At 43.1% G+C, this 72,089-nt stretch overlaps 1 protein-coding gene across 4 annotated transcripts; it reads left to right on the plus strand.

The window, feature by feature from the left end:
* Positions 1-5,194: 5,194 nt before the first annotated feature.
* Positions 5,195-59,292, plus strand: C9orf72 (C9orf72-SMCR8 complex subunit). Of its 4 annotated transcripts, XR_012645628.1 has the most exons (14): positions 5,195-5,281; positions 10,451-10,937; positions 15,015-15,074; positions 16,036-16,131; positions 16,831-16,895; positions 20,200-20,272; positions 24,079-24,195; positions 26,742-26,977; positions 33,136-33,193; positions 33,698-33,807; positions 43,586-43,700; positions 48,671-48,712; positions 58,907-58,972; positions 59,281-59,292. XR_012645628.1 is itself a non-coding variant. In XM_074994701.1 (12 exons), exons 2-11 carry the CDS (start codon positions 10,494-10,496, stop codon positions 34,081-34,083), a joined length of 1,446 nt encoding a protein of 481 aa, XP_074850802.1. In that variant the 5' UTR covers positions 5,195-5,281; positions 10,451-10,493; the 3' UTR covers positions 34,084-34,117; positions 43,586-43,720. The 4 variants fall into 4 exon arrangements, 3 of the variants coding, with proteins under 3 accessions (XP_074850802.1, XP_074850803.1, XP_074850804.1); XM_074994701.1 differs by lacking the exons at positions 48,671-48,712; positions 58,907-58,972; positions 59,281-59,292 and adding an exon at positions 33,897-34,117 and having other exon boundaries at positions 43,586-43,720; XM_074994702.1 differs by lacking the exons at positions 43,586-43,700; positions 48,671-48,712; positions 58,907-58,972; positions 59,281-59,292 and adding an exon at positions 33,897-36,912.
* Positions 59,293-72,089: the final 12,797 nt, after the last annotated feature.

Genomic DNA, 72,089 nt, shown 5'->3' on the forward strand with positions numbered 1-72,089 from the left:
GTTTCCCTTATATATAGGCTCTCACCATTGCACCCCTACTATAAAAGTTGTTCTAGAGCTCCTGCCCCCTTTCTTTGTTTTATCATCTTTCCATTTGTGCCACCACCTCTGTGAGTACTGACTGTTGATGTGTGATTCACCCCACCCCCATGCTTTATAAGAATTAGTTACTGAATATGAATATACAAAATTCAAATGTTCTTTAAACAAAATATCTCAGGTAATGTATCAACTTATTGTTGCAGTCTGCTGAAACTGCATATCCTATTTTTTGTGCATGTATCATTCTTGTATGAGAAGTTAGAAATATGAAGTGTGATTCTGTTTATCATTCCAAATGTATTAATGAGGCTCATTAGTGTTACTTCAGGTATTTAATTACTCAGTAATCAGGTCAATGACCTATAAACAGCCTTGTTTATCTTGTAGGGCCAAACAGTGGGTGATCCTAGGAAAACGTAACCATGCCACCTGATACTGGAATCCATCTTGGACCTGATAAAGCACTGTGGGAAACATACACTATTGCTGGCTGTGATGTTTTTTGTGAAATGGAGGCATTCAATCTCCAGGACTCTTCAACTAGTGTCAATAATTTCTCAATTAAGAAGCAAATACAGGGTCAGTGGACTTGTTGGCCCATTCCTCATGTAATGATAATTTTGTCAATCAGCTTCGATAAACTGAGAGAAGCTGAGGAGTGGTCTGTGGTGTAAGGCAGCATTGGAAACTAAAGAAAATCACTATTGCACAAACTTTAAGAACACTGATGTGCATAGTAAGAAGCTCAGGGAAAAATGTTGTAGTATACTTTACTGGTATCGTTGGAAGTAATCTGTAAAACATTAATTCTTTCATGTCACCATAGGTAATCTGACCACTTCACGTTCATGTGGGGAAAACACTTCACCTCACAATATATGGCTGTTGGGAATACTGTACTTCTTTTAATTTTACAGGTTGAACCTCTACTCCAGCACTCTCTCATCTGGCAACATCCCTAATCTGTCATGATTTTTGTTAGCCAGACGACCACTCACCATGGGTATGGCCAAGTTTCCCGTGGTGCCATAATGTTTGTTTTCAGCCACCACTCCTGGCTCTCAGTGTTCTGTGCTGTTAGTTAGATGTAGTTTCTGGCAAATTCTCTCATGTGCTAGGTTAGAGAGATTCAACCTGTACTTTTAATTTATACCATTTTTTAATTTTAAACTTCAAGCAGAAGTTTTCTGTATTAAGCCTATTATTAACAGAGCTCTATTGAACTGCACTGCTGTGACAGTGATTATACTGGGGCAAATTCATCCCTGATTCATATGCATTTTCTTCTTTTTTTTTTTTATTTCAGTGGACTTTCACATGCAACAAACGTGCAAACAGAGGAGAAATGGAGAAACTCATTTTTGTGTTTCGAGGTCAAATCATTTTGTCTGTCTACCCCATCTAACACCACACATGGAAAGACAACCTAATAAAAATGCCTGCTTCTCCACCAGTCCTTGCAGCTGAATTCTAGTAAATATGATTCTCTTTTCCATTCACCCATACCTTCCTTGGTTGAAAAATGTGACATTATTCAGAAGAGGCATTGCAAATGTGGTTTGTTTGGTTTTTTTGTTTGTTTGTTTTTTTAAGTTTGGGTGTTTGCTTAAACACTGGCCCAGAGCCCGAACTGAAATACCACCAGATTTTGCTTTTTTTATCCTCTTTATAATTAACTTTGACATAGAAAGGCCAGGTTAAGCTTTGCCACCAGCTGTATTTTCTGTGTGGAAAAATATCTGCTTATACAGCAATCTGTCACTTCTTGATGCCTCTGCCAAATATACCTGTATGCATATTATTAGTCTTTTCAGCGCATGTACAATGGGATTCCTATTTTGTTGGCTGCATGAACAAAACCCAATGAGCTGAAGGAAAAACAAAAAGGCAAAGGGCAAAGTTGCTGCCACAGAAGTGAACTACACTGTTTGGCATCAAAACAGCAATACATATTAAAAGATAACATATCCTACTTATTTTAAAAATAATTAATATTCATAGTTTTCATCCATAGCATTCAAAGCACATTCCCCTTTTATTGTTGGGAAAACTGAGCCGCAGAGCTACAGGATGAATTTCTCTAATCCAGAACTCTGTTACCCGGCAATATCCGTAATCCGACATAATTTTAGTTAGCCAGACAACCACTTATCATGGGTGTGGTCAAGTTTCTTGTGATCCTATAAAGTTTGTTTACAGACACTGATCCTGGCTCTCAGTGTTCTGTGCTGTTATTTACCTCTAAATTACTTTTAAAAGTCCAGTGAGCAGGGGAAGTGGTGGTAGTGCTGCTAGAAAATATTAACCTCCCATGGTCCAGCAAATTCTCTTGTTTGGCACCAGTCAGGTCCCAAGGGTGCTGGATGAGAGTGTTTCACCATTGTATTAAATTACTTGCGCCAGGTCATATAACTCAGTGTCACAAACGATAATAGAATTTAGGTCCTCTAACTCCCTCCTACAACACCGTGCCTTCTTTATCACTCTGCGGCTTCTCTAAGGCTGAATGGTGCTAGAGTCACATTTCCTATTAAGTTGCCAGCTTACAGAGTTTACTATTTGGCTCACACTTTAGAAGTAGGAAAAAGTAGAAATCTACTTTTGCTGTACAAAAAGTGAAATGTAAACAATAAACAAATAAACATATGCTTTCAAACGTAATAATTGAGGACATTAGTAACTAGCATAAGGAATTTTAAAAATATATGAAATGTCAAATTTAGACCTGACGTAAGCAGTTCAACTCCACTGTAGCCATAGGTGCTGAGCCTGTTTGTTAGTTTTGTGTTTAGAGATTGATTTTTAGTTTAACCATAGCAATTTAAATTTCATCTACTTTTATCATGATTAGTTGGTTTTGTGACTAGTCCCACTTTTCAAAGGAAAGGTGTGTGTGTGTGTATATATATATTTGGTGAATTTTAATTGAAATTTTACCTTTTATAAAATGATAATACAATTCTGTAAGTACACATAATTAATATAGAATGAATATGTATATAGCTTTTCTGAGTGATGTTTAGTTAAAAATGTTCTATTAGTTGACAATCTAACATAGGGCTATATTATAATAAAAGCACCATTTTTAAATGGTATAAAATCCATGTTTAGAGATTTGCTTCTTGCCAGAGTATGGTAAAAGGTTGTGTAATACCATAATACATTAAATGTTTATGAAACTGGATTTATATTTTTAAAGGAAGTTTGAGAAGGATTATTTTGTACCATTCCTTTGCCTTAAATTTCCTTTTGCATATAGGTAAGTCTCTTAAACCAGGCAAAAGCATCCAGACCCCTGGACACTTTTCAGCAGTAGCGACTACCTGCCTGTGTCTCAGCTGTGAAATGGACCCCGTTGTCTTGTCAATTCAGATTATAAAATCTTCAAGCCAAGGTGTGCATCATAGTGTTCACAACTCTTGTGACAATTTTGTTCATTCTTGTTGTTTGTTGTGCCTGTTTTGGTTTTGTTTTGTTTTACAGATTTAGTCCCTGGAGTCATTAAAGGATTATCACTTTATAATTGAAAATAAAATGTCTATCCTTCTTTGTTATGGACACCAGATAATCTTATTCTTTAACAGGTCAAAATGGAGTACAGAGACATCATATAAAAATGCACTGTTAGGACAGTTACGAGTTTTGACAGTGTGGCAGTGACTGTGTCTTTATATTTGTATCATACTAGCACATAAAGCCTTAAAACAAGCACCTTGTAGGAAAGGCTTCATAGGATTACAGGGGATTGCACTCAAAAAATGTGATTCATGACCCCACTAACAAAACTCCAGGAGGCAAGTAGTGACCCTTAATGACTTTAAGTAAGGTGACCCTATTGCCCTGTGGCAAATACAGGACACTGGCCTCCAAGGATGTGGGGCTCGGCTGCTGTCCCATGTCAAGGTTCCTTGGTGCTGGGGGTTGCTGCCCCCTAGTGAGGGACCAGGGATGGGGGCTCCACAGACTCCCAATGGGGGGGAGGGAAGCAGAGGATGGGGGCTCCACAACCTCCTGGCAGTGGGGCACTGAGAACAGGGGTTGTGCAGAGTCCCAGCAGGGGGACCAGAAAATGCAGCATCTGCCCCACGGCACAGATCCCTGGCAGCAGGGGCTGCTGTGCTGGGGCACAGGGTGGCTGCCCCAAGGAGTGGCTCCCCAGCAGTGGGGCACCAAGGAATGAGGCACACATCCCATGGTGGAGCTTGCCAGCAGTGGGGGCTGTCATGATGGGGTTGCAGGGAACGGGGCAGATGCCCCATGGAGGAGCTCCCTTGCAGCTGGCGCTCCTGCCCGGAGGCACAGGGGAACAGAGCAGCTGCCCCGCAGAAGAGCTCCCCGGCATTGGGGGTTCCCCTGCTCCAAGAGACTGGGGGTGGAGATACAGGAGTCCTGCAAAATATGGGACAATTTGCTCATTTCATTTGAACAGTTGGAATGCTTGTAAGACAAGTTAAATAAGGGACTGTCCTGGTAAAAATGGGTTATTGGGGGTCCGCAGGAATGAAAAGATTAGGAACCACTGGGATAGAGTATTATACCCTCCAAGGGAGGAAACTTGGTACCACTGGTGAGGAGTGAAGAAGGAGAATAAGCACCATGCAAACACAGTCAAAGAAATGACAATCTAAACGTAAGAGACAACTGTGGCTAGCATCCCCGACAGAGCGGAGGCAGGCGTCTAGGTCTCTAAATAATACGTCTGTGCCGTTTGACGAGCCTGCCCTACCACGTTGAGCAGCTATGCCAAGCAGCTCTTTAAACAGCAGTTTCGAGCTGTTTAAGAAGCCCGCCCAAGGCACTCTCCAGCAGTCCCAGAGAACTCTTCATCCTGCTGTTTCAAGAGCCCGCCCCACCCGTTCTCCAGCGCTCCCGGGAAGCCTTTTAAACAGCAGATCAAGGCAGGGGACAGTGTGCTCTTGGAAGGGAGGCTGACCGGGAAGCTGAAGGAGGGGTGAGAACGGGAGAGACTCACACACACACAGTGTGTGTTGAAAGAGGGCAGCGCCCCACGCTCCTTTCCGAAAGCTGAGAGTTTGCAAAATCACAGCTGTCCCCTGACGTCACCCGCCCGCCGCAGGCGCGTCTCCTTCCTTTGCGCCGCGGGCAGCAGCGCGCAGGCTCACGTACACTGAGCCACAGCGGCGGCGGCTGAGGCGCATGCGCCAGGGCTTCTGCCTGAGGCGAGCCGGGCCTGTTTCTGCGCTCCCCGCGGCGGGCCGAGGGGAGTGCGGCTGCGCAGGTGAGGCTGCGGGAGTAGCGGTGGGGTGCGCAGGCAGCCTGAGGGGGGCGGCTGTGGTGGGGGCGGTGAGCGGTGTTACAGGGAGGCCGTGCGGGCTCGGGAAAACCTGGGGTCTGTGCCTGGGTCCGCTGCCGGCTTATCTTGCGCCCCCCCCACACACTCCCCGCTCGTGCCTCAGTTTCCCCAGCTGTGACAGGGCTCGTGCGCTCCTGAGGAAAAGTGCCGCAAGCGGCGGGGGCGGAATGAGCCATTCCAGAGGCGGGGGGCGCAGCTCCGTTGCTCCCCTGGGTGCAGTGCGCGGCCGCCTTCTCCGGGTAGCGAGCTTCTTGCTTCCTCTGGCTGGGGTCTCGGGTGGTTGGGGTTTGGACGCTGCGGTGAGGCGGGCTCCGTCTGCCCCCAGGCTGCGCTGTAACAGTGCTCGCCGCTCTGCTCCTCTGTGCTCGGCGACGCCTTTCTTCCCTGCTGGAGCCCTGCAGATTTCCCCCCGTCAAAATAAGCCCTTAGGAGGGGGAGGGGCTGCACGTCTCAGCCGCGAGGCTCCTTGAAAGCAAAAATATGGCTTTTATTTACCTCTGTGGTTTTGGTTTAAAGGCAGCTCGGTTTGTAAACGTCCAGCTCCAAGTTAAGTGCTCAATGGGCAGCGTCTGTTCAGGCTTCAGATTGTTAACAGTCTATTCCCATGTAAATACAAAAGCGATATGAGTTTCTATAACAGGGGTAGCCCAGTTAGTCTGTATCTTCAAAAACAACAAGAAGTCCTGTGGCACCTTACAGGCTCACAGATATTTTGGAGCATAAGCTTTCATGGGCAAAGACTCGATTTGTGCAGCTGATGGAGCCGGTCTTTGCTCACGAAAGCTTATGCTCCAAAATATCTGTGAGCCTGTAAGGTGCCACAGGACTTCTTGTTGTTTATGTGTAGGTATGTATTTGCTGCTGTGCTTTAAAGGAAATCAAACTACAGAACTGTCAAAAGTTGCCAGACCAGATTTTTTCATGCAGAAGTGGCTAATGCAGGTATAAGAATAATAATATATCAATTTGTTGAGCTAGCTCTGTGATTAGCGTATTAAAAAAAAACAGTTGGGAGCTCAGGGAACTGAAAAAATGTTTTCCATTCAAGCAGATGGGCTCTTCTAGTTCTAAAATGTTGGAGAATCTGGTGAACAGAAACAGCCAGTTCAGTTTCCCAACAGCTCATGATTCCTTTGTTTAATAAAGTTGTTAATTTTAAATGCAAAACGTTTTGATAATTATGTATCCAGTACATTTAAATACACAAACAGCATTTTTAAAATAATTTATATTTCCACTAGAATAGATAATTTAATCAAGTAAGAAATGCATCATACACTATTTTCTAACAAAATAATGTATAAAAGGATATGAATAAATGTAAGTTGTGCCAACTAAATGCTTAACTGAGGTACACTATATGTGTAGTAGTAGTAGGCATCCTTCAGTCTGCATAGACTATGGATCGTGCCCTTTAAAGTTTCAATTGATATATGTGTACACATTTAACATTAAGAAGCACCAAGTTTAGTGCAAAGGTTATATTTAGTTTACAATCACCATGACTTTAATAGTTACCAGCCAGTGTGAATAAACCTTTTTTTGTAATAAATCCTGTCAGGATTGCAATTCTGAAGTTCGGTGGGTGTGAAAAAACACTCTCCATTCCTCCAGCACAGCAAGTTAAAATGCAGTAAAGCACTAGTGTAAATAGCCTTCAAGCACTGTTAGCTACTCCCTTGGTGGAGGTGGTTTCCATAGAGTGCTGACAGGGCTCTCTCCCAGCCCTCCTGCTATGGCCACACTTTCATTTTAAACTGCTGGTGCTGTAACACTTTAATTTTAGAAATGTAGACAAAGCCTTTGGAAAATTACATATAAACACAACCAGAATTAAAATTGGTGATTTAAATTGCTTTGTCAGTCTACCCTGTTAGAAAATGAAAAAAAAATTTAGGCTGTGAGAGAGAGAATTTTGGGAAAACTGAAGGAAGAATTTCAGAAAACTGAAAGGCAAAGTGCACAGAACACAGGAAGAGAACATAGAATGGAAAGATGGAACACAATTCTAGAATGAGTTTCACTTCCTATTTTCACTCAAAGAGGGAGAGATTCCCAGATACAGTAGAGACCTGATCTAGCTAAGAAAATTAAATTGGATAACTATGTCAATTGTTGTGTGGATTTTTCACACCCCCTCTTGAGGTAAATTACCTACACTAATTGGAGAGTTCTTCCCATTGACATAGGTAGTGTACACTAAAAGTGCGGTAGGATTGCTGCTGCAGCATTTCAGGTGGAGACAAACTAAGGAAAAGAGACCAACTAATTTTATCTAATATGCAACTTAGTGCAAAAATGCTATAACTTCAAAACTTAAAGATTTTTTTAAACTAGCTGTAATGATAATAAGCCCACCCAAGTGTTTGTCTTAACTAAAATGGATCTGATTGCAGAGAGTAGGTTGAGAGGGAAAATATATTCAAAAGTGAACATAAGTCACTAAACCAGAAAGCACTAGAGCTGTTCAGGAAGAAGTTTACTTTGTTTATCTCTCTTTAGTCAGCACCCATGTTCCCTGTTAGCTGAGCACCTGGGCAGCCATGCAGGAGTGATTCAAGTGCTTCCCAGCTGATTAGCAGAGCTTCTGTCAGGCAGCAGCATGTTTTTCTGTTGGGTTGTTTCTACACAGACCACTTATGCTAATACACGGAGTGAAAGATGCTAATGAGGTGCGGATGCAGATTCCCCGTACCTTGTTAGCATAACATCATGTGATTTGGAGTCCAGAAGACCGTTCTTCCGGACTCCAAAACACCATGTAGAATTGCGGCCCTGGGGTGGGCTTTCGGAAGGAAGTTCTCCTTCTGGAGGCCCCTTCTTCCCAAAAATTTTCAGGAAGAAGGGGCCTCCAGAAGAAGGACTTACTTCCGGAAGCCCACCCCCAGGGCCGTGCTTCTATACAGCGTTTTGGAGTCCTGAGGAATGGTCTTCCGGACTCCAAATCACATGACATTATGCTAATGAGGCATGGGGAATTTGCATCCATGCCTCATTAGCATCTTTTGCTCTGTGTATTAGCATGCCATGTAGAAACGGCCTTGGTGATCTGCATTTGCTTATGCCCCAGTGCACATAACAAAACTTATTCTGCACATGGGTGGAAAAAATAGTAGAAAAATTGGTCGGCACCTGGATAACTCAGAGTCTTTGTGCCTTTTCAATGAAAAGTTTGTAGTAGTAATTTAATAAATGCACAGGGTTAGTACTGTCATTGTTGGTACACTTCTAATATCCTCCTATTTTGAGTTCCTCTCCATTGCAAGGGGTTTGTTCATGCCCTCCCCACGCAGTTACTTTTAGTATGTGAGCCCTCATACCTTGGCATTGATTGAACTCTATAATTTCAACATTTGTGAAGTAAAGTCTGGTTTACAGTTTACCAGCTTTATATAACTTTTGAGACTTGATTAGTTTGTAAAACATCTGTTTGTAAAACATCCATTTCCCTTCAATCCAAGTTCTGCAGCGAGTAATTTTAAATTTCAGAGTCTCTTAAGTTTTTCCTCTGCAATATGCTGGTGTCTTTTTCTTGCAGGTATGTCACAATGGAATATATGCTTTATCTCTTGCACATTTCCAATGTATATATAGTCCAAATATGAACAAGTCTCTGTTTCCAAAAATTACATACATTTTGAGGATTTTACAGTTCAATGCTTTTGATAGGTACTGGTGAGACACTAAGTTGTGCATCTGTCATTATGCTATGTGATCTGCCTGTATGGTTCTCTGTGCAGGACCAGAGAATACTTAAGCAAGTACTCTGGTCCCTTTTCATCTTGAGATACGGTGATTAGCAGCGGCAGTGAGGATCTGTGGGCAGGGTTTGAGCCTGCAGCTTCTCTCGTGGCTTATCCATCCAATATTGGATTTGCACGGTCAGTTGCAATAACCACGTCAGTCCATTTCCGAATTCTGTGGTCTGAGAGTTTTGCCTCCTAAGACAAAGTTCTTTTGCATGGCTTGACGTATAATGTTAGAGGATGATGTGCCCTGTCGTAGCAATCGTTGCCACGTATTTCGATTTTATGATGTAGATTCCCAGGATTTTGGATCGATGTTGAATTTTTTCATGATCTTTTTGTATGCATTGTTGAATCTTAGCTTTGGTGTTCCTCTTGTTCTCAAATCACATGACAGTTCACCCATGAGGATTTCTTTGGGAAGATGATCGTCACCCTTTCTTCTCGCATGACCAAGCCATGGTAGTCTTCTGCTCTTGCAGATCGCTATGAGTCTGGGTATTCCAGATCTTTACAGGAAATCTGCATTTGAAACTTATCTTGCCAGCAAGTGTGCTATTTTTAAGTGGATAAGCCCTTGTATTTCTGCAGAGCTGAATAAAACAACTGACTTCTGTGGAAGAGCTTTCTTCAGTTGTACATTCTAAATAATGCTAGTAATTGTTGCTCATATGCAGAAATTGCAAGGTATAAATAACTATATAAATGATTCAAGAGAGTAGTTAATGGTTTGAGAGTGATAAGTCCTTTCAGAGCAGAAATCTTTTTTTGTATGAGGAAGTTGTTCCTCACTAAATCAGTAGTGATTTTAACAACATATGCCAAGATCATACAAAGTCTGTCTGCTGATAATGGTGTATATTATATGTATTTATTAAATAGCATTTATAAACTGTCATGTATCTCATTATCATTTACAAAACAACACAGTAGTCAAGATTTACAGCTTTCTGGTTTGAAGTAAACACTGTAAATTAAGTATCTGGCCTACAAGCTTGATTTGTGAATTTCATGAAAATATTCAAGATAGATACATAACTTCTCAAATTATCTGTAGCTGTTTATTTGATTTATACTATTTGGTTTTAGTATATTCTCATAGAGGCTTAAAAGAGACTTACTGCAAGATCTTTCTAATCAAATATAGGTTTTATATTATTATCCCACTGCTATGTAACAGACTTTACACACAACTTTACCTAAGTCGAAAGTGCACTTATATACTTCATCCATATGCAAATGCTTAGGAATTGAAATCAAAACTTATCATCTGTTTCGTGAAGAAGAAGAAAAGAGGCAAACTATAATAACCAGTGCTGCTCTCACTCTTTGAAAACTTTTTTTCTAGGTTATGGAAAAAATCTCTAGAATGTGACAGTTAAGAAGCAGTCATGTCAGCACTCTGTCCACCACCTTCTCCTGCAGTTGCCAAGACGTTGATTTCGTTGAATGGGGACTCACCATTACTAGCTGCTACTTTTGCCTACTGGGACAATATTCTGGGACCTAGAGTCAGACACATATGGGCCCCAAAGACAGAACAGATGCTTCTCAGTGATGGAGAAATAACTTTTCTTGCAAATCACACATTGAATGGTGAAATACTTAGGAATGCAGAGAGTGGAGCAATAGATGTGAAATTTTTTGTCTTGGCAGAAAAAGGAGTAATTATTGTGTCTTTAATCTTTGATGGAAACTGGAACGGGGACAGAAGTACCTATGGACTATCGATTATACTTCCTCAAAGTGAACTTAGCTTCTACCTTCCTCTTCACAGAGTATGTGTTGATAGATTAACACATATTATAAGGAAAGGAAGAATATGGATGCATAAGGTAGGTTTGTTCTTCACTGCAACCAAACGTTAAAAATCTAGTAAGATCTTTAATCAGCCTAGTTAGAGAAATTGCAAGTTCCCTCTTAGTGCAAATATGGTACATTTGGAACACCAAAGGCAATTTCATTAATCAAACAGTGTTCAGGATTCCCTAACTTTTTTTTTTGGTTTCTAGGTCTGCTATAAAACATTTCTGGACTAAATATTTTTTTGTTGTTTTTTTTTTTTGTGAGGAAACCTGCTTTATCTTCATACAAGATAAAAGTTAAGTATAATAGTGTAATTCTGTTGTGCAAGAGAATCCCCATTCTTCATAGCTAGTATATAATTTTAATTGAAAAGTTGGTAAGCTTTGCCTTTTTTATAAAGTGTCTGAGTGAATGGAGGAAATTCTAGTTTTATTTTGTGTGGCAGAACCTAGACAATTAAAAAACCTCTTTTCATAAATGAGTACCACTGTCAAGTTACTTAATTTTATTTTTGAGGTAATTTCCCATTTTTGTCAGAGTACCCAACCTGTAATTCCATAGGCTCATCCTGTGGATATTTGTGTTCTAGCACACCAGGTCTTAATACTTCTGTCATTTCTAAAGCAAGAATGGACATGTAACTCTTACTTTCTCAAGATGAGGACAATGTCACAAATTTGTTATGCCCAGTCCTATCTCCTAAATCTCAGACATGTTGCTTAGAAACTTGCTGTGTAACAAACATAGGCTAGTTACGTTTATCATGATCTTTTGATTATGGAGAGATGTCTTTTTTTTCATTTTATGATGTTTAGCTTTGGGTTCTTGCTTTCACGTTTTTTGAGAAAAAATGATCAAACTCAGCAAGTCTTCAGTTTGGAAGCAGTTCTGTTTTTGTTGCCTGATACGCAGATTTAAAAATCAGAGAGGTAGCCATTTTAGTCTGTACCTTCAAAACCAAAAAGAATTCCTGTGGCACGTTATAGACAGATATTTTGGAGCATAAGCTTTCGTGGGCAAAGACCCACTTCGTGCACCTGATGAAGTGGATCTTTGCCCACAAACGCTTATGCTCCAAAATATCTGTTAGTCTATAAGGTGCCATAGGTGGTCTTGTTGTTTTTACAGATTTAAAGAGTTTCATGATGGAATCAAGGAGTTGTAGCTGCACTGGAACTTAAAGAACAATGTTCTGTTGTGTCGAAAAAACTACTTATAGGCTGTGGCTACACTTGGCCAAAACTTTGAAGTGGCCATGCAAATGACCATTTTTGAAGATTACTAATGAGGCACTGAATTGGATATTCAGCGCCTCATTAGGATTAGGATGCTTCCGGCCGCGGCACTTCAAAAGCGCTGCTTTCAAAAGCGCGCAGGTCGGCGCGGCTACATGGGGGTCCTTTTTGAAAGGACCCCGCTCCTTTCAAACTCCCCTTATTCCTCTCAGCAGAGGAGAATAAGCGGATTTTGAAAGGAGCGGGGTACTTCCGAAAAGGACCTCTGTGTAGCCACACCGAGCTGCGCGCTTTCGAAGTGCTGCGGCCAGAAGCGTCCTAATGCTAATGAGGCGCTGAATATTCAATTCAGTGCCTTATTAGTAATCTTCGAAATGGTCATTTTTATGGCCATTTCAAAGTTTTGGCCAAGTGTGGCCACAGCCATAATGTCTTTGACTTTAGATATTTGCTTTCCCACTGTCTGTTTTTAAAGCAGATGGGCTTAGTCAGCAGCAGAGTGCTGACCCTCAAAAGAAAGTTATTTATTCCCGTTTGTTTGTTTTTTCTTGAGCAGTTACAACGTATGTAGTAGGGCTCATCTCTTTTGCAGCTCGTTCCTTGCCTGAACTAAGGAGACCTTAGTATTAGATGCCCTAAAAATGTAGATTACAAATATCAATTTCTATAAATTTAGATATCAGTGTCTGATAGTTTCTGGACATAATAATATAAAAAATCAACATAAATTATTAAAGTGGGAAAATGTGTAAATGTAATACTATGGCTCTCGGAGCAAAAGGGAGATTTCTACATCATCCATTCTGTTACAAATCAACCCAAAGTGCCAGGTTAAAATGAAAAACAAGTGCCTTGAAGTCTTGCCCTAATTGATGCCACCAGCATATGTTTGCATTCCTGCCAAACATCATGTCTTCCAGGTTTTCAAAATTTATGTCATAGAATAATCAGCAGTTGCAATCAAACTGTATTAGGTGGGAGAAACTCGCTGCAAATTTGAAATAGCACCCTGCACTGGCATATTCACTCAGATTCAGCTATATGCAGAGCAGTGTTTTAGAATGATGGATGTAGCCAATGGTTTTCAACTTATTTACCATTCTGGGCCATGTATATGTCCCACAATGTGTTAAGTGGGCCACATCCAATACTAGCCATATGGCCCCGTGATTATCACATGGGCTGCAGAACCACTAAAAGCGACTGTTTAGAAGTCATTCCAAATGGTTCTAGAATCTTGTTTAGCTTTTACAAAGTTAGATGTTTGAAATGTTATGTTTGTACAATAATTTCTAGCGGCAGTATTTCAAAAGAGAGAGGATTACAGTAATTTGTTCATTTTCAACTACATGAAGACTTAACATCTTTGTCAAGCAAGTTGATTAGTAACAGAAAGAAAGCCATGCTAGTCAGTTTTCCACACTGATGCCTAAATCAAGGAAGGATGTGCCTTTAAGTGGTCTGTATAGCACCGTTGTTTTTCACAGGCATTTTGCTTCAGATTCATTTAGGTTTGGTCATTGGCAAGAAGAAGAAATCTACTCTAGCATGTTTCTTTCTTCATATATTCTGAGGACTTGTGTAAACTTTGTTCTGCAGAAAGCCCTCAGGATGATACAGGGTCATCAGGATGTGCTCTCAGTAGCTCAGTCAGAGGAGACTATTGAGTAAACCTTCAAAAGATGTGCCAGCTCTCAGCTTCTATAAGATGTCGTCTCTGGAACATGCAGAATCTTTATTGCCTAGAATATTGTTCTGACTATGCCATTCATTGGGGCCAAGTTTTGTGCTGAATAACTGTAAATAATGGTGTTCTTTTGAGGTTCTGATGACTTAAAACTACCAGAGTTCTCACTGAGGTTTTGGTATGACTATTGTGTATCATATGGGCTGTCTCTACACTAGCAATTTTTTTTTTTTTTTTTTGAAAAGTCAGGCCGTTTTTGGAAAAACTCAGAGTGTCTACACACAAAATGCATTCTTTTGATCTGAAATCAAAAGAACGTGGCCCATTTTCTGGCAGCCTTCATCTTTTCCCAGATGAGGAAGAGTCCCTTTTTCCGAAAGATTCTTTTGGAAAAAAAGCATGTGTAGATACTCCATGGGCCCTTCTTTCAAAAGAGCCGTCCTCATGGCACCAGATTTTTCGATCTTTGGCCCATTCTTTTGAAAGAGTTGGGGTAGTGTGGATGCTCTTTTGAAAGAGTGGTTTGATCTTTTGATCCACTTTTTTGTGTGTGGATGCAATCTTTTGAAAGAAACTTCTTTTGAAAGGTTGCTGTAATGTAGATGCAGCTGTGGTAAAATACGTTAATGTTTCCATGGATGTCTGCAATACTTAATTCTAGAATAGTAAATGTATTGAAGTTCTGCCAGTATCTGAAGATACAAAACAAATTCCACTCCTGAAAGCAAATATTTTTCCCCTCCCTAAAGATTACATTTTTCACTTGTTTTGTTAGGATGGAACAATATACTCCTTTTGGAGTGAAAAACTATGTAAAAATCCACATAGCTGAATTCAGCATCTTTATTTCCCATGACACAGCTCCAGCTGATATTTTCTTGATCAGATAGTAAAGAAAGTTTGTTTTAGTTGTAGCCTTCCCTCCTCCCTAAGGCCAGATAAAGGTGTACCTTTTTTTTTTTTTTTTTTTTTTTTTGGGGCTGGGGGGGAGAGAGTGATCCCAGAGGATGGTACTTGCCACAAAAAAAGCACCAGTTCTTGTGCCTTGGTCATCAGCATGTGAATCAATGAAGTATGACTCTACAGGAAGAAAGTTTATCAGCTGACTGATATGTGCATAATTTTATAGCCAAATGCTATAGGTTTTATAACTTTTATGAAAATTAATTGCTTTTATTGCTCAGGAAAGGCAAGAACATTTCCAGAAGATTGTCTTGGAAAGCACAGAGAGAATGGAGGATCAGGTAAGAGTGACAGATCTATGCATATGGCATACCATTACAAATCTATTATTGGAATTGGTGACTGTAGAAGTCGGTTTTACTGCTTATTTTTGGTTCAGGAGGTTTGTTTGGACTATCAGAGTGACCATCCATGCACAGGATGCAATCTTTATAAAGAGAAGATGACGGAGGCTCTGACCCAATAGAAGGAAATTGTATCCTGTCACTTGATGGGTAAAGGGGAAATCTGTGAAGAATATTACCTTTCAGAAATGGGGAGGCCACTTACTCGAGCATGATATTCTTCAAAGGTAGCAGCTCCCTTACATTTATAGTCCCCTACCCTTGTCTCCTCTGGGTAGGTTTTTTGCTAGGATTTGGTTGGGTCAGAAAACTGGTGCTTGATAACTATTATCTTGTAACTATCCAAGAGAGAAGTCGCTATAGACTTTGTGGCTGAGATTACAAAGAATTTGATTTCTGAAGCAATAAATGTGAAAGCTCAACCCTAGAGTTTGTTGCAAGGGATAAGACGAGAGAAATCCATCATTTGATTCCTATGCTAATCTTGCTAATGAGCCTGTATCTGTGTGTTATCTTATATCTCTTAAAACATTTACTTTTTAGAAATATAATATTTATTAATAATTGAATCTAATATACTGTGATACAATCACCTGCCTCTGGACTTACCCTATCCAATTCAAGCCAAATTTATTGGACATTTCACATAAAATAATTGAAACTCATTATAAACACTCTTGCTAATGAGTCAGTTGCTTGTTTCCAGTTGCCTATTGATAAGCAAAATTGAAAAATGTATGTATCAATTTCTTCCTCTTTCACTGCCCATTACCTCCTCCTCCCAATAAAATAAAAAGCTAAAATTGTTCAGTCTTTTAATGTTCCAAATTTCTGTTACTAGTAGCTTTCTATACTCCATGCTATTCTATTATTTTATAACATATTATTTATTGCACAGGGGCAAAGCATCATTCCAATGCTAACAGGAGAAGTTATTCCTGTAATGGAACTTCTTTCATCTATGAAATCACACAGTGTTCCAGAAGAAATAGATGTAAGTTCTTTATGTTTGATGTATTTTAAAGAGAAAGCAACTGTTCCACTCTTATTTAGTGCTGCCTTTTTGTAAAATAAATCATTGGTACCATAAGTTGTCATGCTTTGTAGCTATTTGGCATAGGAAATTGTCCTAATCAATGTTTTTATTAATAGTAGCTTATCATAAATATCTGAGCAGTAGCAATAATTTTAGATCAATATTTAGCACATTTGGCTACCACCTGTATTACCCCTTTGTGAAAGAAAAGAAAAGTGGGTAATTTGATCAAATAAAATTAATATTGAGAGGAAGAGGTTGTTAAGGTCCAATCTGTTAGAATGTGCAAGAGGCCTTTCCTGGAAAGGAAGAAAACACAATAACTTTGGTCACTTGAAAATGTTTTGGTTGAAGCACTAAAAATATACTGCTGGGAACAAATTATCAGGAATAGTTGAAATGGGGGCAGGGGAGAGAATCTAATTACTTATTTTTGTCTCTTAGTATTTCTTGAGCTCTGTCAGAAGTTTTAATGGCTTAAACAGAAAGGGCTTTGTGAGGCCTTAAACCAGCTTGACTCCTCACGATTGTGCAACTGAGGTCTTCTGTCTTCACTTTAGATATGTTACCTGTAATAAGAATTCCAAAATAAAATGTTTTAATGTGACTGACTACACCACCTTATCTTAACCTTCTTTTTGTTCCTTTGCACTCCAGATACGTGACACAGTGTTAAATGATGATGACATTGGGGACAGTTGCCATGAAGGTTTTCTCCTCAAGTATGCTTTTGTTCTCTATTTTATGCTGTTGTGAAACCATTTTGAAAATAAGTGATGATAATGTCTCTTAATTGGCTGTGTTTAGGCTTGGAAGAATTAGATTTCTATTGTAAATGTTGATTTCTCCATGAACACACCAAGGACGAAATTTATTAGTGATCATCAAAATTTACAGATAGGCAAAAATGCTGCTCAGAACTACAGGAATTTGTTTCTAATACTTTGGCATGAATGTTGATAATTTGTTTTATAATTTCAGAGCTCTAACTTTTGGAATGTTAACGTGTTCTTTTGTTATATAATTGGTGTCTAATATCATAACTTCCTGTCAATGTGCAAATTGAAATAGAGGAAAGAAAGCTCAAAAACAAACATCAATATCTGTCAGTTATTTTTAAAGATACCCAGTTCTTTAGGCTTACTTCTGGTATTTAAGGTTCAAATTAGGGTAAGGAGAAGTTAGTACTGGTGTCACTTCTTGATATGGCTGCCAGTCTAAGCAATATCATAAAAGATAGTTTCCTTTCTAAATGAGTAGTCATGGATTGATGGCTGTGAAAATTTGAGTGCTGATATCTATCAGCCCATTTTGGTTTGAGTATAGGACAGCTGTTCCTTATCACTGTAATGATATGTCTATCTAAAGCATTGATTGGTACGGTTATATTAGTTTCAGAATGGTGTAAGAGCCTCAAAACTATTAAAAACATATAGGGGAACATAGACAGAGGGGTTTGAGGTTTTTTTTTTTTTCCCCCTAAACACAGTGGCTATGTCTACACTAGCGCACCCCTTTTGAAAGGTGGATGCTAATGAGACACATTGGGATATGCTAATGAGGTGCTGCAATGAATATGCAGCACCTCATTAGCATAATGGCAGCCGCAGCACTTCAAAAGTGCTTCTTTTGATCACGCATGGCTCGTCTACATGGGGTCCTTTTTGAAACAACCCTGCACACTTCAAAATCCCTGTATTCCTATTTGGTTGTAGAAATAAGGGAATTCCCAAGTGTGCAGGATCCTTTTGAAAAGGACCCCATGTAGATGAGCTGTGATCGAAAGCGGCACTTTCGAAGTGCTGTGGCTGCAGTTATGCTAATCAGGTGCTGCATATTAATTGCAGCACCTCATTAGCATATCCTGAAGTGTCTCATCGGAATAAGGGGACTTCGAAGCATGCAGAGTCCTTTCAAAAAGGACCCTGTGTAGACGAGCTATGCGCGATTGAAAGTGGCACTTTCAAAGTGCTGTGGCTGTCATTATGCTAATGAGACCCTGCATATTCATTGCAATGCCTCATTAGCATACCCCAAAGTGTCTCGTCAGCATCCCCCTTTCGAAAGGGGGTTGCTAGCATAGACATAACTAGCAAGTACAGTAGTGGTTATATTATAGGAAGTTTAAGCAAAATCATGGGTTAAAGTCACAGGTAAAGAATGATAAATCATAAACATCAGGCATACTTTTCTGTAGTCAAAACGTTTAATTCTGCCATTTTAACTACTAGTAAATCAGTACACAAATGTCTCTTGTTACGAGAAATCGCATAACATCCCCCCGTATGTCATAGAAGCATCTCTTGATCGTCTGTCATTTCTCAGAACATCTGTCCGTAATTTTGCTTGGCAAATTTACCTAGTCCCTAGATCATAGAACGATCGCTATGTTGTACAGCACCAAACATGGTACAGTAAAAGCCATGTTATCTGACAGTTGGATATCTGGCGTGCTTCGTTAACTGGCATGTGCTAGGGCAAGTGCAGGGCTAAAGAGGAGCTCATGTGGCTGGATTGGAGGCCAGCAACTCCAGCTCAAATATTCGGTATATTTTAATTATTCAGGACCTCTGGTCCTGGGGATGCTGGATGAAAAAGCTCGTACTGTACTACATAAATAAAATATTAACTATGTTTATAATACCTAGAAGTTTCAGAGAATTTAATGCTCATAAAGTACCTTTATTGCAAGTACGTACTTAGATTTTCAATCCTGAGGCAAATTAGCTTTTAAAGATACAGGAGAACAGCCATACTGGGTCAGACCAAAGGTCCGTCTTGATCAGCATTCTGTCCTCCAAAAGTGGCCAACACTAGATGTCTCACAGGGAATGAACAGAACAGATTATGCCCTTGAGGAATAGGGGCGTTTCCTGCCTTTTGCCATCTCAAAATTAAAACTTACCATATTTTCAGCATAGAATTTTTCATTGTATAAAAATTTAAATTGACAAAATTACTTATAATCCTGACCATGTAAATTAAGCACTGTCATGGATCCTTACGGAATTGAAAAGTGCAACTTTGTATTTGCTCATACAAAGAACTCTTCAGTGTAGTGTACTACCTTAGAATCTGATGTTTTTGGGAGGGTGAGTTGCACTGAGATATAAAGTAGCATATGCTTTTGGATCAAACCCTTGATGTGTGTTGGTAATTGAAAGAAGCAAAATTAAGAGCCTTATTGTGTTGCTTATATTCCTTTATCCATGAAAGCTTTTTAATCACAGTGGCTGTGTCTACACTAGCCCCAAACTTCGAAATGGCCACACAAGTGGCCATTTCGAAGTTTACTAATGAAGCGCTGAAATGCATATTCAGCGCTTCATTAGCGTGCGGGCGGCCACGGCACTTCGAAATTGACGCGCCTCGCCGCCGTGCGGCTCGTCCCGACGGGGCTCCTTTTCGAAAGGACCCCACCTACTTTGAAGTCCCCTTATTCCCAATCAGCTGATGGGAATAAGGAGACTTCGAAGTAGGTGGGGTCCTTTCGAAAAGGAGCCCCGTCGGGACGAGCCGTACGGCGGCGAGGCGCGTCAATTTCGAAGTGCCGCGGCCACCCACATGCTAATGAAGCGCTGAATATGCATTTCAGCGCTTCATTAGTAAACTTCGAAATGGCCACTTGTGTGGCCATTTCGAAGTTTGGGGCTAGTGTAGATGTAGCCAGTGTGAGTCGGGTTGTCTTAATTTGAAGGTATGATTTTACTTTCACTTACCTTAAATAACTTACCTTATACTTTTAGATGCTAAAACTATAAATGGTTTAGCCCTCCACTAACTTAATTAAGTTTAGACAGGATGGCTTCATAATAATATTTATAAATCAGGTTGCTAATTCTTGAATGCATCAGATCAAAATCTAGATACTGTGAAGAGCCAAAGGTGTAATAATAAAAGTAAAGCCGGTTTGAAGACTTTTTGTTTTGTTTTGTTTTTTCATTCGTGTGCATAGAATTATCTTGAAGCACCTGGTTTGAAATAGTCCGTTGTATTTGATAATCTGTATTTTGTTTTAATTTACAGTGCCATCAGTTCACACTTGCAAACTTGTGGTTGCTCTGTGGTTGTAGGTAGCAGTGCAGAGAAAGTGAACAAGGTAAATGCATTTTATAATTCACAAAATTGGATTGTGACTATTTGGACCATCGGTGGCTTACCTGCAGCGATATAAAAAGTGACCGGTGTGGAGAAGTTAGAGATGCAGTTAAATTTTATATTGCCCACAAGTATATTTTATGTGAAGGCGGTGGAGGGAGTAGCACAGTATTGCTATTGAACTTTTTAATTGTATGATTAGTTGACTAATAATTATTAACTGAATATAAAAAAATTATCACTTTGTATTCTTGCAATTCTTAGCAACTAGTTTTATTGATTGTGCTTATCAAATTATGGAAAATGAGGCTATGGTTTTAGGATTAGGTTTTGGTTTGGTTTTGGTATTTTGTTAGCCGTATGTATGAATAAATGGCATCTGGATTTTGGCAGGTCAAAATAAATGAATCTATGCATAATTTTATCATCTTGAATACTCAGCTGCAAACTAAAACTTGCGGTGCTCCTGGATCACAAATTGTGTCTACTCAGTGTCTAATGAGCACCATAGTATTAACTCAGATTTGTTAGTGACATTGTCAGCATACACATTCAAGGTCTAGGCTTTAGCAAGATATAAAAGAGTCAAAGTGTAGATATACACATACAGAATTTGAGTCAGGCAATAGCAAGATGTCCATTGCTAGACTGGACATATTTGCTGTTGAGTGTTTGGAGCTGAGCTTATCAAAATGATGCTTACTTTGTGCTACTTACAGCTTTATGATCAGCAAGTATAGGAAGCATTGTGTGAATGCCATCTTAACATAAGAGGTCTAAGGTGGAATGCCAGGAGGGTCAGGGTAATGCTCTTTATGCTTTTGTCTTTAAAGATAGCTTTTTCATTGATTGTACCATTAGCCTGAAAAAAATAACTGGTTGCAGATTCCTCCAGCTTGTTTTGGAAGAAAAAAGACTGATGCAAAGGAACTCAGGGAGGGTTGGGTGGTGCCACTTCCTTGTAGCTGGGAGAGGGACTATTGACATGAGGCACAAAGCCACCCCTCTGCAAGAATTGCTGGGAAAATATACCTACCTTTGGTACACTGGGCGCATGCACACTTAAATGGAATATACATCTGCATCCCATCAGAACAACCATATTTACCATAAGTAGCTCTTTCTTCTTAAGCGTACTAACTTTTCAGCTATATATTTAAAAGAATAATACTTTTGGAAAACCTGCTCACCTCTTTTTGAACAAATGAAATGGAGAAAGCCCTTTTAGTTACATGGCTTTCTGAATGCATTAGTATGTACAGATTGGTTACAATTATGCAGATATTCCAGTTTCCTGTTAGGCTGTTGCCTGTAGTGTTGTCCCAAGATATTACAGAGGCAGGGTGGATAAGGTAGTATCTTTTTATTAGACACATTTTTGTTGGTGAAAGAGACCTAAAAAAGAAAAAGAAAAAAAGCTACACAAAGGCATCCAGAACTGAAGGAGAATTCTGTGTAACCAGAAAACTTAATTTACTCACCTTGTGTCTCTTAAAATAGCAAGTGATGCTGGGAGTTGCATTCACATTTTTACAAATCTTCTTGGATAGGTCTGATGTGTGGGTCAGAAGGACTATCCTTTTATTCCTGTTTAGTTACATCATTCTTCATCCCACTCAGCTACAATGTAAATACTGCTAGTTAATCTCCTACAGTGAGAATTGTACGATGGAAAAAATAAAGCTTTCTCTATCAGTAAATTGAGTTTTCCAGAAGAATTGCCTCTCTGTCGTTCCTCCAGAAGGAGCCCTTTAATCTGCACATTTTTAAATCATAGAGTGGAGAGAGAGACTGGTGTGAAGGACTTTGTACAAAGTAAACTGCAGTTTTTACGGAGCTTGATTTAGCAGACTTCAGGAACAATAGATGTCTCCTAGCTCCTCTCCCACCCTTTCCATTGTTCCCCAGTCCGCTTAATCGGGAACTGTAAAATCCTAATTCATGCCCCCACCCCACCCCAAAAAAAAAATGTAAGGCAACTTACCCGAGCCACTGGAGCTGCCACTGCTGAACCCCTCTACTGCAGCCTGGACTGTAGCCACTACGCGCTTCTCACATTGGGGGCATGTCCGTAAGCAGATGGCGCTCTGCCTGGTGGAGGAGCGTGTGGCCACTCTGGTGGCAGTGGTCCTCCAGCCGCACAGCAGGGCCCAGCAGTTCCAGCTGCATGGCAGGCCAGCAGCTGCTCCAGCTCTGGTGAGTTGCTGGCATTTTTTTGGTGGGGAGGTGGCTGGGGGAGGCTGGGAGGCAGGGTGGGCAATAAACCCTCGTATTTAATGGACTTCCAGGTTTAACAGGTATCTCTCTCCCCATTGGCCCATTAAATCAAGGGTCTGTTGTAGTAACATGTAGCCCTAGAACATTCAGGTCTCAGGCACACGTCATTTCATGATTGCTATCTCTGCCTCGGCTATTAGAGTTGGCATTGTCATTCGTCTGCCTTTTCAGCGCGCAACACAATCGGGTTGCAGTCCATATTGGAACTTCTTTTTTGTTCTGGGAGTCAGTGTCTTAAGTGGGTATATGTAATAGCCACTTATACTAATACATAATAAACTAACTCCAAGAGAAATGGTTATAGTAAACTTTGTGGCTGGTACAGTCATGTTATTTGTTTGTACAGTGCCCAGCACAATACACTAGGGACTTGGTCTATAATGTCACTAGAGCAGTATAAAAAATAATCTATATATAAATTGTTCAGAAAAATGTGTATTCTAAACATGAAAAAAATCAATGAATTGGTAGAGAGCTGTTGCTTTTTTTTTTTTTTCCACTTAATATTTGGAGCATATTTAATCAGATCAACAATTTGAAACAGCTTCCTTATTGGGAAATGAGAAGTAGACTCAACAGAGGAAAAAAAATACAAAAACTGAGCCCTCTAACCATAAACTACTGACAGGGCTATTCAACATTAATTTGGGGTTGTAGGAGCAGGGGCATGTATGTATAAAATATACTTTATTGTGGGAAAAGAAACCTGAATTACTGGCAAAAAATTATGGGCACCTTAGCTGCATGCTGTGCATATGTAGTATTTTAAAGAAAAAGAAAAGAAGCTTGGAAAATTCATGTCTCAGAAGAGGCTAAGAGCATATTGTGTAACAACCACACCAGTGCTTCTAAATATTCTCTCCTTGAACTATGTTTCTGTTAATGATGCAGCTTGGCCAAGTGCTTAAAATAAACATGTACTTATACCTTCAGGAAGTTTACATTAGTCATTTTTATTTGTCTTTCTGAAAATGTAAAACCACCTAGCAAAAAACCTGCTTTAATGGCAGACCTTATTTGTCAGAGTTCCTACAGCAAGAGCATCTTTTCAACAAGACATTTGCCCAACAACTCAAATCACTAATTTACTGATCTTTCATTGTCTCATTCAGCTTCTCATTGTCCATTTCCAGTTATGCTTCTTTCAGAATGGATCATACTTTTTTCTCATCTTCTGAGTAGGCACTTATTAACGCTCATAAAAAATTATACTGGATGTGCAACCTGGCCAAAGCTGATGTTTTTGTGGTAACCTAACCTTTTGAGTTTCTTGACTCTCTAAACAGTTAAAATTTGCCACCTTGGATGTTCCATTTAATATTGCTTCTGCATTTTTTCTTTTAATATATAATCTTGAGAAGCATGTTTTAATTTTAGTAAATATTTTAGATGGAAGTATGTAACTGACATTATTGTAGCATTTTCTTTTTTAATCTGTGGTGAACATCCATTACTGAAATCTTTATTGTGTTCTAAGATGAAGACTTTACTATGCATCTGCCTATTTTTACAAAGCTTTTTCCATTGCAGATAGTGAGGACATTGTGTCTATTTCTTACTCCATCAGAACGAAAATGTTCCAGACTCTGTAGAAATGAGTCTTCTTTCAAATATGAGTCCGGGCTTTTTGTACAAGGGTTGCTCAAGGTAAGGCAATTTTTTTATTGTGCTGTTTTGAGTTTTTCTAAATTTATTTTCTCCACTGTCCAGAAAACTGAAACTTCCTAATTTATGTAATCATCTTCATTTTTATATTCCTAAATATATAGTTGCTGCCAGGATTATAACCATGACTTCTCTCATATAATGTCTGTATCCATTGTCTCTTGTCTTCACTGAGAGTGAGCATGCTGTAAGGGCAGAGGTGGTTTTTGTTTGTTTGTTTGTTTGTTTGTTTGTTTGTCTTTTGTTTGTACAATTCCTAGCACAAGGTGGTCTGAGGCTATGAGAGCTCTCAGGTCCTATGATATTCAGGTTGGATACTGGTCCAGCACCCTCAGGACCTAGCCAGTCACGAAGGAGAGAGTTTGCTGGAACGGGAGGTCAATGCTGGTCCTCCAAGCCAGGCTCCCCTCCTGGCCACTAGCCTCTGCTGCTGGTCCCAGCTGCTGTCCCAGATCTGCTGCTGGCGAAGGCCACGGCCACCAGGCTCCCGGCCGCCAGGCCACTGGCTTGGCTCCCCTCCTGGCTGAACTGTACTGTTGGCCCCAGCTGCTGGTCAGCTCTGCTGAAAACTGTTTCTGGGAATGCAAGAATTTTAATCTAATTTTTCCTGTGTACTGTCCATTCCCTTTAGGAGTAGTTTTTCCTCTTTGTGAAATAAATCTATAAAATTACTGGTTTTGAGGATTCTTTGCCCAAAGAGGCAAGAGTTTAAAAATTGCATGTGGTAGCTAAATCAGACTCGTAGAAAAGACTGTTAGTCACCAGCTCTTCAACATACTGTGAAGTATAGGTTCAAAGTATTTACTAAGGGCAGTAGGCATTTAAAGGCAAATAACATTACAGTCCCCAGGGGCTTTCAAATTAAATTTGACAGATGATAAACTATGGGTAAATGACATGAAGAAGAGGGACAGGGCCTTATAATATTATAATAAGGTAGAACTTTATAATAAGGTGCACAGATTACTTTAGAAAGTAATAGTAAATAAAATAACTCAGGGATCAACTTTGGTTTAGTCACAGACCCTGTGTGGGTAGTTGCACTGCTGCAGGAGCAAACAAGGACACAGAGTATAATTTGGACCCTTGTCTTTCCTTTCCTCCTCGCTCATTTCCCCCATCGCCACCACCACCTTTGCTTGTGGCAACTTGTGCCATCACAGTAGTTGGCACAGGGTACCTCCTGCTCAATGCCAGCTGTGCTAGCTAGCATATTAGGAAGATGGAACCAGTGTGCTGCCCCTGCCTGTCCACTGTGACTTCTGTTGGACAGACGTAGAGGCTGCGTGGAACCTGCTGTCCCTCCTTTGTATGTACCAGCAATGGGTCATCCTACACCAGAGAGTTAATTGGCATCTTATATCCCTTGTATTTACATGTACAGTGAGCCATAATTTGTCTTTTAATTTATTATTATACAAGTTGCTAGATATTCAAATGTTCTGGATAATAGATAGGCATGCCTAACAATGCATAACGTTCAAGAAAAACAAGATTAGATATTAAGAAACAAAAACGTATGCAGTTATTTATGAAAAGTAGTATTGTACACTGTAAACTTATGCTGTATTTGCTGTATTTATTTGTATTTACTTTCACTTTACTATACTCAGAAAATGTAACTAAAATTTACTTTTGATTAAAATGCTGGTTATTTGAGATTTCTGGATAATAGAATGCTGGATATGAGTTTACTGTACTTACCCAGCAGTAGCAGTATTGTTTGGTGGGACCAATGCCTTTTATCAAAACCAAATAAAAACTTAACCTCTTTGCCTACGAGAAGGTACCGCCTACATCGGTAAACTAAGTAGTTCCTTTTTTTCTCAGTAGCAGGTGTGCATTTGTGAGGTTCTGACTTCAAATGCTGTTTGTGTGCATTGTGTACTTGCATTTTGAGAGAATTTCTAAAGCTTTCCTACAAAAATGTGAAGATGAATGATTTTCCCATCATTGAAAATATTTTTAAGGAAACCTAATTTGTGCATGTTTAAACTTCTCAAATTCAGAAGGCTTAAGTTAAATGTTGTCAGGTTTTCTTCATAATACATAACTCCATAATGCTGTATTATATTCCCTCCTGACTTCTGTTAGTTCAAGAGCTCCTGATGGCTGTAGTGTTCAAGATCTCCTTTCCCATACTGCTGTATAACTCACTTTAATGCCAAGCATCATGCAGCACAAGATTAATGTGCCAGTTGGTGCAAGGGAGTTGCTGGAAGGGTTTTATTACCACCAAGGCTGTAATGAAATTATTCAGTCATGTTCAAATTACTATTTTCCCAACACTCTTATGCCTCCCCCCACCCCCGGGGCACAAAAAAATTGATATTTTGTTTTTGTATTTTAGGCAACCTACCCATTTTACAGCAAGATTTAACAACAGTTATGAGTACACACACCAGATGCATTTTCACACTGTTTTGAAACTCGACTAGTGCTTTAATGTTGTTCCAATACCTGTATTTTCTTTTTATTTTTTTATTTTGTAACCAGGGGTCTTCTCTAACTGTTTTTTGCTGTAACAGGATGCAACTGGAAGTTTTGTGTTGCCCTTCCGTCAAGTAATGTATGCTCCATATCCTACTACACATATAGATGTGGATGTCAACACTGTGAAGCAGATGCCTCCTTGCCATGAACATATCTATAACCAACGACGATACATGAGGTCCGAGTTGGCAGCGTTTTGGAGAGCCAATTCAGATGAAGAGATTGCTCAGGATACCGCTATCCATACAGATGAAAGCTTCACACCTGATTTGTATGTACTGTCCTTATACTTTCAAAATTACACTGCTTGTGACAGCATAATCATGTATTTCGCATTTTGTGAGCTCTTTTCTAATGAAACACAGTTCTGTTTTAATCAGTAACGTCTTTCCTCAAGCAGAATAAATGTGACTTCTCCTTGGGCAATGGATTACAGGAAGTTAAAGGCACTACAGAAGTAACAAATTTCCTCCATATTCTATTAACATTCCACTAGAATAAAACTTCTGACACCATCCCATCAAATTTGGTTGAATAATATTAAGAATGATTTATAGCTTTTATATTACCATACCTGAGTTTCGTATGCATCTGGGCTGAAAACATTTGGTTCTTCTTCGAGTGGTCTCCGTGGGTGCTCCACAATAGGTGTCGGGCTCGCCCGGTGCCGCAGATCGGAAATCTTCCAGCGGTTTCTCCTGGATCGCACATGCGCCGGCGCGCGCCGCTCCCCCGCACACCCCCAGCCACGTGCGCGATCCGGTCCCCACCAGTTCCTTCTCAGCCACCATCGGCTGCAGACGGAATCCGCTCAGGCTAAGGCCAGAGTCAGATTAGATAGTTCTTTTCTTACGTGTAATTTGTTGTTTTTGGTTACTACAAAAAAAAAAAAAAGAGAGAGAGAAAGCAAAGACAAAGAGAATATCAGCAAAAAAAAAGGGAAAAAAGAGAAGAGCGGAGAAGAGAAGAGCAGACGTGAAGGCCATTTAGGCTGCCCGCTGCCCCGCAGGCTGGTGATCGCTATTTGGGGTGGAAAGGCATGGATTAAGTGCTAAGTACCCTATTAACAGTAAAGGACTCACCGCAATGGCCTCTTCAGGTTTTAAAGAGTGAGAGTCATGCCGTGAAGCTATGCCGGCCTCCGATGGGCATAGCGAATGCATCCGCTGCCTGGGGGAATCCCATGTTACCCAGAAGTGTTCTCACTGTGCTAAGCTCACAGCCAGGGCCAGGAAGGACAGAGAGATGAGGCTTAAAATGCTCTTGTTCAATAAGGCTCTCCAGCCGGACTTGCCGGAGAAGCCTCACCCAGAAGGGCCCTCTGGGTTGCATAAGAGGAGGGCAGCTTCTCTGACCCCCTCGGTGCAGAAATGGAGAAAACTCTCCCTGGCTCTATCCTTGCTGGCGGGTTCAGCGAGCAGGACGAGTGGCGCACACAGCCCCCACCTGCATACTCAGGCAAGCAGCAGCGCGGCAGCGCCCGTGGCAGAGGCTGAGCCTCCGGTTACACAACAGCCGGCATGTGCGGCGCCCAGAGCATCAGCGAGGCAAGCGCCGGACCTGGCAGCACCGGCCCCCGTGGCACCAACGGTGCAGGGGCACCAGGCACGGAGCCTGCAGGCGCCCGAGGAAGCTACCCACGCGGCACCACAGCTGATTGTGCCGAGTGTGGCGCTGACAGCAGGGCCGAGATCCCTGGCACGGGAGGGGGTGGTGCCAGCCCCGCAGGGGAGGGTCAAGACGAAATCAAAAACCCGGCACCGCAGCCCATCTCCGGACAGGGCTGCGCTGCTGTTAGCACGAGGCCCTCCCCCTGTGATACACATGCCGCACCGAAGGCCTGCGTCTCCACTGGCTTATCCAGAACCTCCTTCTCCATTCCTCCAACCAATGTCACCATGGCTTGGGCCACCTTCACCATTTCTGGGAGTGGATCCCCTGGAGTACTATCACAAGCCAGTTTCACCTCTGTCCGTGTCATCGCGGAGGTCTCGCTCTCCCAGACATCGGGGATACACACTCCGTGGGTGATCCAGGTCTCCATCCCCAGACCCTTGCCCATGCTGCTATGGTTGTCCTCCTCATGCTGGACACAGACACCGCAGGCCTACATCCAGGGGCAGGTCCCCCCCCCCGGCCACTCAGTACCCCTGTGGACACTCTCGATCGGGGACAGAAACACAGTTGTCTCAAGGGGAGTTAGTTTTGGAACCCCGAGACTTTCCTTCACAATCCTCCAGGGAGCAAGTGTATCATCGACCGCAGGAGCCTGAGGGTTCGAGGGAGGTTTACCCCAGTGGTTCCTCCTCATCCTCCCCAGATGAGGCCATGGCCCCCGGGGATGTCTCCCCCCCAGATGACCTTAAACAATTTCAGGAGCTATTTAAAAGGGTAGCTTTCACGCAAGACATTCAAACGGCAGAGGTGCAGGAGAAACATCATAAACTTCTGAAAAATTTGAGACCCCCGGCTTCATCCAAAATTGCTATTCTGCTGAACGAAGCCATTATGGAGTCAGCCACTACCATATGGCAGACTCCGGCCTCTATCCCGCCTACGAACAAGAGAGCGGATAAGAAGTACTTCGTCCCGGCAAAGAGCGTGGAGTTCCTCTTTAGTCACCCACAACCAAATTCTTTGGTGGTCGAATCGTCCCAGCAGAGGTCGAAGGCTTCTCAGTACAAATCGGGGGGATCGGACAAAGATGCTAAGAAGCTAGAGCTGTTTGGCAGGAAGGTATATTCCTCTTCTACCCTGTTATTGAGTGGCAAATTATGTGGCACGCCTAGCAAACCATAATTTTGATAATTACTCCAGACTTAGTCCCCTCATGGAGTCACTTCCGGAAGACAAAAAGCCGGTGTTAAAAGCGATTGTTCAAGAGGGCTACGCAGCATCGCGGACGGGAGTCCAGATTGCCCTGGACGTGGCAGACACAGCGTCACGTTCAACAGCTACAGCAGTGGTCATGCTTAGAGAATCCTGGCTCCAGACGTCTGGTATCCCTAGGGACCTACAGGCGAAGATCGTGGACCTTCCGTTTGATACACAAAAGCAGTGTGCAGACTCAACCGACTCGGTCCTCCACTCCAGTAAGGACTCAAGAGCTACACTTAGAACCTTGGGCATTTATACTCCCCCATACAGGAAGAAAAAATTTTATCCTCAGCAAAGACGCTACGCTTACCAACCACAGCGTGCTCAATATCAGAGGCAACAAGTTTGATGGGTATGTCGGGACTGCACTATCAATACCATCTTAGATCTTCAGGGCCTCAACCGTTACTTGCGCAAGCAACTTTTTCGGATGATCACAGTTGCCTCGATACTCATGGCACTGGACGATGGAGACTGGTTTGCAGCCCTCGACTTTCAAGATGCTTACTTGCATATAACAATCCACCTGGCACACAGACGCTTCCTCCACTTCACGGTCGGCAGGGAGCACTTCCAGTACAGGGTTCTTCCGTTCGGCCTCTCCTCGGCCCCCAGAGTCTTTACCAAAACCCTGGCAGTGGTGTCAGCCTACCCGCACAGACGGGGTGTTTATTTTCCCATATCTGGACAACTGCCTGCTGAAAAGGGCCTCGAAGGCAGAGGTCTTACGCATGATACGCGTCACAGTGGACACGTTTTCTTCACTGGGCCTAGTTATCAACCTCGCAAAGTCAAAGACCGAACTCACACAAGATATAGAGTTCATAGGGGCACGCAAAAACTCTATCACAGCAAGGGTGTACCTACCCGATGCCTGCTTCCACGCCATCAGTTCGCTGGTGCAAGTCATCACATACAGCCCCACGGTGCCGGTCTTAACGTGCTTACAGCTGCTGGGCCACATGGCGGCAGCGACGTTTGTGGTACAGAATGCCAGGTTACACATGCGAAGCCTGCAGCATTGGCTGGCGAGCGTTTACAAACCGGCATCCCACACTGTCCACAGGGTGGTGTCGCCCACGACAGAGGTGCGCAGATCCCTGGTGTGGTGGGAGAACCCCAAGAATCTGCTAGTGGGGGTGCCCTTTCACCAACCACAAATTTCTATTTTTCTTACTACTGATGCCTCCCACATAGGATGGGGAGCGCACATCGGCGACAAGGTGACGCAAGGGCTATGGTCCCCTGCGGAACAGACACTGCACGTAAACATACTGGAGCTCAGAGCAGTGTTCAATGCCTGCAAACATTTTTGAGATTACCTACATGGCAAAGTAGTCGGGATCAATACCGACAATACCTCCACTGTGTTTTACATCAATCGACCAAGGAGGAGCACGATCCTGTGCTCTCTGTGCAGAAGCAGTCTGATTGTGGAACTGGTGCATCGCCAGCAACATAACGTTGAAAGCCTCGTACTTGCCAGGCGCTCACAACGTGAAAGCAGATCAGCTGAGCAGGTGCTTCGCACTCGCGCACGAATGGCAGATCCGCTCTGATCTGCTACAGCGCATTTTTCGTACATGGGGGTTTCCCCAGATTGATCTGTTTGCCACCCAGTACAACAAGAAGTGCCCCCAGTACTGCTCCAGGGCAGGAGTGGGGCGGGGGTCCCTGGGGGACGCATTCATGATTTCATGGAGGGGCCCCCTACTTTACGCATTTCCCCCCACAGCGCTTATCCACAAGGTTCTCCAGAAAGCCAGAAGGGAGAGAGCTCGCATGATACTCATAATCCTAACTTGGGATCAGCAGCAATGGTTTCCCTTGCTTCTGTGCATGTTGGACCACCCACCGTTTCCTCTACCGGTGGCACCGGACTTACTCACGCAGGCTCAGGGGTCCATAGTGACCTGCACCCTCAGGGTCTGCGTCCGCAAGCATGGCTAATCCACGGCTCAGCTCCTTAGAGAGCATGTGTACAGAGGGAGTACAAGTAGTCCTGGAATGTAGCCGAAGGACCTCCACCAGGAGGACTTACAAGCAGAAATGGACTCGATTTACAGCCTGGTGTTCCGCCAAGCAGTTAGCTCCCGTTGACGTTCCTATACCTGTAATACTAGAATACTTATTGGACCTCAAGAGGGGTGGGCTCTCTTTATCCTCGCTAAAAGTTCACCTCGCTGCCATATCAGCCTTTCGGCATACAGAGGAAGGGCCCACTGTATTCGCCCATCCTATCATTACAAGGTTCTTGAAGGGGCTGGTAAACCTGTACCCTCCTCGGAAACTGCTTCCACCATCGTGGAATTTGGACTTGGTGCTCAGCACGCTATCGGGTCCACCTTTCGAACCATTAGCCACAGTTCCCCTACGTCTCCTTACGATGAAAACAACCTTCCTCCTTGCAATTACGTCAGCCCGCAGGGTGAGCGAGCTCGCAGCAGTGATGCCAACGCCGCCCTGCACAGTATGCTCAAAGGAGGCGGTAACCTTGAGGCTGCACCCAGCCTTTGTTCCAAAAGTTTCTTCGGAGTTCCATCTTAACGAACCAATAGTTGTACCTTCGTTTTACCCAAAGCCTCACAGCTCCAGCAAGGAGGTACACCTGCATCTCCTGGATGTGAGGAGGGTGTTGGCCTTCTACATAGACAGAACTAAGTCCTTCCGGAAAACGGACAGGCTTCTAGTCTCTCTCGCTCCCAGGTCAAAAGGAGAAGGTCTCTCTTCACAGAGAATCTCAAAGCACATTGTGTTCTGTATCGAAAGACTCCTTTGCTGGCCCCGCCCAGGGCTCACTCCACCAGGGCGGTGGCGGCGTCAACAGCCTTCTTCAAGGGCATCGCGTTAATAGACATCTGTAGAGCGGCGACCTGGTTGTCCTACGACACCTTCGCCAAGCATTATGCCCTACATCGGGTATTCCAAGAGGATACCCATCTGTCGACAGCAGCCCTCTCGTGGGCAAGCTGCACATAAACCGATTACCCACCTCCTTACTTGGGTTACTGCTGGGTAGTCACCTATTGTGGAGCACCCACGGGGACCACTCGAAGAAGAAAGAGGAGTTACTCACCTGTAGTAACGATGGTTGTTCGAGATGTGTCCCCGTGGGTGCTCCACCACCCGCCCATCCTCCCCACTTCGGATCTCTGTCTAGTGTTTTTCAGGAGCATTCAAGGTGGTTGGTCAAGGAACTGGTGGGGACCGGATCGCGCACGTGGCTGGGGGTGTGTGGGGGAGCAGCGCGCGCCAGCGCATGCGCGATCCAGGAGAAACTGCTGGAAGATTTCTGATCTGTGGCGCCGGGCGAGCCCGACACCTATTGTGGAGCACCCATGGGGACACATCTCGAAGAACCATCGTTACTACAGGTGAGTAACTTCTCTTTTTCTATTTCAGCATAACTTTCTTAAAAGATAAGCCATACTATAATTTAGTAAAACTTACTTTAATTGTTTTTAATTCTGCCAGGCTCATAGCTGAAACCAGTGTAATATATTTAGTTCTTCCTTATCACGTTACATCATGCTTTCTTTGTTCTCTCCACAGGAATGTTTTTCAAGATGTCTTGCATCGTGATACGTTAGTAAAAGCCTTCCTGGATCAGGTAACAGTTGTTCTTTTAGAACGAGCAAAAGTTAAAAATTCTCTACTCTCTTATAACAAGTATTTTAACACAAATAGATTCTTCTAGCAGAATACTACTACTAGATGGACTCCTGAACATGTGCAAAATGTAGTGACCTCCCAATTGCAGGTTCCTACAAAGCAGCTGTTGTTCTATTACCTTAATAATCGAAAAATATTACTGAGTTATGTACAAGTTCTAACCTGTCATTCTTGTTGATGCTGTGATATTTCCCTACACAGTACTTTTCTGGAGGGACTGCATCCAGGAATGACAATAATGACCTCTGTCGGGGAGAGGCAGTGTAAAAATGTGTCTGGGGAAAGGAGGTATAGAATCCCAGGTACACAGCCTAGGACAGCACCTCTGAGCATGGGATTTTTGTGTATATGTATGTATGCTGTTTAATTTTCTGTGTTCCTGGAATGAAAACTGAGTTGCATGGGTCTTTCATGTAATTAAGTTTTATGCTGTTTTTAACAGGTCTTTCATTTGAAACCTGGCTCATCTCTGAGGAGGACTTTCCTTTCTCAGTTTCTGCTAGTTCTTCATAGAAAAGCCTTAACTCTTATAAAGTACATAGAAGATGATACGTAAGTAAAAAGCGGGGGGTGGTAAGAATTTCTTGTTCATTAGACATTCTTTCTGTATTGTAACATCTTTTTCCTCTACTCTCCTGCAGGCAGAAAGGAAAAAAGCCTTTTAAGTCTCTTCGTAGCTTAAAAATAGACCTTGACTTAACAGCAGAGGGCGATCTTAACATAATAATGGCTTTAGCTGAGAAGAGCAAACCAGGTCTACATTCCTTTATCTTTGGGAGACCCTTCTACACTAGTGTACAAGAACGTGATGTACTAATGACATTTTAAAGATCCTGTATGCTGCTGAACGAAAGCTAATAATGTAAACATCACTTTTTTCCTTTTTTGATAAGCAGCCTTGCACTCTAATGCAGTAACTGAAAACAAGTTACACTACAAACCAGCCGAAGTGGGGAGGGAGCATAATTAGAGGGAGTCACTTCAGTTAGGGAAGCAAATTTCAAAAGACCCTCTTTTGTTTATAATGAAAGTAAATGTTGCAGTTGTTTTTATGGTAATTTGAGTTTGTTGTGTAAATCTTGGCACAGTTATGGCTTAAACTGAGTTAAAGGGAGGCTATTGTATTTATTGTTTAGAGAAATCATATGGACTCCCCACTATTTCCCTTTCATTTTTTTGTCACTCCATATCCTGGTACCATTATTTCCAGCGTCCTCTTGGAAAACAGTACTACTTGTCCTCTCCATTATGGAGGAGATGGCCTTGTGTCTAACAACCTGGAAAGGAAGTTTTAACTCTTTTTTTTTTTTTTTTTGTTCTGTTCTCTTTCCTATGTGTGAGATTAGCATGAAAAGCGCTTTCCTTGCTCCCCATTCCAACTCCACCAGATGTGTGAAGCATTTAAAGGGATATTTAAAACATCCTGAAGTTTAGAGTACTGTACAGCATCATCCTTAGGAGCAGAGTGCTGCCTTTTAGTGGATTCTAAGGCCAAACGGAAGCCTAGAATTATGCTTTTAAAATAGGATCATTATTTTAAGATGTGTCGCTTGTATAAGTGTCAAGCAAGATATATCATTGACTGTTGAACCGTCCTGCATTTCAGTGTTTTAATGACCCACCATAACGGAGCTCTTGCAAAACAGAAAAGTTAGGTCTTATACTTGGATAGCCACTGCCAACCTTTCTTCTTCTTCTTTTTTTTGTCATCTGCTCCTGTTTTTTCATGAATAAGAGAAAAGGCCACATTAAAACACTAGCTTACCCTTCTCTTTGTTGTTTTTGGAAGTGACACATGGGATATAGCCAAACTTAAAGACAGTTACTTTCTTTTCACATTACTTTTGTCAGTATAACTTTATTCAGGAATCTGTGTGACTGTTAACTAATAGAAACAGCAGTGATGATTAGAAAAATTAGCAGCTCACTGACCAAGAATTTGTCTCCCTTTTCCACACCAACACTCACCTCTCAGTCAACTCGTTGTGCTTTGCATGGAGAAGATGGGAAAGCATCCGGAAATCAGGAAATGCATTTTGCATGCTTTTGTAGCACTTCTTACTTGAATAATCTGAGTTGTTGGCTCTAGTTTTCAAATTCCACAGAAGATTTTCAAACTTTGCCATTGTGCCGCACGGTGTACTATACTCAGTGATGTATCTGCATTGTGTGCTGCTATCTTCTCCCCTTCTTTTTCCCCTCCTGCTTTAAAAAAGAAAGTCAGGAATCTAACGTAAATGTAATGTGTTACTCCATGGTCAGAAATTTCTTGCCAAAGGCCTATTCTGATACTTGGGAATCTCTAGCTCAGTGGTTCTCAACATATTTATCACTGTGGGCTGTAGGTTGAGAACCACATTAATCAGTAATTCCCCTGCCTGCCTCTGTATGCAGCACCTCCTGCCATGAGACTCCTCCTTGTAGTGGGTACATGAGCAAAGCTCTGGGTGGGAAGTCAGCTGGAATCCCTGATGCCAGTCCTGAACCATATGGGACCCTGCCATGTGGGCTCAGCAGCCTGTGGCACACAGCTAGGCTGCAACTGGATGGTAATTGGGCCATATGGGCAGGTTGTGATCTGCTTCTCTTGGCAAAGCCATTGTTGCTTTGCCAGTTAAGCCCTTGATATAACTTTTTAATAGGATGGGTTTTCTGTATGAGTTGTTCATTTTCTAGCTCAATTTTATTACTTGAGACATAGGACATAATACTTCAATATAGTGGATTTTTCTGTGTCCTTTTTTCGGAACTTGAAACAGCTGCTGTCCAAAATGTAATTGTAATTTTCTTATAGGAAAATACATTCTACAATCTAAATATTTAGGATTTTTAATTGGAGGGGACAAGGTATGCCATTGTGTATCAAATACATATGTGCAGTTACTATAGGTGCATGTAAAAATAAGCAGATCACACATGTGAATGTCCATAACTCGATGTGTGCATGCATATTTATCTAAATACATGCATAACTATTCTCACAAATTAAAGATTGCCAGATTTTTTTTTAAATATACTGCTCTTTTATAGAGTTCCTGCAAAATGTCTCATGCTCTTAGGCTTCTTTCTGCCAGCTTCTCATTGGGAAAGCTTATTAAACTTAAGCTGACTGAACCCAGTGACACAGAGACCATTTCAGTTTATCATCATTTTTCTTTATGCATTTTAGTTAGTTTGCCTATTGGAAAATGGTATAATTCCTAAAAATATTTTTTTTACTGCTTGGCTTCTCATTAAGAACTAAAAGTTGCTGACATTACATTGCTGAAATATAAATAAGGTGCTAAAGTTCAGTTGACTTTAGACACAGTGCTATAATTATTGTAGCATGATAAAGCTTTGAAAATTTAATACTGACACTACTAACAGCAAAGCCCTAATGTTTACTGAAAACATGTGTGCATTTTCAACTTTACAACAGCTAAATACTGGAACTTGTTCAAATGCTAGTGTTGCACTGATATAATGGATGTGGACTGTACATTGAAATAAATTATTAACATGTTTGCACACCGTGTTGTAAATTTTATTGCACAGGACAGGGAAGGTCTTTTGGTAAAATGCATGTGGAATTTTTTGTCGTTCTGAAATTTCTGCAGAAGAGCTAGGATTTAGTGCTCAGTACAGCATGAATTACATAATCATTTCACAATTTAGAAATTGGAGAAAGACCATTTCTCTCTCTCTCTCTCTCTCTCACACACAGAGAGAGAGAGAGAGAGAGAGAGAGAGAGAGAGAGGGGCGGGGGGGCTGGGTTAAAGTGAGTAAATATAGGATGACTGGTACCTGTTTAAAAATGTTGTTTTTCTAAAAATTTTTATCTGCTATCTCATCCTAAATGCTTGAAGACTTGGCAACGTGTTCTAAAGTTGCAAAGAGTTGTGTTCTCTGCTGAATGTTTATCTTGGTTTGCTAGTGCTTGGTAGGGCCACCACAATGACTCTTCAATCCTGTATGTGTGCTCTTACTAATCCTGCTCCTGTCCCTAGCCCACCACTAGGGTATGCTGTCACAGTTAAAGCACAGCACTCCATGGAATGGATGATATTGTGGACACCATAAGTTTCATTTCCAGACCAGAGAGTGTTATATTTAAAGCTGAAATTTCACAGTTGTAACCATGAGAGTCCCAAACCAAAATATGGCTGGAGGGAGAGTCCACAAGGCTACTGTGGCAATACCACAACACCCCTACTTTTATTTCTGTGCTACTTCTAGTGACAGCACTTCCTTCAGAGCTGGACTTCCAGCCAGGAGAGGTTCTTAGTGATGGATTTGACCTGGCCCCGGTAACAGCCTCTGCAGAGGAAGAGAAAGTCCCATCCCTCCCCAGCTTGGCTGGGAATAATATCTGGTGCCCCCAGATCTCCCCTCTCAACCCTACACCTCTCCTACACTAGTCAGACTTCAAAGGGGAGATCACATTTCATAGAGTGTGATGTGCTTCAGCACAGCTCTGAATTTGGAAAGGCTCTACTTCATGGTGAAAGATGTTTCTTTAATGCCTGATCACATATATAAGTCAACATAGATTGCCCTATGTCCTGCGTTTTATCTTTAAATATGCTAAGGAACAGACAATGCTTAGTGGGGTTTTTACCATATATAGAACATTATGGGGTACTTTTGTAGGCTTTGTGTCAGTTTTCCTTTATTTCTTTCATATGTAGTAGGCTATTGATGTGAGCAAACAATTTCTTTAAGAGTAAGTGACAGGAGCAGTGGCATTTATATGTTCTTTTTTTAAATGCATGTTCACACTGATTCCAGTCAAGTGTGCACATGCCACATGCGCAGACATCAGAAACTTTTTACCCTAACAGCACCCATCAGGTCGAAACCCGCCTCAAATGGGGCCTTCATGGCGTTCAGTATATGACCCTGCTGACCCAACTACCTCTTCAGTTCCTTCTTACCACCCACAATGGCATTGGGATGGGGCTCACATGCTCTCAATTTGACCCCTAGGACTTGTCTACACTACCACCTTCCTTCCAAGGAAGGATGGTAATTAGGGTGTTGGGAGTTTACTAATGAAGTCCTGATGTGCATAGGCAGCACTTCAGTAAACAAATTCCACCCCCTCGGCAACTTCGAAGTCCCCTTACTCCTCAAAATTTCGAAACTTCGAAGTTGCCGAGGGGGTGGAATTTGTTTACTGAAGTGCTGCCTGTGCACATGAGGACTTCATTAGTAAACTCCCAACACCCTAATTACCATCCTTCCTTGGAAGGAAGGTGGTAGTGTAGACAAGCCCCTAGTGTTATTGTTTCTAATTGGAGTAGTTAAAGTTTGTTAGTTATGATTAACTACTACTTACAGTAAAACCAATAAGTAAGAAGTTAACTAGGATGACTAGGTTTGTCTGTCCCACTGCCAGCCTGGGGCTGCAGAACATGCCAGAAGCACAGGGCTTCAAGTCTTGTGGTTCTTACCAAAAGTCTATGCCCATAATTCCTCCTAGCACTACCTGGAGGAGATGCATCTAGCAGATAGCTGCAAAATCTGCTTTTAAGCCTTGAATGACAAAAGGAGAAGCTTCAGATTAAAGCAGCTTCTGATGGAAGCTGCACTTAAAACCATGACTCTTGAATGCCTGGCCTGTGTTCCAGTGTGGAGTACCCCAGCATCAGTGTGTGAAACAGTGCAGGGAAAGGACTCATTAAAGGAGTCCTAGCACCTCAAATCTCCCATACTGCTGCCCAGTATTCATTGGCACCACCCTGGTCCTCTCCTTCAGGGTTGTCCATGTCAGAGGTAGAATCAATCCCATCTAGAAGTGCCAGGCACAAGGGGGTGCCTCGCATGTCCTGGCACCTCCTCAGTGGCCCTTCTGGACTGCTTGGATGTACCACCAAGTCCCAGGTGACCCTTTACTGGCTTCCCAGTTGGCAACCTCAGTGGGCCACCATCCCAGGTCATTGGGGATGACACCCACTACCTGTCCACCAGAGGCCACTGTTACCAAGTCACCCAGCCACATGGACAGGTCTGAGTGCTGGTATTCCGCTGATGCCTCATCCGTGCATAATTTGCCTGACAGCCATCATGAGGGCATGTGGGAGACAGGCGCCACAGACATCCAAGAGGAGCCTGTTCTCCCTCTTACCCCAACATCCTCATCCCTGAATGAGGCAGCGGCAGGGATGTCAATATTTGGGCCTCCCCCTACTGACCACAAAACCCATGAAGACTTGCTCTGAGCCTTCATGGTTAAAGCACAGCACTTCCTGGAGTGGGTGATATGGGCCTGCTGTCAGAGGAGGTAGGAAAGTTAGGGGACCCTATTGGTGAACTTCTGAGGGTCCATCAAGAATCATCCTCCCTTTTGCAAGACAGCCCAGAAAACCAATTCTACCATTTGGCAGACCCAGGCCTCCATCCTTCCCACTGCCAGGGGTGTGAAGAGAAAACATGCCCTTTCCAAAGCTCTTTAATCTCAGCAGTGAATGAGAAGGAGCCTTCTTCAACTCAAAGCAACCAAAAGGTTAGCTCAATTTGGCAGAAAGTTCTATGCCCCCAGGGGATTGGAGCAGGGGATATCAAATGTGCCAACGAGCCTCAGCAGGCACAATTGTAATAAGTGGGGATACCCTAACAGAGTTTAAAAAGCTACTTCTAGAGAGGTCCCATTTTGAGTGTGCTGTCCTGATGGATGATGGCAAAAGTGGGGCCAGCACAGCTCTTCGAGCTTCCTGCCTCAACAGACCATATTATATAATATGCCATTTGGCATGGCTTCAGACATCCTGCCTACCTCCAGAAAGCGAGCATACCTTTCAGGACCTCTCATTTGAGGGCATGCTTCTCTTTTCTGATCACACAGATTTGTCTATCCATAACCTAAAAACACTTGTGCTACACCATGATCTCTGGGTATGCAGACCCTGTCCACCCAGAGGAAATTCTTTAAGTCATAGCAGCATGAACAATATCAGCAAGGCTCATTCCAGTCACAAGCTAGGCAGGAATCTTTCCAGCTCAGAGTTTAGGGCATCCTCCCAGTCAGAAATCCAAAGCCACGCATCAGTGAAGCCAGTTCAAAACAAGGATTTTGTTGAGATGCCTGAAGACAGTGTGCCAATACATATCCAGGATCATTCACCCTGTTTCCTCAATCATCTTTCCCATTTCCTTCAGGCATGGGCCCTAACCTCAGACCACTGAGTCCTCTGCATGATGAAGGAGGAATACACGCTCCCAACCCTGCACCTCTCCAAATGCCCTACCCCATTCTTCGTCAGGAACCCTTCTCACAAGCAGCTCCTTCGTCAGGAGGTGCAATTGCTCCTCGCTGTAAAAGCAGTGGAGGAGAGGTTCCTCAGGTGTTAAGGGACAAATGGGTCTCCCAAAACTTCCTAACCGCTAGAGCAGAAAGGGCTTCAGGCCCATTTTGGACCTGCTGGGTCTCAACTGGTTTATGGCAAAGCTGAGATTCCGTATGGTCTCCCTAAGCACTAATACCCTTTCCTTGAATCATAGGGGATTAGTACAAAGCCCTCAACATCACCATTTGAGCATCTCACAGGCAATTCACAAGGTTCATAGCAAACTGGGATCATTACCAAATCACGGTGCTCCTGTTTGGGCTTGCCGTGGCCCCTGCATGCTCACAAAATGCATGGTGGTGGTTGCAAATGTACCCTTATCTCAACATCTGGTTGCCGAGAGGCTGCTCCAGGGAACAGGTGGCATCCTATGTGCAACTAGTCAGAAACACATTCCTCAAATTTGGCCTATGTATCAACTTGGAGAAGTTGACACTCATTCCAACTCAGAGAGCAGCATTCGTGGGGGCAGTCTTGCTAAACTCCCCGTGGCACAGATCATCCAGTCTCTCTTCTATCCTGCCACCATGGCAAGGAGTGGTCTCGGGCACATGTCTGCACGTATGTATGTAGTTAAGCATGTCAGAGTAATGCTCAGGCCACTTCAGGCGTAGCTTGCCTCCGCTTACCATCCACGACAGGGCTGCCTGGACTTGGTATTGACCTCACTGAATCAAATCCTCAAGTCATTGAAATCATGGCATCTAGTCAGCACAGACCTTCTCTTCAACACTCCCCAACCTTCATTGCTCTCCAGTCCCTCTGTCAGAGTAGCTAGCAAGAAGGTACTAAAGGGTGTGGCAGGGTCATATATTGAGTGCCATGAAGACACTACTCCAGGGGATTCCACCACCAACCTGACAGGTGCTGCTAAGGGAAAAAAATTGATATTTGCACTTGATTGGAATGGACATGAGCAACACTTCTCAAAGAACAACAGTTATGAGAAGGTGCGTAACTGCCGGGGTGAGGTGGTCGGGTTCTGTCAACGTATTTGTCCTAAAAGGCATTAAGAAGAGCATTAGCCTGGTCACTGGTTAATCTGCTGCTAACATGTTTGCAACATCTTAAGTATCTGGGGGGATGTACAAGAAGCAGAAGCAGTTTCCTTGACTCTTCAGAAGGTGGTGGAAAAGAAGGGCTTAGTCCTGGCAGTTACCATTGAATAAATCTGGCTTTGAGCCCGGCTAATGTAATGGAATTACCCTAGAAAGAAAGTTTCAAAACACTTAAGCTGCATCAGCACTACAGTCTCCTTTCAAAAAGGGAATGCAAATGAGGCAAATTGGAAATGCAAATGAAGTGCCAACTTACATATTGCACACTTCATTTGCATAATTGCATTTTCAAAAGAGTCTTTTGAAAAAACCCAGCAGTGTAGGCAGGGTTCTTTCTACATAAAACCTTATTTCCAAAAACCCTAGGAAAATCTGCAAAGCAGTAATGCTGAAAGAGACTTGAGGATAATACTGGACAGCAAATAAGACATGGCTGAAATATACCATTAAGATAAGGCCACTGCAAGTTGGAGCTATATAAACAGTGTCATGACAGCGTTTTGATATAGAAATCTCCATATAGGGCTGGTCTTATCCTATTAAATTTTAGGCACTTTACTACCTGGGTAACATTAAGTTACAGAGAATGCCAAAGGGGCACCAAAAATTATTATAGGCCCTTGAAAGGAGGTGGGGAAAAGGCAGCCTGCAGGCTCAGTCCAAATTGTGGGGAGAGCAGGAAGATATTACATTAGACATCTGTTTGAAGCAGGCAGGTGTTAAAAGTGGCACATGACTGGATGAAATGAGGAAAGCACCCGGAAAACTGTATTGACAGATTCATAAGACTATGAACTAATCTGAGAGAAGTGGTAGAAGTTTTATCAACTTGGCACATACAAAGCTAGACTGTATAAAATTTTAGGAAGTTCTGGTCCAGCTTCTTTTACGTTTGAAAATCTAAGTGTTTCAATGACGTAAAAATGAAAAGTACGAAGAGTGGTCTCCCTCTGGTTTTGACTAAATACAATATATTTTACAAGGTGTCCAACTTCCAGTTATCAAAACTCTGCAGACAACGCAAAGCTCTGAAGATGGGGATATGGCATAGAGCGGGAGAGTTGACTTTTGGCAACTACATGAGATACATTGGAAGTGTTGGGTACATAGACTAGAGTAATTTAACATTGTCAGATATGTGCATGGTTATTTCTGCTAAAAAGACATCTTAAAAAAATTGTATTAACACCCTTTGAGATGAATGGGGAAGTTCATACTCCTCAGAGTTTTTCAGGCTATCTGTGGGTTTGTGAAGGGACAGGGACAGGCTTTTTCTGATTCACATTTTTAAGTTTATCTCCACTACCATGAATCGTGGAAACACGCTTCTTAAAATACAACTTTCGATTCTGGAGCATAATTCCTCAGCCCTGGCTGACTACACGAGCGTCTTGTAAAGCCAAAGAATACAGGGGGTGCTGCCAAAGGGGAACAATGTTCTGTTGTGCCCTCCTGAGCCTGGATATGTTAGGTTCGATGGGGCTTGATTAAATGTACTTCATGCTTGTTGTGCTCTCGGAAAGAGGAAAGAGGCAATACTACACCAAGGTGAAATTCAGAAAGTCCCAGAACAACTTGTGTGACCACTTGACGCTGCACTGAACTGAGCTTGTCATAATGTTGTGCTGAAATATGATAGTGAGATGCTCATGCTATCACACTGTTGTTTAGACCTTACACTTCAATTACTTTATTGCTTACTATGTGGACTCTTCAAGAGCTGGGACTAGTTAACAAGAGGCCGTTTGGAAAAATAATTTTCTTAATCAGTTATTCCAATTAGAAGTCAAAATTTAATTTAAAATATATTTCCCCAGAACTGGCCCAGCCCGCTGTCATGGATTTTTTTTATAATATTCTCATCTTCATCTATCTGTCTTATCTCAATGGGTCTCTTTGTGGCTCTGTGAATGACCATACTATTTTTTTATCATGTGCTTCAGGAAATGCCTGACAAGTCTTATGGATGTGACTACGTGAGGATCCAATGTATTCACGTCAGACAAATATTGGCTTCAAAAGCAACATCATGCTCATTAGCAGGAGCTAATGTCAAATGTGAAGACATGGCTTTAAATATTTACTACAGATTGTATGCAGTTATTTGCATGCTGATTTACAATGCTGGTGCAGTGTTTGTACTTTCATTTTTTGGGGTATAATTTCTTTTAAAAGTACATGGATAATTTGGGGAACCCTGAAGTACAAATTCCAGTACTCCATGTGAGGTTGGTGTGCTAGTCAGCTGACTGTATTACAGTGTTTCTTTTTTGGTTTGGTTTGTTTTTTTCCAGAGTGCAAGTTCATGAAGCAATATAGCACTGCCATCTTGTATTTAGTCACAAACTGACAAAGCTCAACATTGCTGATCCAGTTGTCCTGCCCAATTTCTGGTACAAAGAAATTGCAGGCAGCCACAAAAATGCCCTAATATAGAGAGGGCACTGGAATGGTCAACTAAAGTTTTCCACATGCTGCTATTAAGATGTGTTTATAGCTGTTTATAAACAGCTGTGTTTATAAATGGTAGAACACAAAGAACTTTTGGGGCCAGATTCTGAGTGGGTGTAAATTAGTATCATGCTACTGCAGTCGTGGGACTAACACTGCTGATTTACACCAACAGAAGATCAGATCAATTTTAAAGCCAAGAATTGAGCCCAGTTCAGCAAGCTGTGGAACTGTCACCATTAATCTGTGAAGCACGTTGGTAAAATGTACTGATTGCTTATTTTTATCTTTCTTCATTGTTCCCTGCATGCTCTCGTGTCCGTTTTTAGACTCAGTCATTGATGGTGTAAAACCTGTTGCTGGAAATTTATTGTAGATTTTTTTTTTTACATGTGAAAATTTATTTCAGTACTGTTATTCCCAGAGAGAGAGAGTGTGATTTACACGAGGACTCAGACAGAGGAGCTGAGGGGCTGTATTAGAATTGGGAGTCCTTTGCTCCTAGTCCAAGTCCAGCATGCAGACCAGGTGAGCAAGCAGGAGCCCAACACAGTTCACCAGACTGGGGACTAAAGATTTGTTTTATGTTATACCCATGGTGGAGATCAGTGCTGTAAAATCATAGCAAAATTCTCTGGCTGACTGGATAATCTCAAATACTGGCTTTCTCATGGAGAAACTAGATCCTCATGTGCCCTTTCAGAAGCTTGTACAGAAGAAGAATAGTGCTTCTTTATAATCTGCAGGCACCAGTGTCAAATCCAAATAGCCTTATTGTGCAGAGATTGAAAATATTTTTGTTTTAAACCAAACAAAAAAAGCCTCATATATGAAACAAAAGTTGGTATTATTCTGCTAGAAAGGTCAATTCTTTGGACTGTGATAAAGAGACTTTTAAATAACTTGACATGACAGAGGTTTAAATATCACTCCATGCTCTTCCATTGGCTTTTACTTAGTTCACAGAGAAGACCCTTTCTTTGGTGGACCATGCTTACTGGGTATGATTCTGCTGCAATCCACTGCCATTTCTTGCTGAACCAAAGAAATAGCTGAGGATTTGAATGTGTATAATTCAAAAAGAATTCATAAAATGTTCTGAGAACAGTGGGAGTTGGGGGAAGCACACTGACACAGCAAAAAGTAATTTGTGTTCACTCCTGTGACTGTACAGGCACAGTTAGAGGACAACAGTGTTCACTCTGCTAATACAAAGGACTGAGGGGAAGACAACCCATAAAAGGCTGCATGCAGCTTATTGTGTGACAAGACCTGAAAATCTTTGCAAGTAGGGGAGGTTGAAAGCCCCAATGTGTGAGGATAAGGAATCTCCAATGAGTTCAACCTTGTTGGAGAAGGATGGCCTGAGAGCTGCTGTAGTTGGAAAACCAGAGATGTTTTTGTTGCACATCTCCCACACACAGGCAGGTGTGTTCGTGGTGAGCAGGAGAGAAGACTGGGGAGTGAATTGTGACGTCCAGTGAACAGTGTAAGGAGGGTTACCTAATGAGTGATAAATGGTTGCACCTCTGAGGCTACATCTACGCGGCAGTGCTATTTTGAAATAAGATCTTTGGAAATGGCTATTCCAAAATATCTTATTTTGAAATAACACAACCCCACACGAAATGCATTTTAAAATAGATCTCGCCTATTTTGAAATGGCATTTCCAGGCCCATAGCAGTATTTTAAAATGCCACCACTGGAAGCGGTTATGGCTTATTTTGAAATAGTGCCCTTCTGAGTCTTAATGGGGCCTATTTCAAAACAGTAATTTCGATATAGGTGTTATTCCTCGTGGAATGAGATGTACCAGAATAGAAATAATGCACTTGCTATTTCATTTTTATTTCAGACTCTGCCAAAGTTATTTTGAAATAACTGCAGTGTAAAGACAGCTTGAGAGAGGAAGATAGCTGCTAGCAGGAAATTAGTGAATGGATAGATGGGTCATTGCATGTTATTGTGTGTGCGTGTGTTGGGTATGGTGAATTCATGAGTATGATTAGCTCAGGTGAGTGTATGTTTGCCTCATGGGTGTTTTAGTGGCAGTGTATGATGTGGATAGGCAATAGAGAGACATGCTCAGGGGTTGCAACTGAAATAGCAAGAAGAGTCATTTTTTCACATTCAATTACAAAATCAATCATTCAGGAGTCACAATGCATGTGAACACAAGACAGTCCATAAAAAATAATGTCAAACTGTACTCTGTGTAACCCCTATTTTAAGGACAATGCACACACAATGATTTGTACCAGTTAGAATGTTTGTTACTTTCACCCCTGGACTGAAGCACAAATGAGGAAAAGGAAAATGTTGTGCCTGGGGATAGGCTCTTAACCATGAAGGAGCAATGTTCACATCAACCCTTCATGCTGCTCCCCACCTTGGCCCACAAACCCACCCCCCTCTCCAGGCATTACCTCTCTCAGACCCCAAACCTGCCCCACCCCATCCCCAGGATAGCCTGCTTCAGTCGAGGAGCTCGTCCAGCGGCAGGTGCTGCTGCTGCTCCTCTGCAGCTACAGCCTCCTTCTCAGGGGGGCTGCATGGGTCCAGCAGAGGTAGACTCGGCCACTCCTCCTGCTCACCTGTCCTGCAGGCTTAGCGCTTCCCCCACCTGCAGCATGGGCAGCTCTCTGCCCTGCCGTCTGTAAAACCAATTAAATTTAGTTCCATTATTTCAGCTGCAGCAGGGCAGGGAGCCAGAAGAGGAGTCAGCAGTGCCAGTGCCCAGAGCCTCAGCTGACTCCTTAAACAGCCATAGGTTGCCAACCCCTGGACGTGAGGTTAATGAAAGAAAGGCAAGCCTGAGAGGGTAATAAAAAGCGGGGGGGGTGGGAGGGGGAGAGGAAGAGAAATGTAAAGATTGCATGTCTGGAATCGTTCCCTGAAAGGATCAAGGGAAAGAGACAGAGGAGAAAGTATCAGTATAAATCTGCTGAGGGGAACAGGAACCACAAGTATTTCAAGACTTTGGCCCTGTGGTTAGAATAGGTCTGTTTTTATCATTTATGTGCTTTGACTTCACGGTTCTTTTTTTAAAAAAAACTGTGAGGTGGGGAAGGATGAAATAAACATTACCAAACTGATTATATTTTACATTCCTCTTCATTTTTTTCGACATCTGGTTAAGATTAGGATAATTTCATCTGGAGTGATGGAAATTTGTTTAGACGCATCTCTTCTGGGTGACTGTTTTCAGTGCTAATCGCAGGATTTAGGCTGGTTTTGATTTCTAGTAGAAATCATCATCCACAGTGTTTAAGAAGCTGGGAAGAAGCAAGTCACGGACAATTCTTTTTTGCATGTGCTTTACTGTACCTGGATTTCACTAACTATGCAAAGGCATGCACATGCTTGTAAGCCCATGTGGCCTAATCTTAAACTTACTGAAATCAGTGGAAATATGGTTGTTGGCTTCAGTGGGGTTAGGATAAGGGCCAGTCATATAAAAGGTTGGCCTATAAGGAATTACATAATTCAGTTAAATTTCCTATAGAGTTTTATTTTCTCCGCCTTTGATTTTCTACATTTCTACATCACATGCTATGAATGAGACACATCTATTTGCTTCATTAACAGCTGGCCCTACTAAGGACAGGTAATTTATTTTGTGTTTTCCTGCAATATATACCCTGGATTATTCTGTAATTTCCACTCCAGCTTCTCTGAGGAAGTGGGTTTTACCCACAAATGCTCATACCTAATAAATGTGTTAGCCAAAGTGCCACAGGACTAGTTGGTATTTTAAAGTTATAGACCAACACGGCTACCGCTCTGAGACTCTGATAGTGAAGTTGCTTATCTTGCTGTGAAGTTACTTGCAGGAGGCATGGAAGAATCTTGTCCTGTTGATGGAAAGGAGAAGAAGGGCATATGGAGGATGCTTCCACGAGGAGGTGTGAGAGAGGTGTGGAGGTACTGAAAGAAGCACACACAGGCACAACACAAAGGGCCTGAGACCTCTGGGGTAATGTTGTGCCTGAGTGAGCCAGGGGGGCATAAAAGAATAACATAAGTTCTCTTCCTCTTCCCCCAATGAGCGTACCCCCCACCTCCACCCCAGTGGCCCTGGAACAAGCAGCATATTCAGAATTGAATCTAATCATATGTAGCAACAGTTGTGTGCTTTAAATATTCCATTTTTCCATCTTCCTCTTGGAGCCCACAGAGATTTCTCTTTTATTTCCTAGCAAAGCATTGAATACACAAAGGAAGTAAGCTACACACTAACTGCACTGCGGAGAAGTTGCCCTAGTGCTGTCTTTCAGCAGGACACTTGAAAAAAGATTTAACAGTCAGTCTGGTATCTAAAAAGTATTCCGCAAATAAGTACCGGTCAAGAAAGCAGCATGTAAAAATATACAGTGGAGTTCAGTTTTGGAGATTGCCATTTGGACTGATACTTCAACAACCTGGATTTAAAAAAAAAAAAAAAAAAAAAAAAGTAGTTTCACAAAAGCCATTTCATGCTGGTGCTGATGCATTTGTCCCTGGTTCATCCTACCCAGGATTCATAATGTTGTAAGGGTTAGACTGGAAGTAACATTTGTTTTTTCCTTTGTCCAAGAGGGTGAAGAACTTTGCAAGTCGGAGAGTTACATTACTTTAGGTAAGAATTGTGATAATCTGCTGACTTGTTCTAGCTTCAAAATGTCCTGGGGGATTGGCTCTGTTATTGCATTTACAGACTGTTGCTTCTGGGCCTGTTTCTGGTTAGGGAAGCTCACTGTGGTTTTGGCACTAGATTAGAAATTTGCCCAAATCATTCTGATACAACAAGGTAACAATTTGAATCATGTATGAAAATGATTTAATGTATGTAAGAAGGACATAGTATAGTGACACATGCCTGAAAAATGTGCTTGGAATGTTTTCTGTGTTATTTTTCAAGCTACAGCTTGTACTGATCTCATGCATTCTTTCTTTATTATGGTTCTGAACGTGAGATGGAAACTCAGTTCATAGGCGGCTTTTCAGTGTACGCCGATGTAGTCAATGGACCTGATTCTAGAACTGATCCATCCTTTTTCCCATGTTTTTTTACTTGGAAAGTGCTTGGAAGCCAATCCTGACAGCCAATATGGGAACCTCGAGAGCTGTTGAGTGGATAGACTTACACTGGTCAAGATAGCCTGCGTTGTTGAGTGGCTCACAGACAGAATGCCTTGAACACCTGCCTGTTTAGTGTCCAACCAGAGTACAGATGACATTAAAAAGCACTAAATTTGAAAGCTGGGTTGTGTGCTTTAGTCTTTCCCTTCCCTGCAGAATGTGAAAGTGAAGATGTCTGAGGTGCTATCAGGGGCTGCAGGTAGGGCAATGCAGTGCACTGGACTGCTTATCTGAGGGTCATAAGGCTGCATGGAAAGTCCCTCCTAAATAAGAGAGGTGTGTAAAGACCAAAAATTAAAATACTTCAGTGCGAGTAGAAGGAGCTCAGCTGCTAGAAGGGAGCACTCTGCATGTTGCAGAAACAAAAGCTGATAAAATCAGAATGATGTCTTGTCTGTCACACCATAGTACTCCATTGCCACTATTCAGTATTATTTGTATTGCAGCAATGCCTGGAAGGCCAACTCTGCAGTGCTCAGCATTGCGTGGACACCTAACAAAGAGACAGGCTCAGTCCCGAAAGCTTACAGTCACAGTACGGAACATGGGGCTGCCTAAATGGACAGGGGAAACCCATGATAAGAGTAAGCCCAGCATTCCAGTTTCAAGTCCTTGCACAGGCTGATGCTTACCTCCTCCCCAGCACACACAAAGAGGGAGGTGCTTAAATTGTTTTTCCCTTAAGGTCTATAGCCCTTAATACAAAGTGTGCACAATGAGAGCAGAGTTGCCAACAGTTGCAGGGGGCTTTCCTTGATGAACTTTCCAGGGATATGTCCTGTGTTCCTTTATTGGTGGCTTTCCTAACACAACGCCCTTTGTATTTTTAAACCATGCCCTAGAGCATAGACTTTTCCAGTTCTGCTTTAACCTCAGAGCAGGATTTGATTTTAGTGGCCATTTAAAATCTCAGAAGAGAGAAACATTTTGCATCATTTGAGTTATTCCAGACGTACACTAACTCAGCCCAGCAGAAGAGTCTCTCTTATCCCAGGGCATGTCCTTCTGCCCTACTTCCTCCACGAACTCAATACAATTCTGTGGTGACCTTGAAGCCTTCCTTTGCCACCTCCATCTAAAGGAATTTTTCCAGCACACCTATGAACAACAGTCTGACTCTCTTGACTCCCCCTACCAAAAACAAAAGAAGAACTCCTCTATGTGGACTCCCCCTGAGGGTCATAGTGAAAGTCTGGGTTTCTATGTACAGTGCTTCCGCAACCGTGCTCAGTCTGACATTATACACGAACAATGCCAAATGAGACACAATCTCAACTATGCTGAACGCTATGCTGTCCACAGTCTCAAAAATAACCCAGACATTATAATCAAACCAGCTGACAAAGGGGGTGCTGTTGTCATCCTGAATAAATCAGACTATGAACAAGAGGCAGCCAGACAACTCTCCAACACCACATTTTACAGACCTCTCTCCACTGATCCCACTTTGGAATTCCAAAGGAAATTACAACAACTACTTAAAGAACTCCCTGCTGCTACTCGGGACCTTATTCACTCCGACACACCATCTGAGCCTCAGCCTGGATTATACTATTTCCTTCCCAAAATCCACAAACCTGGAAACCCCGGGCGCCCTATCATTTCGGGTATTGGCACCCTTGCCACCATACTATCCAGTTATGTGGACTCCCTCCTCAAACCTATGCCACCAGCACTCCCAGCTATCTACCAGATACCACCGACTTCCTGAGGAAATTACAAAACATTGGAAAAGTTCCTGACAACGCCATCCTTGCCACAATGGATGCAGAGGCTCTGTACACTAATATTCCACACAAAGATGGATTACAGGCAATCAGGAATACCATCCCTGATGTCACCACAGCTAGTGTGGTATCTGACCTCTGTAACTTTGTTCTCACCCACAATTCTTTCCGATTTGGGGACAGTTTATACCTCCAGATTAGTGGAACTACTATGGGCACCTGCATGGCCCCACAATATGCAAATATATTTATGGCTGACCTGGAACAACAATTCCTCAGCTCTCATCCCCTATTGCCCCTCCCCTACTTAAGATACATTGATGACATCTTTATGATTTGGACCCATGGTATAGAGACTCTAGAAGAATTTCACAGAGACTTTAACAATTTGCACCCCACCATCAACTTATGCCTCAATTACTCCACACGAGAGAGACATTTCCTGGACACTACTGTACAAATCAAGGATGGCCTGATCGATGCCACACTTTACCGGAAACCCACTGATCGCTATACTTACCTACACACTTCTAGCTTCCATCCTGCACACATAACTAGATCCATTGTTTACCGTCAAGCCCTTAGGTACAATTGCATTTGCTCTGATCCTCCTGACAGAGACCAAAAACTACAAGATCTTTACCAAATATTCATAAACCTGAATTACCCTCCAGGAGAAATAAAAAAAAACAAATCGACAGAGCCAGACAAATACTCAGAGACCAGCTACTCCAAGATAAGCCCAAAAAAGCCAAGAACAGAACACCCCTGGTCATTACCTACAGCCTCCAACTCAAACCACTACAATGAATTATTAAAGACCTACAACCTATCCTTAATCAGGATGCCACACTCCAGAAGGCCCTAGGTGATAGGCCTACAGACAACCTTCCAACCTTATGAGGATTCTCACCAACAGCCACAGTCTATACCACAGCAACACCAGTCCTGAAACTTTTCCTTGCAACAAAGCCCGCTGCTAGCTTTGTCCACATATCTTTTCTGGAGATATCATCACTGGACCTAACCAGGTTATTCACAGAATAACGGGCACATTCTCATGTTCCTCAGCTAACATCAAAAATGCCATCATGTGCCAACAATGCTGAGATGCTTTGTATATTGGACAGACTTCAAACTCCCTTAGACAAAGAGTTAATGGGCACAAAACAGACATAAAAACACTCCTGATCCACAAACCTGTTAGCCAGCATTTTAATGGAGTGGGCCATTCTGTTAATGACTTAAGAGTTTGCGTGTTACTGAAGAGGAATTTTCACAACACTCTTGAAAGAGAGGCTACCAAACTCTCTTTATATTCAAATTCAACACATTAACATGTGGTTTGAACTGGGATGGTAATTTTCTTAGTCAATATAGGGGCTTGTTTGCATACGTGACTTAAACTAATTCTTGACCTCCCATCCCCCTCCCCTCTACTCTCTATTCTGCTCACCTTGATCATTTTTTTTTCTGATTTGTCCGCCTTGATTACTGTTTTTGGTTCTCTGTGCCTTAAGTATTGAGTCTGTTCTGGTATGGCTATGGTCTGAAGAAGTGGCCTGTCCCATGAAAGCTCACCTAATAAATTATTTTGTTAGCCTTTAAAGTGCTACTTGACTGCTTTTTTGTTCAGACATAAACCAGTGATTCTGATACCAAAATCTGACTCTCTAGCTTCAGTGTAGTAATTTTCCAAATTACACTGCTGAAAGAAAGATCAGAATTGGACCTTAATATCCAAGCCACAGTAACATTCAGGTTAAATAGATATTCATTTTTTATTCCTTTGTTAAATAGGATCATAATCAATATCCGAAAGGGTTCAGGCTTGTTTATGTACAAAGTTTCACCAAATGTGATTTAAAGTCACACTACAGGTTGAAGCATTCTCATATGGCACCCTCGGGACCTGACCAGTGCAAGATGAGAGAATTTGACAGATGACAAGAAATCAATATTTTCTTGCACATTACTAACACTTCCGCTACTTATGGGGCTCTTAGAAGACATTTAGGGCTAAATTACAGCTAAATAACAGCACAGAACACTGACAGCCAGGACTGGTGACTGTAAATAAAATTTATGGCACCACAGGAAACTTGCCAACACCCATGATAAGAGGTCGTCTGGCTAACTAAAACCATGCCAGATTACGGAGCTTGCCAGACAAGAGAGTTCCAGATTAGAGAGGTTCAAACTGTAGTTAAACTGGTGTAAAAGGCTGTGTGGGCACCCATAAATAGCTATATGCCTGGCTTACAATGTTGAGCTGAAATTGATCAGGAGTAGGTTTACACTGAGGCGTAATATTGATAATAAGGGTTTCAAAGGATCACAGTTAACTCGTCCAATTAATTTAAAATTAGTCACAGGTATTAGCACTGTTAGAGTATCAGTTGAAATTTATTAAATATTTTGTACATTTTCAAATGTAAATTATTGTTCATTTTCAAATGTATTGATTTCAGGTGCAATGCAGAGAGTACAACGCTCGCTTTAGTACAAATACATGCACCATAAAAATGATAAACAAAAGAAGTAGTATTTTCCAATCCACTTCAGAGCAGCATAACACCAACAGACCCCCATTGGTGGCCATGGTTGAACCAAGGAAGGCTCTAGTTAAACATGAGTCTCTACTGCATGAGATAAGACTGTAGCCCAGACTTGCTAATCTCTCCTAACGTGGTCCGGGTGCCATTAGATGGGACAGAACAGCACGCCCATGATTACACGAGTACTGTATTTTAGTCTTTTTACTGGGAAAGCACAACTTACAAATATAGATTCATTAGTTACATGATTTCATGCAACACCAAAACAAATCCCCCACTTCCAAGCCAACCCTCGCAGCTCCCCGCCCCAGGAACTCCTGCTCCCTGATCGTGCCATCCGGAGCCCCAGGACTCACAGCACTACAGCCGTGCTGCTTGGCCAGAGCTGCAGCTGTGCCACCTCATGCACTGGAGCAGACAGCTCTGCGCTTACGCCACCCAGTCGGAGCTCTCGGACGCACTGCCAGGAGCGTTAGGACTGGTGACCTAGTAAGCACCACTGCTTGAATCCCCATCAATCAGCATTGACAAACTATACGTTAGAGGTCGTCCACGAGTTCGTTTACCTCGGGTCCACCATCACTGACACCCTGTCGTTGGACACTGAGCTAAATAGGAGGATCGGAAAAGCAGCCACAACTCTGTCCGGACTCAGCAAGAGAGTGTGGAATAACGACAAGCTGTACACTCACACCAAAATGCAAGTCTACAGAGCCTGCATCCTCAGCACCCTCCTTTATGGCAGCGAGACTTGGATCCTGTATGCCCGCCAGGAAAAGAGGCTGAATGTCTTCCACTTGCGCTGCCTCAGGCACATCCTTGGAATATCATGGAAGGACAGAGTTACCAACACAGCTGTCCTCAAGCAAGCTGGAATCCCAGCCATGCACACCTTCCTCAGGCAGCGTCGGCTCCACTGGCTTGGCCATGTCCACAGGATGAATGATGGAAGGATTCCAAAAGACATCCTGTATGGTGAGCTAGCCTCTGGCAAAAGACCTCCCGGACGCCCCCAGTTGCGCTACAAAGGTGTCTGCAAGAGAGACCTCAGAGAGGTAGACATTGAGCTGGACAACTGGGAAGAACTAGCAGACGACCTCAACAGATGGAGGCAGGGGTTACACAAGGGCCTTCAGAAGGGCGAGATGAGGATCAGACAGCTAGCAGAGGAGAAGCGAGCACACAGAAAGCACAATAAGGACTTGCCAGACACCCACCACATCTGCAAGAGATGCAGCAAGGACTGTCACTCTCATGTAGGTCTTCATAGTCACAGTAGACGCTGTAAATGAAGTCCTCAATTGAAACTATAAAGGGCGCAATCCATAGTCTATGCAGACTGAAGGATGCCTACTACCAGGAGCTGAGGGAACTGAAACTGCAGAGGAGAGGGAACAGAAAATGAGTGGCCAGTCAGGGTCTGGCAGCCAGATGGTGCCCACGGGCCATTACTTGCCCCCCCATCTGATATAAATGGCATTCTATTATTTAAGAACCCTATTAATCATGATTAATTTTTTAAATTGCATGACTAGTTGTAATTAATTTTTAATCACTTGACAGCCCCAATTAATAACAATAAGCCACTCTTCCAACAAAACAAAAATGGCTATGAAGGTTTTCACACAGATTTAAATAAAGTGATTTAAAAACAGATTTAAATTAAACCAGTGCAACATCTAGATGCAAACAAGGCCGTTCCATGCTTGGTCCCGCTCCCTATAATTGAGGGGGATGGGGAAAGTCTACCTTTTCAAACCAATGGTATAAGCACAAAATGCAGTGAATTAGGTTTTGGACTGACTAGGCTGGCAACTAGATTGTTCACATTAATCATTCACGTTTGACATTTTGCCAGTTGGAACACACTGCAAGTGCTGTATCAGTCTGTCCTTCACGTATTTCAGGGAGTTCAAGAGTTGCACTTCTATCGCTCGTTAATGAATAGCTATGTCACGTTGAATCACCAGCTTGCCTTTGTGGCAGGTTCCACAAGAGCCATTTTTAGCTGCCTAGTACACCATTTTTAAAAAGTCATCTGTTCTGGACTGAGAGAGTCAGGGAGGCAAATAGAATGCCCATCCGGTCCTACCTGTGAATACTCAGATGAGGTTTTGACATTCTTCAATCCAGTGACAATCACCTTGCAAAGTATAAGCCTCCTGGCCTAATCGTGACTGACGACATTTCAGTGAAAGCCACATACATGCTTCTGAAAACAGAACTGGAGTTTGGTCTTCACCTAGCTAAAGTGGAAGTGTCCTTGAAAAAGGTAGGAGTCAGCTCTTGAATGCTTAAGAAAAGGCTGATTGTGCCTTCTAGGTGTTCCTATCAATGCAACCAGTAAAACAGGGCAAACTTACATGGAAAATCTGCTCGCCTGGGTTCTCCAGATCTTTCAGAGACTGGCAGTGGAAAACTGAAACAACCCTAGCTCCTGATACTCTAAGAATGGAGGGCTCATTCCTGTGTGTTGCTGAGCATTTCTGTCATTCTGCTGAGTCCCTACAACTGCTAGATATTTAGTGCAGGTTGGGCACTTCTCACTGTTGCTGAGCTGGTAACTCCAGGTGAGATATAAGATGCACATTCTTGGGCAGCCTGGTGGCTTCCCTACGTGAAATGTATTACAATAAGAGCTGCAAGTGGTATAGGGAGCAGGAAGGAAGGTACATTTACTGTGAGCTTTCTTTTTCTAAAATGGGAGAACAGCTCAGGTTCCCAGAAAGCTGAGCCCCTTGGTTCTCAGGTCTTAGTTCTGCTCTTCCAGATCTGTCTGGTATAAACCATTAACCTTTTGGTTTGTTGGATTTTTTGAATGCAATGACAGCTTTTTCAGACCATATTTCAGTTAGTTTGTGTATCTTGGTTATTTCAGATGTAAGTACTAGAAATGCCATCCCAAGCTCTGACCCTGCCTTCTGATAGCTGAAACTGACAATAATAATTTAAGAGCCTGTAATATAAATGTCATGTAAATCCACCGCCTGCTAGCCATACAATCATAATCCATTTCAGCTCTACAAATTAATTATACTCTGCTAATGGCTAACCTCATCCAACTCTCTGCCCAGTCCTCTCTAAAATGCCAAATTTAAAAGACTCACTTTGCTGCATGGCTGGAAGGTTGAGGAAATCTGTGCCCAGGTTTCAAGGGGATGAAACATGTTTGGGAGTCGAGACCCTTTTCACCAGCTTCTCCTCTTCTGCACAGAAGCTGCATCAACTTGACTGTCTGTGCTGCCCATAAATCACCCCAGATCATTTAGGCTGTGTCTACACAAGCCTCCTCCTTTCAGAAGGGGCACGTTAAGGAGGGAGTTTGAAAGGTGCTAGTGAGGCACTGCCATGAATATGCAGTGCCTCATTAGCATAATGGCGGCCACGGTGATGCGAAAGTACCGCTTTCAAATCATATGCCACCCATGTAGCTGGAGGCCTTTGGAAACAACTCCCCAGTTTTTGAAAGCCCCGCAATGGAAGTGCTCTTTGTGGCTGGTTCAGTGTGCCTTATAGTGGAGGACCCCTGGCCCCCTAGTCTTGAGCTGTAAGTAGCCCTGTTTCAAGCAATTTGCCCTCATTTGGCCTTCTCAATAGTGCTCAGAAAATCCTTGATATTACGGATCAGAACTGTGTGTTTTATACCCCTCCCCCATACACACACATGGAACAGTTCATCAGATCATGTGAGTTCATCAGATCAGGACAAGGTCACCTGATTCTACAGCGTCAATGAGTTAGTAACATTCTGGAAAGTCCCCAGAAGGGCCACGCCAGTTCACAGACTGTTGCACTAGTCATTAAGATCTGTCTGGCTTTTGCCCAGTAGTTCTTGAAGTGTCAGCTGTATGAATGGCTCAGAATGGCAAATACAAAGCACAGCTACACCGGTCGATACTCTTAACTTCGTCTACAAAAATTAAACCTGCCTACAAGTGGGATAATCCCATTCAGTAACTCACAACTTTTCCAGTGATTCTTTATATGCCTCTTCTTGCAGAAAGCATATTTTAGCACTTTCATATCACAAGTCGATTTTCATAAAGCATAGGGAATACTATACCACATTGCAAAGGGAGAAAACTTTAAGAGGACATCTAACTTCAGAAAAGGGACATATGTGAATATACTCTGCCTGTTTACTTGAGATCTGAGGACAGTGTCTGACTCCTGTGGAGGTGAGCTTGCCACTTAATAACTGTGTTTTTTAAAGACTCCAGAGTCACCATGTGCTCTGCAGACCAGTCACGCCTTCCGCACAATGGGTTGCTGTAAAATTAATTCCAGTCGTGGGATGAAGAATTTTGCCACTTGTCAATGTAATTTTAAAAATGTTTTATTGGAACCAAGTGGCAAAATTGTTTGTTGATGATAGCACTTAGCTAAACTATTCCATGGCTTTTGTTAATGGGCTTTTGTGTCTTGCATGTGCTATTCAGAATACGTGGCTGCTGTTTAAATGCCTAACTGAAATGCAGTTGGCTCTCCAGCTTGCACAAATGAAAGGCAGGAATGCATTGTTCACTATAAATGCAGTAAGGATATGGTGCCTTTTGGCCCACACATTGGTTTGAAATAGCAGAATAGAATTATAAGTAGAAAAAAGTTCAGTGTAATAAAGACTAAGGTGTGCACATGCTGTTACTTGAGAAAGATGACTTTGAGCAGTGCTTAAGTTAGCAGAAACAGTAGTGTGATGATGGGAGTGTTTGCCTTCCCAACCTAGCGAAAACAAACAATATCAAGTCCAAAGAGACAAAGGCCATTAAATTCTACTCACTAGTCTCATTGGACAACCTGCTGTCAGTGGAGTAATTCTGGGTTTATGCTAATGTAACTGAGAGCAAAATTTGTCCCCGCGTGTTTGATAATAGAATCTAAAGTACCCCTTTACTTGGTCACAGCAGGATTTCTGGGGAGCTTTACCTAACAGAGTAACAATAGTCAGTTTTCTCACAAAATGTAAGGAAGGAAGAATACTATTAAATCAGTCACACACTAGCCCAGGGGTCTGCAACCCCCCGACATGGGTGTCAAGTATGGAACACAAGCCAGTTTTCATCGGCATGCCAGGTGGGAGCTCAACCCCAACCCTCCTCCTCCATGAAGCTGGGAGCTTTCTCAAAGCCATGTCGCCTGTGGCTTAACAAAAGACCAGCTAATGCTACCAACAACCACCTAAACTGTAAAGCTCAGAATCTGAATTCATCTATTAATGAAGCTGTTGTAAGTAGGACTGTTAGTGACTTTAAAACTTATCAAGGCACTTGGACAGTACACAGAAGTCAAAACGTCAAATTTCAGCACTCTGCATGGGAAGTTTGCTGACACCTGCCCTAGCCTTTCCCTTGCAGTCACTGTGCTTTTTACTTAACTTCCTCACATGTATTTACTTGTTGTTCACAGTGCCTGGTGAACCCCAGCAGCGTGCTAGACGCAAAAGGAGGAGAGGATGACTTGGTGATTGGGGAGGTAAGGTAAGATAATGCTGAAATGAGCATTTTTGGTACAGGAAGCAGTTGTTGCACCATTTGCTTTTTCACCCATGTGATTTTGGCGGCATCATGTCTGATTACCAGTGGTGTAAGAGCAGACTGGGCCTCTGGACATTGTTTAGTTGCTTTTCTAGATTGGCTGCAGTACACACAAGCCATAAAAATGAGCCGTTTAGTGTCAACAATATCAAATTTGGTCAGAGCATCCTAACTGTGAGTTAGCATTGACGACTGGATAGCAACAACAATCAGTCAGAGTTGTTTTTCCCTTTGTTCACTTTACAGACTAGATCTGTCCTTCGGCAAAGCAGATGAACTCTGGAATAAAGGTAGGCTGCCCAGTTGGCAAGGCTGCAATGAAATGTGGACTGACCTCATCACATACCAGTCAGCTGATGGCAATGAGCTGCTCTAAAGGCCACTGTAATTACCCAGGGAATCAGCAGAGAAGAAAACAGCCTTTCCGAACCACTGAAATAGAAAATAGGCCTTTTATAGAATCATCATAATCTCTGGCTATCAGAAGACAGTCGTTCTGAGGAAATGTGACAGGGCAGTTCAGTTTGTATATTTTATTCATAATTCTATCATCTTCCCTCTCCATTCTTACATCTGTTCTCACAACACCAGTGAGCTCTCACTGGAGAGGCAGTCATGACTAAGACGATGGTTAAGATTCTGCTCGGCAGTATTAGATGGTCTGGAAGAATGTAAGAATGACAACGCTAGGATAAACGGCTTTCCTCATCATCACAATGGATATTGGTTGTCAACATAGTATAATGTATAATGGGATTGTCCACATTTTTGAATCTTTTTTTTTAATTTTAATCAAATGGAATCAAGATGCAAACAAAAGCAAAAATTCTGCTCCCCATCACATGAGAAGAAATTGAATTTCAAAGTTCCAGGCACTCTGCTCACTTGACCAATCTTACACTGGGGTAATACTACTGACTTCTGCGCTATTTGGGTTGTAAGCTCTTCACAGTAGGAACCGTCTCTCTTTGTGGTTCTGTACGCTGCCTGTCACAGCGGGGGCCCAGATATAAGTTGATGCCTCTAGGAATAGGTCTACACTACAAAAATAAACATGGGGAAGCAAGTCACAGAGTTTGCATTTACATATACAACTACTGTGCCTAAAATAGCCATGTAGATTTTCTGGCTCAGGCTACATGGCAATTGTCAGCATCATAGTACAAGCCTGTACCTAGGCTCAACGATCTCAGACAACTTGTCACATGATAGTGAGATCAACAAGTGCATTGGAAAAGCCGCCACAACGTTCTCCAGGCTGACGAAGAGAGTACGGGCTAACAATAAGCTCACTGTACACACCAAGGTGCAGGTCTACACAGCCTGTGTTTTAAGCACACTGCTGTACAGCAGTGAAACATAGACTTTAGGCTCAAAACAAGAGCAGCAGCTCAATACATTCCACATGTGCTGCCTTAGGCTCATACTCGGTATCTCATGGCAGGACAAGGTCCCCAGTAGTGCAGTGCTTGAGAGGGCAGGCACTGCCTCCATGTTCACCCTTCTCAAACAGAGGCGTATGTGCTGGCTGGGCCATGTCTCACGCATGACGGATGGCCGAATGCCGAAGGACCTCCTCTTCGGCGAACTCGCGTCTGAAAAGAGGCCGAAAGGGCGACCTAAATTGCGCTACAAGGACACGTGCAAGCGTAACCTCAGTGCTCTCTCTATCAGCGTGAACACCTGGCATTCGCTCACCTCAGACAGGCATGCCTGGAAACAGGGAGTGAAGGAAGCTCTTGTTGTGTATGAAACTACCTTGGTGAAGAAAGCGGAAGACAGGAGAGCCCTCAGGAAGATCCGTGCCCATGATACCAGAGCGACATCTGCCTACTGCTGCTCACGGTGCGGAAAGGACTGACACTCCTGGATTGGATTGCATAGCCACAGAAGATGCTGCTCGAATCAGTCCAACTGGGGCGCAAACCCATGATCTCTTGGGATTGAAGGATGCCTACTAACGAGTACAAGCCTGAGTCTGTAGTCACAGGCTCTGAGACTTGCTGCAAAATTTTTGTTTGTTTGTTTGGCCATGGGGGGGCGGGGGGGCTGTTTTGCAGTTTAGACTTACCCTAACCCTAAGTACTGTTGTAATCACCTAGGGCACGACTTTGCCAAGTCTCTTTCTTATATGAGAAAATCTCAAGGGAACATGAGTCTTTGCAAGACTGAGCAATTTAGAAACACAGAAAAGGATGGTGCTCATTGGAAATAAAGAAAGGCTCTTGATGGATGGATGTGAAAATCATTTAATAAAGTGTTACAAATACTGTTTTGTATATCAAATTAAAGATAAAGATGCAGGTAGAGAATTAAACTTTCTGTACCAAAAAAAAAAAAATCCCTCCAACAACCATGGAAGCCTATTTCATAGGGCATTGAAGTCATCCAAGTTTCTGATTGCTTGCCTGAGCATATCAGGGGCAGGGCTGCTAGTAGTTGTACAACATTCTTTGTGTGTGGATCACTTCCTGTAAATAAGATGACAGTCCTGGCTCCAAAAAACTTATTGTCAAAGATCCCATCCCTGCAAGAAGATCCACTCTGGTATACCCCTCTGCTTGCAATCAGTAAGATTCTGTATAGGTACTGGCTGCTCAGAAGATACTGAGAAAGGATTTGGGCCTAGACCTAATACAGCCAAAGGAACCACAAGTAAAGCAAGCAGGGAAGGAGAAATAAAGTCCCCCTCCACAAGAATAGGTTGGCTGTTTTTGCTGAATAATCTCTCCCCTCTTTTCCTGTTGTTGTTCCTTTGGAGGGGCTGATAGGAGGAGATGGATGGGATTGTTCTTCTGCATCGCCATTCCCTTCTGCTGAAAAACTGTGTTGGGAGGGAGGGAGGGATGTGAACTGGTCGTCCCCCAATGGGTGGTGGGAGTAGCAGTGAAAGGAAAGGCATCAAGGGCAGGGAGAGGAGAAGGTTACCAGGGAAGGAACAGGTGGGCAAGGGGGTGGATTAATGGGAAAATGGAATATATGATTAATTGGGACAGATGGGAGGATGAAAGCCTGGGCTTTTACGAGGCTTTGACCCAACAGGAGGGGCATGAAGGCACACAACCATGATAGTAAGATGTCACTGGGGCTGGGTAGGGAAAGGGGAGAGATGGATTCTCACTGAGGAAACATCTGCTGATGGTGGAAGAAGTGGATGTGGGAGGGCGGGCAGAGGAGGCAGCAAAGATAGCCTCAGCTGAGGAAAGGAAGATGTTGCATGAAAATCTCAGCTTTTACTTGCGAAAGGTAAGTTTCTAGCCTCGTGGCTTCAGAGGAATGTTTGAAAACGTGAAGCAAATATGACCTAGAGGTTCAGAAACCAGAGAAAAAGATGCCCTAAAATCTAATTCTTTAGCCATCCTTATGAAACTTCTGAGGGGAGGGGGGCCTACCTCATGAATTTGGAATGGATGAGGTGGAGGATGCAGTACCAGAGCTTAAGTACCAGGGTGGTAGCAGCCTTAAAAATACCATAGATGGACTAGATGCATGGGGCATCACTTGAAAGTGGCGTGCTGGAATAGACGCTGACTAGTTCTTGAGCCAAAACAAAACCAATCCCACAAAGCTTCCTGGAGCCAGGAGGGAGCATGCTTACCAGCAGCATTTGAAAGACCTAGTATCACTTGGACTTTACTCAGCCACTGCTACCCTGCTGAACACACTCTGGGAGGAGTTCTTGCCCTCTTGGGCCTGGCATGTTGCTGCCAGTACTGGTCACCTTACCCTACCTTTGATAGTCAAAGTATGGTTGCCTCTGGCCTATATACTCCAGGGAAGGCATCTCTGTGACTGCTGTTTCCAAGCACAGCTATGCCAACGAGATAGAGAGTATTTCCTGTTGTTCTTTAACCAATTTGGTATGATGTGGCGTAAACGTGAAGTTTAAATATCTAGTTGTGTGATCAACAGTCTGTTCCATGCACAGCTCAACCAGACCAGGATTTGGGCAGGTTCTGTGTGGAAACACTGTTGTACTGGCAGTAACCCCGATATAGCTAGGGTGCCACTGGGTCTGTGTCCAGCATCCCATATAAAGACTCTCTTTGTGCTCAGTACTCTCACACCCCAGCTCTTCTCCACCAGGAGTGACATTTAATTAGCAATCTTCCTTTTTATTTTATTTTAAAGACAGGAATCATTTCATCAGTCCTGTCCTGAAAGATACAAAGAGGTAAGGGAGAAAGACCTGTATTATCCAAAGCAAAGATGAAGCAATCAGTGGAACCAAGCATGATTCCATTTACCGTGGCACAAGCAACTCTGTCGATCTCTGTGGAAATGCTCCGGATTTACCCTCTGGTGAGATAACTAGCGAGGCCCAATGTGTGAGTCAGACACAGAATCAGGAGCTTAGCTGGTGGCGTAAGGACATTAGACCAACAGCTGTTAACAGTATGAATCTAAACCAGGTCAGGCCAAGTGAGGTGTTTTGCATATTCTGTTGATTTCATTGTATGGTTTGCTTGAGGAGTGTGCCACTTGTTTTTTAATACAGACTATTTTGAATTGTGTTAAGAGATAATCAGACACATTAGCAGTACCCCCAGCTGAGACTTTATATAAAACATACATCTTTTTTTTTCTTTTTTAATTCTATGTGACGCATTTGTCATATTAGGCATTCCACAATACTCTCTTCCACAGACCCGAAAAAAGTGGGACTAAGAAAGAGGAGATGGGTTTAAAAACTGATAACATTTTTTTTATCCTCCATCAGTTTTATGAGTATCAAGAGGTCTTTCTCTTCTTTTGCTATCTCCTGAAAAAGCAGATAAGCCAGTGAGCCAAAAATGATGACCCACTAGGTATTTTTATTTTGTTATGGAACATCGCTTTCCAAACTTCCTCACCACCACAAAGCACTCTTTGATATCTGATAAAATTATTATTTATAGTTGCAAAATCATTAATTTTTTTTAAAAATGAATTTTATTGGCATTCTTTTGTCTATGGCAGCGTTCATGCAGAGGAAATCAGAAGAGTTTATTTGTAAGTGTTGGTGCAGATTGGCATTTGGTATAATTTGGGGAGATTGTTAACTTCAGTAGAACTATGATGACGTACACCAACTGAGGCTTTCACTCAGTATGTTAAAGATGGATGTTTAGAATCAATGCTTAGCTAGACAGGAGCTGCCCCAGTTTAACTAAAGCTGGTTTTCAAATTGATTTAGTTAAGCCAATGCAAATTCCTATGTTAATGCTCCTAATTTGATTTAAACCTGCGTTTATGTTGATTTAGACAAGTCATCTTAAGTGGAGTCCATGCTATTTTAAGATAGTACTACATCAATATTGAAGAAATGTTGAAATTGATTTCAGTGTGTTCACATTGGCGTTTATCCCAGTCTAACTAAATTAATTTTTGTTAAAGCAGCACAACTTCATGTAGACTGGGTCTAAGCCCACCTTTTTTAAAGACCAGCCAAGTACAGATTGCACCTCCCAAAACCAGTGCTCTCTGGTCCAGCAACATCTGGCAGGACCAGGGCTCTTCATGGACCAAAAAGCACATGCAGGAGGGCAAGGCAGAGCTGGTGGCCCACTGCAGCCCCACCGGGGACAGTGGAGCAGGGCTAGAGGAGCCGGTGTTGCCCTGGCAGATAGGGCCAGAGAAGCTGGTATCCCCTGGCAGTTGGGGTAAAGGCCAGAGGAGCTGGTGTCCTCCGGCAGCCTTGCGGGGGCAGCAGAGGCTGGGGCCAGAGGAGCTAGCATATGCTGGCAGCCCCATAGGGCCGCTGGAGCCAGTGTCCACCAGCAGCCCCTTGGGGAAGCCGGGAGGCAGCTGGGGCCAAGGTCAGAGGAACCAGATTCTCCTAGCAGCCCCACGGATCTGGAGCCAGGAAAGCCAACATGGCCTCACAATCCTGCAGGAGGCAGTGTAGAGCCAGGCCTGGAGCCACCTGCAGCAGCTAGACAAGCAGCCCAGTGGAGGGTGGGAGCAGGCAGTGTGCTTGGGGCCCATTGCTGGGGACTTCCCTGCTCTGGCAAATTCTCTTGTTGGGGGCAGGTCTGGTTCCCACCATGCTGGACCAGAGAGGTGCAACCTGCATGTGGAATTGTGGTGCCTAAGCAAGTATCAATAACCTTAGGTAAGTTTTAAAAACTCGTTTGTGGCTAAAGAATGGATTTGTTGCAAGATGGGGCGTTAGAATAGTGTTCGTATACATGGTCCTAGTATCTTGTACCTAGGTTAGAGAGCAGATTTCCATTCTTTCTTTAGCTTACGTAGTGCCATAGATGTGCTTTGGATATTGGACTGTTTGTGGTTGTTGTTCCTCATCCAGTTGCTTATGGCAACAGCTATTAATGGGTAACAATCAACAAACATGGCAATATGGTGCAAAGAGAGCTAGCTGAAAATTTCCTTTCACCCGACATAAAGTTAGCTGGACTCACTAAGTATCGTAGGTAGTAGGGGTGCAGGGAAGGGAGTATGGGGGGGCTGCAATCTCCTGGCTTAAACCGATTTCCTTTATAGATAGGATTTATAGTTTGGTTCAGTGGCTCTCAGCTACCCTGCCAAGTACTGTCATTAGATTCCAACAAGCTCCTTTCAGTTTTGTTTATATGGAAATAGACTTTTCCCTGTGTTCCCCAATCATATGTTTCATTCTCCAGATACTATGTCCCCTGAGAAACATCCCTTTCCTTGTCCTTCACTACAGGATAGGGTATCAAAGGCAGCCAGGCTTGGATCTTGATCCCAAATCTACTAAAGTCAACGGGGTTATTTCCACTGACTCTTGTGGTTTGTGGATCATGCCTACAGTGGGTCTTCTGGAAATATCTCTATTTCAGTACAGCGCATCACAGGTTTGGTTTCCCAGCTTTCTGCGGTGTGTTGGTTCTTTTGTTGACCCAAACACAATGTGGAGTCTGGGAGAACATAATGTTTGCCTAGACTTTAAACCCTTAATTTGGCACCTGAAATACTAGATAAGGAACTGCACAGCAAAACTTTGCTCTCTTGCGGGGGATGGTGCTGAAAACACAATGTACATGAGTAAGGGAGGAGGCTCTAGGACTGAAATTAAAGTTGGGACCAGGGATATTATTAGGAGGTCTTGCAAAAAGAGTTTGTGACATTTACTGGAGACAGCTGGAGTAAAAGTAAGCTCAGAACTTTGTTTGCGAAAGTGGAATTATTTGCAGCACCACAGTGAGCAGTTTAATAAGCACCTTTCTCCATGGGGAACTGAGGGATAATTTTGATCTATTCAGTGTTGCAGTGAATCAGATTCTCTTTGCCCATGAACTACTTATTGACAAAACACCAGTAATTTCAGCTCCATATTTTAAAATGCAATTTTTAAGGTGGAGAGAGAGACTCACACACGCACACACCCTGGACCACAGACACATATCACAGCTAATCCCACATGCACAGAAGAGGGAATATAATATGGCAATCCCTGATGTAACTCCACTGAACTCAATGAACTACAGGTTGAACCTCTCTACTCCAGCAACATCCATTGTCTGGCATGATTTTAGTTAGCTGGATGTCTACTTACCCTAGGTGTGGCCGAGTTTCCTGTGGTCCCAAGAAGTTTGCTTACAGCCACCAGTCCTGGCTCTCAGCCTATGTCTACACTAGAAGCATCTGTCAACAAAAGTTGCTGTTGGAAAAGAGATGTTCCCACAAAACTTCTGTTGTCAGATCATGTCTACACATAAAAGCAGACCAATCTTTCAATCCGCTTTGTCAACAAAAGGGCCCCTCCAGAGTGTCTCACAGCTTTTTTGTCAACAGTTTCTGTTGACAAAACACATTTTGTGTGTAGATGCTCCACAAGCTGTAGTGACAAAACCCCAGTTTTGTCTACAAAACTCTCTAGTGTAGACATAGCCTCCATGTTCTGTGCTGTTTATTTAGTTCTAATTTACCCCGAAATGTCTTCTAAGTGGCGGTGTTTGCAATGCTGATAGATAATATTGACCTCCTGTAGTTTGGCACCAGACTGGAGAGGTTCAAACTTTACTGTGATCTTTGTCTCTGGCCTTTATTGCATGAGCTAAACAAGCAGCTCTATTAGCCCAGCCAGTCCAGGGCATTGTTTTATCATAGTAGATAAGCTCTGCTGGTCTATTCCCGTCAGTAGAAAATTATGACACATATACTCCTATGGTGAGATCTTCTTAAAATAAGTAAGGCACTCTGAGAGAGCATGACGTGAATGGAGAGAGGCTGCTAGCACCAATTTATGATTTCTAGCACAAGAACAAAGTGGTCATGTATTGAAGCTCAGGAGAAGAATTGCGTGTACCATCTGTGTTCCCTGGACTCTAGTTAGATGCCAAAAATAACGTCTTGATATAGTTCAATAACTGCAAAGTACTAAGTGGACAATGTTGTGCTCAAAGTCTCCATTGGCCATTACAAACCTTCAGATCATAATATGGTTTTCAGGATAGTTTCTATTAATCTAACCTGATGCATTTTTAGATCAGCCTTCAGAATTGTGTCTAGATGACAAGAGCTCTCTAACTGGCTTTGGGTATGCATGTTCTGACTTGAGTCAGTGGTTCATTTATATTTTGTGTGATTTTTGAAAACCACTCTAAGATCTGATTTTTGTAGTGCTTTGTTTTAGATGAACCCATATACAGTATAGATGACTTCCAACATGGGTGTATCCCAGTAATTCCTCAAACCTTTGTCTTCAATTCCCCAAAGAAATAATTGTTTCTCAAAACCAAACGAACTCCCTCATAAACTCTTAGCTTGTACCCTTTTGTTTGCACAATTTCTATTTTATTATTCAATGAGCTTGATCCTGCAAACTTGCTGCATGAATACCTATTTGTTTTAGTAGCTGTTTTGCACATGAAGGTGCTGATTGAGTCAAGGCTTGATAATGAGGTACATTATACATCCTGTAAGGCTAAAATTTCCCAAGGTGCCTAAATTAATGATTTAAATCAAGACTACATTGGGGGAGAGGGGAAGCTTTTACTATTAACATCTGTTGGACAGCTCTAGGATAGCAATTATTGTTCTCAGCACAGTTTGTAACAGACCAGTGTCCTAAAACCAAAATTACAGTCACTATTAGTTCTACTGATGGTTGCTTTAGTGGACTTTCTCACTCTTTCTGTCCTAGTAGGGATTTCTCCCAATGGGAAAATGAGGCACATCAGAGCAGAAGAGTTAGGAGTGCTTTCCTGCCTCTGCCTGTGCTGCATTCATTTGCTGGATAAATAGGGCATTTCAGTTCCAATTGTGGTCACTATAGCACTTTCCATGAGTAGTAAGGGCACAATTCTGCAAGATCAGGGCTGGTATTTTCTGAAGAAAAACAAACCAAACCAAAAAAAAAAAAATAGAGCTTTTTGAAAGACACTGCCTACGTAGGACGACATTTTCCAGATTTTTACTTCCAACACAATGATGTGGGATGAATCACTTGCTTTAACTGGAGTCAAATAGGGCTAAAATCAGGTTTATACAAGCTAGCATGGTTGAGGCACCTTTACACTTGTATAAAAGCATTCACTCTAGGCTAAGAGAAGTTGTTCTAGTACGGTTGAAATAGTACACTGTGTGTGTAAGTGAGCCCAAAGCTTGATCTCTGGCAAGGGCTGCTGCCAAAGACTTTCATGGTTAGAGGTTTTCTGCTGCCTATTACATCTTTAATTACAGTTTCAAAGAAGTCATGTGTTTGCTACCTAAGCCAGCTCCTGCCGATAAGTTTCTTATTAAGCCTTGTAAATGATTGTAAAGACATTCAAAAACACACACCGAAGCCCCAGCTGACCTGGCGTGTTTTGCATTTGGGTAGTGGGATACTAGGTAGAAATTATGCTAGTGTCAAAAGCCCAAGTTTGAGCTGTTCTTTGTGCTGAGGAAGGGATGGGAGAAACCTGATAGGCTGTGACTCTCTTGAAATTAATTTGGAAAGGGGCTAGACTCTTGGTCAGCAGAAAAGAATGGGACTTACTGCACTGTGCCTGGCGAGGGTGAGGAGCACAAGTACTTAGTAGTCGTGTGTACAAAAGAGCCAATGGTGCCTTTGAGATTGCTCAGGTCTCCTCCATCAAGGTGAAATCCCCATAGGTCTCCTGTGATATAGGGACTTGGGGTCATGTGTTTTGGAGGCAGTCGCCATCTGTCTGTTCTGGTGGGTTTGCATTTGTGATTTCTGCAGTGATACACCGCTGTGCTGCTGAATCCAGTTCTCTAGTGCAGCCTTTCTTAGACTGTGTTGTGCAAACAACTACCAAGTGTGCTACAGCCAAATAGCAACCACATGTGGTGCATGTATATTTTCTGTTATTAAAACCAGATTCAGTGTTACTTCATTGCTATGATACCTGATTAAATCACTTCATTTTGTTTTTGCTGTGTATGTTCCTGGTTTTTTTTGTCAACAATTTGTGAAGAAAATGTTCATAGGTTTGTTCCACATACAAATATTACTGTTTAGTGTTTGATGGTCTCAAAAAGTTGAGGAAACACTGCTCTAGTGAGTCAGGTGGCCCAATCATTGTCTTCTGCGGTGCCTCTTGAGCCAAGGTTTAGGGAGATGTCGTCCCTATAGCTTTACAGGCAGGGAGATTCAGAGCCAGGGGTTGCAGGATGGGGTCAGTGGTAGCAGCCAGCAATCCTGCATGAAGTGTACAAGAAGTGGGGTTCTGCAGGAATCTGTTTTGGGACCAATTCTATTCAGTATCTTCATCAACAATTCAGATATTGGCATAGACAATATGCTTGTTAAGTTTGCAGATGATACCAAGCTGGGAGGGGTTGCAACCTCTTTGGAGGACAGGGTCAGAATTCAAAATGATCTGGGCAAACTAGAGAAATAGTTTAAGGTAAATAGGATGAAGTTTAATATGGACAAATGCAAAGTTCTCCACTTAGGAAGGAACATTAGCTTCATACATACAAAATGGGAAGCTATTAGGAAGGAGTAGTGCAGAAAGGGATTTAGGGGTCATAGTGGACCACAAGCTAAATATGAGTCAATAGAGTGATGCTATTGTGAAAAAAAACCAAACATGATTCTGGGATGTATTAACAGGAGTGTTGAGAGCAAGACATGAAAAGTCATTCTTCCACTCTACGCAGTCCTCATTAGGCCTCAGTTAGAGTATTGTGTCCAGTTCTGGGCACCACATTTCAGGAAAGAGCTGGAGAAATTGGATAAGGTCCAGAGAAGAGCAACAAGAATGATTAAAGGTCTAGAGAACGTGAGCTATGAGGGTAGACTGAAAGAACTGGCCTTGCTTAGTTTAGAAAAGAGAAGATTTAGAGGGGACATGATAGCAGTGTACAAGTACCTCGAGGAGGGAGAAATATTGTTCTCCTTGGCCTCTAATGATAGGACAAAGAGCAATGGGCTTAAACTGCAGCAAGGGACTTTAGGTTGGACCTTAGGAAAAGCTTCCTGTCAGGGTGGTTAAACACTGGGATAAATTGCCTAGGGAGGTTGTGGAATCTCCTTCCCTGGAGATGTTTAAGAGCAGGTTAGACAGACACCTCTTGGGGCTGGGCTAAAGCTGGTGCTTGGTCCTGCCTTGAAAGCAGGGCACGGGACTCTAGCACCTCTGCAGGCCCTGCCAGTTCTAGCGCTGTGCGAGAATAACCCGCCAATAGAGTTTCCCTTTCTGCCACCGGATCCCCTACAGAGCCCGTTCCACCCCCGCTGCTCCGAGCGGAGCTCGCCCGGCTCTCCCCTCCTCCGCCCGGCGTGAGCACTTTGCCGACGGTCCCCAAGCCGCGGCCGGCTTGGCAGGGGCTGCAGCGCCCGGCAGGGACCGCCAGGGGGTGTCTGCCCGCCCTGCTGCCTGCGCGGCGCGGCGCGGCTCGGCTCGGGGGTGTTTGTTGCTAGCGCGGCGAGGTGCAGGCGGGGCTGTCCCGGGGCCAGCGCCGGGGAGCGCGAGTGGGAGCGCGGCCCCCTGCTCCGGCCTGCACGGGGCTGCGGCGGCGGCGGCAGTGGCGCTGCGGCTCCCTGCGCCCCGCGAGGAGGACGCCTTGGCGAGGGCAGCGGTGGCGGCGGCAGCCCCGCGCTGGCTGGAGGTAAGAGCCCGCGGGGGCAGCGCCTGTCCCTAGTTCCGGCTGGGCTCAGCGCCCCAGGGCGGGGGGGCGCAGAAGGGATGTCCCATCCCCCCCCGCGGAGTTACCGTGCAGCAAAGTTAGCGAAAGCGCTGCTTCTGCCTCGTGTGCAGTGGGGGTCCGGGCGGGGGGGGGCTGCTCATTGCTTTCACTGCCCCCCACCGCCCTATAGCTGCTTTGCTGCTCCGGAGGGGCCGGGCCGGACCAGCCCAGCACCGGCTGAGGGGGGAGTGTGCGGGCGGGGGGAGTTTCTTGTGTGTCAAGGAGGAAAATAAGGTGGAGATTTCGCTTGATTCTGGCCGCCCCCCCCCCACCTAACTCCTGCCCCCCTCGGGTGGGGGCAGGGGGGCGAGGAAAGCTGCTCCCGCCGCTGGGCAACAACTGTCAAACATCTGGCTTGGTCGCCCCGCCCCTCAGTGCAGCCCGGGAGGCTGTTTTAAACCGCCTTGCTCGCTGCCTTTGATGGCTTTCCCCCTTTCTCTCCAACAAGCCCAGCTAGGCAGGGGGTGAAAGAGCAAATGCGGACCCCTAGCCCAGCTGGCGGGACCTGGTTGCCCTTTAAAGTCTCTGGGAAGCCTAGTAAAAAGCGGGGGGCGCTCCCCCCAAGCAGACCAGTGCATGTGGGCTTTTGTTTGCCTATTGTTTGAATCCAGTTGTGTAGGCGCTGCAGGGGAGCCAACGGTTTGCAGTAGCCATTGCAATTGTCATTGGAATCCTAGGCAGGTTTGCTAGCAAGTGCTGCGGAGGGCGATCCGGGTTTCCAACTCCCTGGCTGCCAGAGGAGGTTTTCTGCTGTGCTGTGGCTCAGGAGGGCAGGTCTTTTGTGCTGCTGGCTGCTCCTGACTCCTTCCTTCAGTGCCTCTGGGAGTTTGCTGGGCTTTCCCCCTAAGGAAGCAGTTGCCACTCCACTGCTGGGGAATCAGCTGGTTGGGGGGGGGGGGGGGGCTGAGGATTGTGTGCTTTGGATCGGAAATTGAAGGAGGTTAAAAAAT

The sequence above is a fragment of the Carettochelys insculpta genome, chromosome 5 (assembly GCF_033958435.1).
Source record: "Carettochelys insculpta isolate YL-2023 chromosome 5, ASM3395843v1, whole genome shotgun sequence".
Lineage (NCBI taxonomy): Eukaryota > Metazoa > Chordata > Testudines > Carettochelyidae > Carettochelys > Carettochelys insculpta.

Excerpts from the sequence above, each read along its gene's own strand:
- C9orf72 (XM_074994701.1), top strand. The coding sequence starts at position 10,494 with ATGTCAGCACTCTGTCCACCACCTTCTCCTGCAGTTGCCAAGACGTTG. Across the intron at positions 16,132-16,830 it reads GTGTTCCAGAAGAAATAGAT|ATACGTGACACAGTGTTAAA; the intron begins GTAAGTTCTTTA and ends TTTGCACTCCAG. Across the intron at positions 24,196-26,741 it reads TTGTACAAGGGTTGCTCAAG|GATGCAACTGGAAGTTTTGT; the intron begins GTAAGGCAATTT and ends TTGCTGTAACAG.